Source organism: Gorilla gorilla, chromosome 14 (genome assembly GCF_029281585.2).
Source record: "Gorilla gorilla gorilla isolate KB3781 chromosome 14, NHGRI_mGorGor1-v2.1_pri, whole genome shotgun sequence".
In the NCBI taxonomy this organism is placed as follows: Eukaryota; Metazoa; Chordata; class Mammalia; order Primates; family Hominidae; genus Gorilla; species Gorilla gorilla.
The window spans coordinates 41720653-41792282 of record NC_073238.2 but is presented as its reverse complement, the minus strand read 5'-3'; the positions used below and the strand labels follow the sequence as shown (position 1 = coordinate 41792282).

The 71630-nt window shown below is 44.2% G+C and overlaps 2 protein-coding genes across 7 annotated transcripts; one reads left to right on the top strand and one right to left on the bottom strand.

Annotated features, from left to right (window-relative positions):
- Positions 1-15182: 15182 nt before the first annotated feature.
- Positions 15183-30172, top strand: MTIF3 (mitochondrial translational initiation factor 3). 6 transcript variants are annotated; one of them, XM_004054294.5, is made up of 6 exons: positions 15183-15282; positions 20651-20719; positions 24723-24783; positions 25352-25812; positions 28543-28700; positions 29922-30172. In XM_004054294.5, exons 4-6 carry the CDS (start codon positions 25353-25355, stop codon positions 30138-30140), a joined length of 837 nt encoding a protein of 278 aa, XP_004054342.3. In that variant the 5' UTR covers positions 15183-15282; positions 20651-20719; positions 24723-24783; position 25352; the 3' UTR covers positions 30141-30172. The 6 variants fall into 6 exon arrangements, with proteins under 6 accessions (XP_004054342.3, XP_055215699.2, XP_018895301.3 ...); XM_055359724.2 differs by having other exon boundaries at positions 15232-15649; XM_019039756.4 differs by lacking the exon at positions 15183-15282 and adding an exon at positions 15611-15727.
- On the bottom strand, positions 30127-41254 carry GTF3A (general transcription factor IIIA). Its single transcript, XM_004065350.5, is given in 10 exon segments — positions 30127-30382; positions 30623-30682; positions 30781-31010; positions 31597-31677; positions 33013-33086; positions 35203-35291; positions 35869-35965; positions 38632-38732; positions 40879-41145; positions 41147-41254. Coding segments are annotated over 10 exon segments (1272 nt in total). The 3' UTR covers positions 30127-30217.
- Between the last annotated feature and the right edge of the window lie 30376 nt (positions 41255-71630).

Below are 71630 nucleotides of genomic sequence, written 5' to 3'. Positions count from 1 at the left end.
CAAAACTTGAGCTTTCTTGAAGCAATATTCTAAGAGGAATGTTGTTTACCTCATTTTCCTCCTCATGTGCCTCAGACTCTGGACAGCAGTGATCAGAGTCGGACCATCAGTTTCAGTTGTGGATTATTACCAATACTCAGCAGAGACCTTTAGCAGTCATCCTAACTCAATCATGTTCAACCAAAGCTTTCATTATCCTAACAATGAAAGTCACGGAGCTCTTTTCCCTTTTTATTTTTTTGAGACAGGGTCTTGCTCTGTCACCCAGGCTGAAGTGCAGTGGCACCATCATAGCCCACTGCAGCCTCGACCGCCTGTGCTCAAACAATCCTCCTATCTCAGCCTCCCAAAGTGCTGTGGGCTGGGCATTATCCTAATAATGAAAGCTTTGGTTGAACATGATTGAATCTGCTCTATAGATCGAGAATTTTATAACATTTATTACATAGTCTGCTTAAATATAATTTTATACAACTACAGTGATAGGCGTTGTGAGGTTCATTATTATATATCTCTTCAGGAAGGCTGGGTGGAAACCCTTTGCAGCCTGGACTCTTCAGTTTTCACATAGAAGTCAAAAATCCTCAGATTAAGTATTTTAGAGAGACCTGAGATCAAGAGATTAATACTCTCTTACATTTGTGTCTTCCTTTATAGTTTTCAAAAGAGTTTATCTTTTTGACCGTTGCAATTCTGTGACATTATTATCTTATTTTACGGATGAAAAAGCAGGGGACCAGACCCTCAAAATTACTTGCTCGAGGACCCACGGCAGGTAAAATATGGAGTTGGGAAATAAATCCAGGTCCTCTGACTCCCACTATGGAGTTCTTTCCTCCACACTAGACACAATTTTGAGAATGAAAGAAATACCGGTATAAATATTCCTTCATGGTAGGTGATTTCCATGATCACCTTTCTAACAGTATTTTTGAGATGTCAAGGAAGTTCTGGGATTATACTCACTAAGAAATACCTAGGTATATATTCAGTTGAATAAGAATATATTATTATTATTATTACACAGATAACTAGGACACTATTATTTTAGCTACCGTTTATAGAGCAGTAGCTAAGAGCATAGACTCTGGAGACAGATTCCCTAAATCCTGATCCCAGCTCTGCCACCTATTAGTTGGGTGACCTTGGACAAGTTACTTAATCTTTCTGGCCTCAGTTTCCTTACCAATGAAAGGATACATAATAAAAACAATATTACTAAATTATAGATCTTTTAATGAGAACTAAATGAGTCAGTATATGTAAAGTGCTTGGAAGACTGACTGGCACACATGGTAAATCCTGTATGCATTGTGTGTGCATGGATGTGTAATGCTATTTATTTATTTATTTATTTTTTAATTTATTTTTGAGACGGAGTCTCGCTCTGTCGCCCAGGCTGGAGTGCAGTGGCGCAATCTCGGCTTACTGCACGCTCCGCCTCCCCGTTCACGCCATTCTCCTGCCTCAGCCTCCTAAGTAGCTGGGACTACAGGCGCCCACCACCATGCCCGGCTAATTTTTTGTAATTTTTTTTAGTAGAGACGGGGTTTCACCGTGTTAGCCAGGATGGTCTTGATCTCCTGACCTCGTGATCCGCCTGCTTCAGCCTCCCAAAGTGCTGGGATTACAGGCGTGAGCCACCACGCCCGGCCCATGTTATTTATTAATATATGCCCTGAAGCCATTCTGCTTTTAGGCTGGGGCCAAGTGGGATCTGTAGGAGGCCTTAATTTAGAGTGGGACTCCTGGATGTTGAGGCCGTTTTCTGATCCAGAATTCTCTTTCCCACAAACAAGACAGAATTCCTCCATCAGAAAGACCAGAAAGATAGTGCCCCTGAAAACGCATGTCAGGAATGGCTTGACCTAGCCCTTGTCTTAGAGGCAGGACAAGGCCAAAGGGGGAGTGGACATGGGGGAGCCCTGCAGGTGGGGAAAGGCCAGGCAGTTCCTGCTGGCTGAGCACCCTAATCTGCTGCAGCTCACTTCCCTCCAATGTGTACACGTTCCTGGGTCACAGGAGGTGTGAGGCTAAGTGACGGTACCATTTCCAAGAAGATGCTGAAGCTGAAAATTAGCTGGCCAGCAAATGTAGCACAGAGTATACAATGCTACCACCCAGAGCACCACGTGGTTCTGGGCCGCGTGTGGCTCCAACCACAGGCTGCTGGGCTCAGAGGGCTGCTTCCCCGGGTTGATGGAACCCTGCTGTCCCCTGTCCCAGGGCCTTTTGCTAACTGTTGGTGCCAGCTGACGAGTCCTTTCTGTTGGCAGCTCCTCTCCTGCACAGATTTCTCATTTGTAGCTTTCCTATGGCTGTGTGTGCTGCCTCCTCAGGAAAGCCATGGGTCATTTGTCATGGAATTCAGGACAAAATTCACCAAATCATTTTGCTTCTTTCCTCAGAAGCCTAATTCCCATTTAGTACAGTATCTTACAGGCAAGTAAGAATTATTCAGTAGCAGCACATGCACCCCCACACCCTAAACTAGAGAGACAGGACATTCACTAAAGAGTCGAATGGAAGAAAAGAAATTCTAGAGGATTCTAGGACAAATTTCCAGACCCAGCTTCTACAGAGCACCTCAGACACTCCAACACTTTACTTAGGAATAATTTGTACAGAAAGTGCTAGCTCGGCCGGGCGCAGTGGCTCATGCCTGTAATCCCAACACTTTGGGAGGCAGAGGCGGGCGGATCACGTGGTCAGAAGATCCAGACCATCCTGGCTAAGATGGTGAAGCTCCGTCTCTACTAAAAATACAAAAAATTAGCTGGGCGTGGTGGCAGGCGCCTGTAGTCCCAGCTACTCGGGAGGCTGAGGCAGGAGAATGGCGTGAACCCGGGAGGCGGAGCTTGCAGTGAGCCGAGATCGCACCACTACACTCCAGCCTGGGCGACAGAGCAGACTCCGTCTCAAAAAAAAAAAAAAAAAAAAAGAAAGTGCTAGCTCTAGTCCAGCCCCTCTCATGAGAATATTTTAGACAATTGTCAGTAAAAAACAGAAATCTGTATTCTTGTGAAATAGTAAGCTTTATTGTGTGTGTGTTAACGAATAAAACAAATTCCATTTGCACACTGACTGAATTTATAAAATCTCTCACCAAAACGGATATACAATCTAATGCAATATTAGCTATGTTTTCATTTTCATTTTCTGTAATATTATATCAGCAGTAAGCAAAATAAAGTTATGACATCTTTTGAACATAAATGTCGTGAGAATTGACTGTTTTTCTAATTGCTAAGGCCAAAGTATAAAATCTGAGCACCCTCAATCCTGTGGGATATGGACTCGCTGGGGAAAACACACAGCAGATGAGCCAGCCAAAGCCTGACTCCGAATCCAGCAGGCTGCCATGTGGCTCCGCAGACCTTTCCACATGCTTAGAATTCTCTACTGCCCTGTGTTTTGTCTTTGAGTTTGTTACATAACAGTGCTAATGTTTCTCAGCCCCAGTTTTGTCCTTCTGTCCACACTTACTGCCTTTGCCTGGGAAAGTGGTTCTCACCCTGTAGGAGCAGACACACACACACACATGCACACGCATGCACACGCACATGGCAAAGCTCATGTGTGGGCCCTCCTGCCATGCTCCAGGTGTCCAGGAAGCAATCGAAGGTCTCGCCTAACCAGGTTTGGGGTAAGATGCAGCTCCTGTGATGCGAACTGTCACTCAGCAGTTCTCTCACCCATTAAAGAAGCAAGTGGGCCAGGCACTGTGGTGCACTTCTATAATCCCAGTGCTTTGGGAGGTGGAAGGGTGGCTTCAGCCCATGAGTTTGAGACCAGCCTGGGCAACATAGTGAGACCTCTTCTCTACAAAAAAAAAATTAAAAAATTAGCAGGACGTAGTGGCATGCACCTGTAGTTCCAGATATCGGGAGGCTGAGGCAGGAAGATTGCTTGAGCCCAGGAGGTCAAAGCTGCAGTGAGCTATGATTGCACCACTGCACTCCAGCCTGGGCAACAGAGCAAAACCCTGTCTCTAAAAATATAAACAAAGAAAAAAAGAAGTGAATGAGAGGCCAACTACAGACAGAATAACTTTAAATCCATTCTAATTTGCAAAATCAAGTAAAATGAGTGGCAACTTCTATGACTTAAACTATTATTAACACAAATGACACACGCACACCAGTGTGTCATGACATGATGGCTGAGTGTGAAAGGAGGCGTGATGAATTGCCAGTGATTATAGATTATAACCTTCAAGTGATGCATCATCAAGTGAGGCACACATTTTTTTTCATTAGCCTACATTATTCAGTTACACGCTCTCCTAGTAATAATTGGAAGTTGCAGTTATAATTACTAAAGTAAATCCATTTTATGGTGTCTGTTTTTTACTGTGAGTGTTAATACCAAAACATTTGTCCAAGTCGGTCATAAAATCTGCCTATTATATACAGAAAATGAAAGACGTGGTTAGACTGGATTTTCTTTTCTTTTTTTTTTTTTGAGATAGAGTCTTGCTCTGTCGCCCAGGCTGGAGTGCAGGGGCGCAATCTCGGCTCACTGCAAGCTCCTCCTCCCGGGTTCACGCCATTCTCCTGCCTCAGCCTCCCAAGTAGCTGGGACTACAGGCGCCCGCCACCACGCCCAGCTAATTTTTGTGTATTTTTAGTAGAGACGGGGTTTCACCGTGTTAGCTAGGATGGTCTCGGTCTCCTTACCTCGTGATCCACCCATCTCGGCCACCCAAAGTGCTGGGATTACAGGCGTGAGCCACTGCGCCCAGCCTGGATTTTCTTTTTTGAGACAGTCTTGCTGTGTCGCCCAGGCTGGAGTGCAGTGGCACGATCTCGCTCACTGCAACCTCTGCCTCCCAGCTTCAAGCGATTCTACTGCCTCAGCCTCTGGAGTAACTGGGACCACAGGCACACGCCAGCACACCCGGCTAATTTTTGTATTTTTAGTAGAGACGGGGTTTTACCATATTGGCCAGGCTGGTCTTGAACTCTTGCCCTCAAGTGATCTGCCCACTTCAGCCTTCCAAAATGCTGGGATTACAGGAGTGATCCACCACGCCCAGTCTAGACTGGATTTTCTAACACACTGTGAGCCAGATCTGATCTTCCTGATTTGGATGTAGAAAGCTCAACCAGAGTTACACATATGTGATCATTTAATAACCCTTTTGACAATTATTATGATTATATTGAATGTATGTTGCAGATTATTGAGTCTATAATATAGTAACTAATGCAAGCAAATCCAAAGACCTCACTGTTTCTCCTTTATGAGACACAGACTTTCTCTATGACTTTTTCATAAATTATTTAGACTTTCTGTGCTTCTAATTCAGTTATTATATGTTACTACAGTCATAGACATGATACTTAACACAGAAGTTTATTTCAACAAAAACCCCTATTATCTCAGCAGAGCTTCCCATGATGATTTAGAAAGTTTCCTCTTTTAACACTGCAGTAAAACACCTAGTGGCATCTATGCAGTACTCTCAACTCAGCCAGAAAAACAAGAGGAAGCCTCTAAAAGACACAAAGACCTACGCCAAAGCTTGTATACGCTACTCAGAGACAGCCTGTTCTCTTTTTTTTTTTTTTTTTTTTTTTTTTTTTTTTTTTGAGACGGAGTCTCACTGTGTCGCCCAAGCTGGAGTGCCGTGGCGCGATCTCGGCTCACTGCAAGCTCCGCCTCCCGCGTTCACGCCATTCTCCCGCCTCAGCCTCCGGAGTAGCTGGGACTACAGGCGCCCGCCACGGCGCCTGGCTAATTTTTTGTATTTTTAATACAGACAGGGTTTCACTGTGTTAGCCAGGATGGTCTCGATCTCCTGACCTCATGATCCGCCCGCCTCAACCTCCCAAAGTGTTGGGATTACAGGCGTGAGCCACCGCACCCGGCCTATTTAACTATTTATTAACTTTGAGTCCAGGATATGGAACCAGTTAGTTTTTGTATTTTTTTAGAGACGAGGTTTCACCATGTTGCCAAGGCTTGGATCAAGGGATCCACCTGCCCTTGGCCTCCCAAAGTGCAGGAATGACAGGCGTGAGCCTACTGCACCCGGCTTCCCCCCCAACCCACCACTTGTCTTCCCGACAGTTTCACGGCAGACTGTTTGGCTGGCTTGCTTAAATTCATTCTAAATAGAAATTTAGGATGTCAGCTTCTGGCCTCATGGACTCTGAGCTGAGGAGTCCCCTGGTCTGTCTATCACAGGACCGTAGACGTATGGAGTAGAAAAATCAGCTTCCCAAGTAGCTGGGACTACAGGTGCCGGCCACCACGCCCAGCTAATTTTTGTATTTTTAGTAGAGACGGAGTTTCACCATGTTAGCCAGGATGGTCTTGATCTCCTGACCTCGTGATCCGCCCGCCTTGGCCTCCCAAAGTGCTGGGATTACAGGCGTGAGCCACGGTGCCTGGCCAGCCTGTTCTCTTTTATCCAGAGACCATTCGAAAGTCTTTGTTGTGTATTTTATAGCCCACAACTGTTCAACAAATACTTAGTGTACACTAAGGATATACAGACAAGCAGGCCAGCTGCTGCAGACAACACACAAATTAGTAAAGGGGTCGCCCCTGCCTTCAAGGAGCTGACGATGTCAAGGGTGAGATATGCCAAGTGTACAAGTAACTATGTTGAGAGACAGAGAAAAAGAAATGCCACAGGATGGGCAAACAAAATGGCGGAGGTCCAAAAAAGGGAGAGATGCATCCCGCTGGGCTAAGGGAAGGCTTCATGGAGAGGTGGTATTGGGTGAGGGCAGGAAGGCTGCATTCCAGGCAGAAGGGAGGGCACACACAGCCACAAAGACAGAAAAGTACCAAAGACGGTTAGGGAATAGCAAGCAGTCATTTGGGTGCTCAACAGGGTTGGATGAAGAGAGAGTTAAAGCTGAAAAGGTGTGGTTGCCATGAACAGAAAGTTGTTGTAAAAAACAAAAATCCACCTAGGAGTTATCTAAAGACAGAAAACAAAGACCAGTAGACTCCACTGAAACTGGAATTAGAAAGGTAGAAAGGAAGTCTCCTTCCCCGATTTCTCACGAGGCCCCTCTTTCTGCATGGTTCTTTGTCCATGTCTATTTCATTCTCCTCCTCTCTGCAGACCAACTCATCTGCTTGAAGAACTCCAGCGCGCACAAGGCATTGGCTTGTATCGTGAAAGAAACAACTTTATAAGACTTTTTAGTTCAAGTACTATGTTGGTTAGGAGTAAGTTCAACTGCAGTATAAGAGTGTGTTTCTCTCTCACATTCAAGAAATTCAGAGGTAATGAGCCTCTGGCTGGTGTGATGTGCCATGGTGTGAGCCCCCAGGCGCCTTCCATCTCTCTGCACTCCTGTGCAGGATTTCCATTCCATGATGCCTTATAAAAAGCAAATTCAAAGACCATGATGGGATGCTCCAGGATGACTTCGAAGCTCAGCTGTTGTGTCTGCTTTCCAGCCAGCAGAAAGGAGGAAGAGGGGAAGAGGACTCCCTGGAAGCTGCACATACCATGCCTGTTTATTTAAGGTGACCATATAATATGTCATCTAAACTGAAATCCTTGTGTGGATAACAGGCATAAAGCAGGATTTACCATTATCTGCCTCATATAAATTGCTGGCCAGAGCTTGGTCCCATGACCACACCTTTCTGTAAGAAAAACTGGACATACTGTTTTTATTCTGGGCAGCCACGTGTGCATAAAACCTGGGAAAGAGGAAGACGGCTATTGAACTAGTATCTCTGCCGCAAGTACCCTTTGACACCCACCCAAGCCCTCTGACAACCCTAATTTCCCAGAGCAAATTCGCAAGCTGTCATAGTCTGTGAACTAGTTTCCTATAGGCCAGGCTTCTATCCCAGTCTCATCACAATGTACAAGAGGAGGAGGTGGGACACAGGACATTTAGGTGCAAGGTGCCCCTTTCAGAGGCTGTGTGCAGGAACAGAGACTCTTAGAAAAAGGCCTGAGTGTTGTAGTGAAATTGACTTGTTTCACTACAACAGCTAAAGATCTGTTGCAGACAGCAATCAATACTAGAGTGCAAAATCACTATCCAATAGGGCAGGCAGGCTGTGGAAACCCACCAAAGTTTTGTTTTGTTTTGTTTATTTCAAGGAAATAGTATGCACGAAGCTTTACTAATACAAAGTTATCCTGGCAGTGGCGTGGGGGCTGATTTGGATCAAGGCAAGATGGAAAGCTAGAAGACTCCTTGGGCAATACCTGTATCAGGCCAGGTGAGACTGAATTTGACTTTGAGTAGAACGTTAGAAGGGGAGGAGAACTATTAAAACTGGGTAGGCAGTTATAGCAACAAGAAGGGCCAGATGACAGCCTAATGGCAAGGGAGGGGTAGGAAAATCTATAAAAAGCAGAATTTCAAATTCAGAAACCATGATGGTTTGGCCATGTAGTTAGTGGCACTTAATACACGTATGAAGTGTATGTCACCATATCATAATGTACAATCATGATACTCCCAGTTCTTTTTTTTTTTTTTGAGATGGAGTTTCGCTCTGTTGCCCAGGCTGGAGTGCAGTGGCACAATCTCGGCTCACTGCAACCTCCGCCTCCCAGGTTCACGCCATTCTCCTGCCTCAGCCTCCTGAGTAGCTGGGGCTACAGGCATGCGCCACCAGGTCTGGCTAATTTTTTGGCATTTTTAGTAGAGATGGGGTTTCACCATGTTGGTCAGGCTGGTCTTGAACTTCTGACCTCAAATGATCTGCCTGCCTCGGCCTCTCAAATTGCTGGGATTACAGGCATGAGCCATCATGCCTGGACTGATACTCCTAGTTCTTAAAAAATATCATACCATACTTCAGAAAGCAAGAATGTTTGTAATACATTATATAAAATACTTTCATTCATAATGGTAAAAATATAGAAGTTTGTATTGATTTGAGAGGTAAGCTTAGGGTATCTGGAAGATTGCCTTATATAAAACATCTTATTTCCCAAATAATACTTAAATGAGTCCTCACCATACCTGAAACAAACACGTTTTCAAATGCAGATTATAGTTCAGCACTTAGATGTGTAGATTACATTTTCCTTGCTGACCGTCAGGTAGAAACATGGCTCTGAAAACCCAAGTTCAGCATTTGAAAATCTCAGCTAAATAAATGATTAAACTCATTCAAAAGCTAAGCCTCGTATTTATCAGAGAAATGCAGCTGAAAAACACATAAGGCCTTAGTATGACGCGGGACACTGTGTATCAGTCCTTGGTAATCATACATTTCCAGTTGAAGAGCTAGAATTTACATGACTCTCTTTTGAAAGCCCAATTTCCGTAACAGTTCAGTTCTTGAACAGAAAATGCAGAGTAACAGAATTTTAAGAGCGAGCATAAACGACATACGCAGAAATCTATGGCTTTCTTTGCTTACATAGAAATGCAATAAACAACTAGTCCTGCCCAGTATTATGTTCTAAATCAGAAGAAATGCACCTACAGAGAAGGCCGCTTTGGTAATTTTGAATAACTGGGAAAAGTTTACTAGGATGGCCGAGAGAAAAATTCACATAAAGAATCTTCTAGAAGTTGGAGCTCTGCATCTGACTGCTGGAGCGTTCCTCCATTTCCAATAGAGGTTTTTTTTTTTTCACAGATTATTTTTGACTTAGCCAAGCAGGGAGCCTATTTCAAAGCTCCCAATTTGGAAATCATGGAAGCTTTATAAAGTTTTCCACCTGCATCTCTTTTTAGGAACACAGTTCTTTATTCTCTAAGGGATGAAAACCTTTAGCATATAAAAACTTTGTTAAGCTGTCACTATCAATAGGGGGAAAAAAATAACAGTGGACAAAGAAGAAACAAATTGCATCTTCGAATAAGTTTTCTTGAAGCTCTTGTTAAAAGCTATAACCTCTGATGTTAACTAAATTTAACCCATTCTGACCCTCGTGGCGGCCCTTAACCTCTTCTTTCTTCTGTTTCCTGTGGCTGCTGGAGAGAACTACCCCAGTTATTGGAAAAGCGTTCTCTGTAGCACACAAAGGCCCAGCCTTCCTGCTACCCCATCAGGAGGCCCCGAGTCGACCGAGGGGTCAGCACCTGTGCTGAGAAGCAGGTGACAGTGAACTGCCTGCATCCTTCTTGGGCAAGTTTGTAAGAGTGTCTACCCTTCAAATATCACACTGCAGTTTCAGGCATTCAAGCCACTGAAGTTTAGATTTTCTTTGTGAATGCAGACTTTACACAAATTAATCTATTGCTGTTCAACTGACTGTAAAATTAGTAGATTTACTGTTGCAAAAAAAAAAAAAGAAAAACTAAGAGCTTTCACTTTCACTTTGGTAAGGTCATGGATGTGTCCTAGGCTGCTAACAAAGCAGGCTTTAAAAATCTTTGCAGCAGAACCTAGCAACTTGCAAGGTGAAAAAGCAGCAAAACAATGACTCCAATGTACAGTCGAAAGTCTACTTCCCTATACAGTAAACATCTGAAATTCCACATTTGAGGAACTTTCCAAAATGGAATAATTTGCCTTTAATTCCGTTTGCCTCAAAGATGGGAAACTGTGAGAGCACAAATTTATTTTATCACAAACATTCTATTTGCTGTCAGTCCTCCCCTCCTTAAACAGCCTTGTAACTACGTCTCACATAGGTGTTTAAAAATAGTATAGGGTTGCATTCTTTTTTTTTTTTTTTTTTTTTTTTTTTGAGATGGAGTCTCCCTCTGTTATCCAGGCTGGAGTGCAGTGGTGCAATCTTGGCTCACTGCAACCTCCGCCTCCCTGGTTCAAGGGATTCTCCTGCCTCCTCCTCTCAAGTAGCTGGGACTACAGGCACACACCACCATGCCCAGCTAATCTTTTTTCTTTTTTTTCTTTTTTTTTTTTTGTATTTTTAGTAGAGATGGGGTTTCGTCATGTTGGCCACGCTGGTCTTGAACTCCTGACCTCATGATCTGCTTGCCTCGGTCTCCCAAAGTCCTGGGATTACAGGCATGAGACACTGTGCCTGGCTGGGTTGCATTCTAAATGTAAAATGCTAACTAATCATTTGGTACTGTTTTGCTTTATCTACACAACAGTCAGCATGGTACATTTTGTACTAGCTCTTTGTTGTTCTGCATGATGTCCTATGATGGTAATAGAAATTATTTTCATTGTTTCAAAAGGATCAAAGTTAACTGAATCACCCCAAAACTCAACACCCCTGAAATGGAAAGACATGTCTCTGTTGTGTTCCAAATGAAACTTCTGAACCTATTTTCTGCTTCTGCAGTTGCACAAGAGACTTTTCACAGGAGTGGATCTTCCATATACAAATATTTTTATTTGGCAGATATGAAAGTTTTAAAAACTTTATTACAATATGTCATTCACTTTAGACAAACATTTTGCTGATCCACAACCACCACGTTTTAATAACTGAGGCCATCATATTCTGACAAGAGAAATGATTAATCTGGAGTCTAATGTTATGGGAAATCTCACTCATGGTAAGGAAATTTATTTTGAATCTAGCAAATAGTTTGAGAGCACACAAAGGGTTATAACACAGATGTGGTCACCAGATGTTCTCCAGCTCTACTGCAGAACCAGACTAAGTAGCAACATGATGGATTTAGGTTATGTAAAGGAAAAGACTCCTGTCTTATAAAACATTGAAATGAGAAGCTAAATCTCCTGGCCTCGAGTTTTGTTTTGTCTTGTTTTAAATATAGAGATGTTTTACATGTTTGGAATGGATTAATTATAGTCCTGCCTGAGGAAAATGGTAGAGATTTCATAAGAAGGCTTTCGGCTTTAATAGTTTCTAACAGACAATAATAGACACACAATATTGGGCTGACAGTATCTTCCGGAAGTTTTGAACCAGTTACCTAACACTCAGCCAAAGCCCCTTGCATGCCTTGTTTCTATGACTCTTGACAAGTCTGTAAACATCAACTAAGGAGAGCATGGACCCCTTTGGCTATTAAACCGGACTTGTAATGACAGAGTTGCTGCTGTTTAAGATAACTGCTCTCAGCTACATTTAGTTGGCACTACATAGGATCTCACATATAATAGACTTAAATTCCCCCAATTTTAGCAAAACTGCCCAGGTAAGAGTTTATAATCTGGAGAGGGAGGAGTATATAATCTATGAACAATTATTTGTTGAAGAATATGCTGAATATCTGAACCCACATGGGCTTTAAAGTTTGAAGATGCTTCGTATCTTCAAAATAAACCCAGGATTTTGACTGGGCATGGTGGCTCATGCCTGTAATCCCAGCACTTTTTGGGGCCGAGGCGGGTGGATTACCTGAGGTCAGGAGTTCGAGACCAGCCTGGCCAACATGATGAAACCCCCTCTGTACTAAAAATATAAAAACTAGCCAGGCGTGGTGGTGGGTGCCTGTAATCCCAGCTACTTGGGAGGCTGAGGCAGGAGAACTGCTTGAATCCAGGAGGCGGAGGTTGCAGAGCCGACACGGTGCCACTGCACTCCAGCCTCGGCAGCAGAGTGAGACTCCGTCTCAAAAAACAAACAAACAAAACAAAAAAACAACCACCACCAGGATTTGTATTAGTATTAGATTTTTAAATGAATTGTTACAGTCATTGTGGCATTATAAAGACGCAGCCCAGTGTTCATAACTTTTTAAAGAAATCACCCACAGACTGATTCTTTTGTGGATCAGATATGTTGTACCTCAATGACCTTGGGCTAAGCAAGTAAATCTCACATACAATCCTGTTTTGGAAGGTCCCCTCGGCGTTGGGGAAAAGCGGGAGGACTTGGAAAGCTAACAGGCAAAGAGAGGGACGGGATATTTCCATTATTCCTTCATCAGACCAAATCACCAATATATTCATTGAAAGAGAAAGTTCATGGGCATGCTATGGAAATTAACGTAGAAATTACTATGTAATAGAAAACATAGGCATTTTTAGAGTCACCATGATTTGAGTCTTACTGAGTTACATTTTTGAGGGGGTTAAATTATATGTAGAAACGATAACAACTGGGAAAGCTCTACACGTCTCAGAGTCTCTTCTATGTACATAACGGAGTAGTTTATTAAAGATCTGTGGCATAGTAATAGCATTTCCCCAAACCTCTTCATCTTTATTCAAGGATCTTCAAAGTCTGCCCCCACCAAGCAGAGCTCAAGGCTCTCAATGACCCTTTAAAAGCTGCCAAGTGGCCGGGCGTGGTGGCTCACACCCGTAATCCTAGCACTTTGGGAGGCCGAGTGGGGTGGATCACCTGAGGTCAGGAGTTCGAGATCAGACTGGCCAACATGGTGAAACCCCGTCTCTACTAAAAATACAAAAATTAGCCCGACCCAGTGGCACGCGCCTATAATCCCAGCTACTCGGGAGGCTGAGGCAGGAGAATCGCTTGAAGCCGGGAGGCGGAGGTTGCAGTGAGCCGAGATCGCGCCACTGCACTCCAGCCTGGGCGATACAGAGAGACTCCATCTCCAAAAACAAAACAAAACAAAACAAAGAAACAAAAAAACCCCACAAAAGCTGCCAAGCTCCATTTCGGCTGGAGGTCAAAGAAGAGTTCAAGGGAAAAGATGAAAAAAATGGCTTCTCTCCATCTGTGGGCATGTCTGTAATTGCCACCCCATCTCTGCATGTCTCCTCCCAGGAACACTAAAGCACCATCTTCTAGGCGTGGAGACATCTGACAATGGAAGTCTAGAAAGCTTCCTAAACCACCTGCTCTGGACACAGCTGCCTTCAAAGAGGGACTGCAAATGGATGCTGGCCGGTAGCTTCAGTTACCAGTGATTACTTGGTGTGAATCTACCTGTGCTATTACCTTAGCAAATTTTAAGTCTTTAGTTTGGGCATTAAATGTTTCAGTTACTTGTACATACTTCACATCCTTTAATGTTTTCATGGACTCGTAACTTTACTGTTTCTCTCACTACTTCAGTCTAGCAATGCAAGGAACATTTACCTGGGTTTGGGGTTTCTTGGCTTTTTTAAATTATTATTCTTCTTGATTCTGCTACTAGTTGTGCGACCTTGGGCAAATTTGTTTCAGTTCCCTCATCTGTAAAATGGGTAATAATAGTAATTGGCTCATAAGGTTGTCCTGAAGATTAAATAACTTGAGATATGTTCAGTGCGTAGAACAGTGTCTGGCACATAGGCAAAAGCAATCACAAATGTGGGCAATTATAATTGCTGAGCACCTAACTTTTCCCAGGTATTGTGCTACTCAGTCTGTCCCCGAATCTACGTCACACAAAATATCTTGGCATTGAGAAATAATTTTGATAGAATAAAATGAATCCTTAATTCTTCTTGATTAACTTGGAAATGGCCAAGATGCACACCTGGACTTTCGGTCTCACACAAGAGTTGTTTCATTACCTCCCTATTTTAACAGTGAGCGTCAAGCTACCAGCAGCTAAAAAGGAAATGGAGATTTCGTCTTTGCTCTCAAAGAACTATTTAAAGCTTTACTAGTTTTGTCATCTGTAATAAAAGACGTAATGCTGATTCAAGGAGTTAATGAGAAATAAGACAACGCCTTCCAGTGGACAAGTAGCCAATAAATGTTAGTTTTTCTTCGTACCAGGAATCCAAACATTCCAGGTATGAAGCCAGATTAGGTGGCTTCACGACTGGACTCGCAGTCTGCCCTTGAGGAATTTCTTATTGAAGAAGAAAAAGAGGGGGGACAGGGGGCCCAGACCCCCAGCACCCGGCTTTCGAGCAGGCTCCACGGGTCCGGGTCCGGGTCCGTTTTCCCTTTCGCCACCTGGGGCCCCGTTCGAACGAACCTCTCCCAACTACAACGCGGAGGCTCCGACGCCCCGGCCCCAGCTTTGTTTTGCCTCCGGGAGCCGCGCGCCACCGGGGACCCGCGGGGAGCCGTTCGCACTCCGAAGCTGTCTGCTCACCTGCAAATCGGAGACAGCGCCCTTTCACTCATGATTCTTATAAAAGACGCTTATAAAACATTTTATTCAGTGTTACATTAAAAAGACGTTTATGAAAGTAATTTATAAAGCCCTAGTGGGAGACCGAGATTGGTGTTAATGTAACTGGAGTAAGGGCTGCTCCGATTGCTGCAGAAATTCGACATTAGCCTTCACCGCACCTACGGAGCAGCGGGAGCCAGGTGAGCAGCAATTTCCCCTCAGGGACTTCCTCCGCGCTCTCCGCATTTTCTGTCGGCGGAACTGAACCCCAACAGTAGAAAAACGTGGCTCCGCCCATCACCTTTCCTTTAAAGGAGGCGGGATGAAGCCCCGCCCACTACGGAGAGCGAAAGGGACTCGCCGCGGATCCGCTGTACTTGCGTCCGCTAGAGTATATCAATCGCTTGCCCCAGCACAGGTAATGCTAAATATGAGGCGTGCGGAGCAGTGCGCGGACCGGCATCGGGAGGGCGTGGTCTTAGGGGATGCCCCTGTGGAGGAGGCACCTGGAAGGTCAGGGCCACCCCGTCCCGCCGGTACCGAGGGCGGAGAGGCTCCGCAGGTCCTGCTGCGGAGTCGGGGGGTTCTGCCGGGCTGTAAAGCCATTTTCAGCAAGGCCGCTGCACGAACTTCCGAGGGATGTTAGACCTAGAGTTGGTGCCGGCTCTACTGAGCTTTTCTAGTTCCGTCGCGACGTGCGCGCCCACCTTTGTGCGCACGCACGCACGCAGTACGTCGCTACGTCCCGTCTCTAGCCCGGACGCTCCGCCGGTCGCGTTCTGCAGGTGGGCGTCGCCGCAGACTTACCAACAACCGGGTCGGGGGCTCCCGGAAGTGCTCTTGCGGCTTACTGCCTGGCACAGGTGGGGCAGAGCGAGCCAGGCGAAGGGCGCCTGCGCAGGACATGCTGGGCAAATGCGTTGTTCTTGCTGCCTGCTGCTGCGGGAGGAGGCCTTATGGGGGAAGGTCGCGAAGTGACTGGGATTTTTTTTCTCATTTGTCATTTAGTGGGCTCCGTGGCTTAAGACTTGAACCAAGTAAACCAAGTTCTCTTACTGAGAAGTCTCAGTTTCAAGTACGTGTTGTGAAAGGCCTAAGTCTTAGAAAAGTAGAGGGTGGAGAGAAGAAATCTGAAAATCGACTACTATTCATTCTGCCAGGCACAACACAGTAACGAATAAGTCCATTTTGTTCCTGCTTCGTAGAGTTTACGGTCTAGTGATGGAGAGCAGCAGTGCTAAGATCATCACAAAACTCTAATTGTAATGAATGTTTTCAAGGAAAGGTAAACTGGACTGTAGAAGCATTCAGTGTTAAGCTCAGTAAATTGGGGGAGGGATGGGAGAACTGGCTTAGTTTGGGAGGTAATCAGAAGAATGCGCTAAGGATCTGGCGTTTCCTAAACCAAGGACGAGAGTACTGTATTTCAAAAACCGAATGGCCAGTGTGGCCTAGGCATAAAGAAGAAACTGGAGAGGTGGGAAGGGCCTTTTGGCCTGGCGAAGGTGTAGATCTTTAATCTCGGGGCACTTTTATTTAAGGTGAGGAAGGTCCTGGGTGTAGTGACCGCAGTGCAGTGGGAACTGGTTGCCAGGGCTCAAGCCGAGTTAGGAGACTGGCAGGAATCCAAGCGAGGTGGTCGATGTTTTAAACTGACGGTGGTGACAGCGGATACGGAGAGGACTGGATGGATTCGAGTGGGGTTTAGGAAATGAAGTCGATGAGGCTTGGTGTTGGGTTGACTGGGAAAGTGGAGGCGTCAAAGGTGTCTTGGAGGTGACTGGAGGTTGTGGATGGGTAGTGATCCCATCACTAGAGTTCTGGAAGAAGACTAACATAGGATTAACATAGGAGAATAAGTTAAAAAAAATTTTTTTTTGAGAGTCTCACCCTGTTGCCTAGGCTGGATGCTTAGGCTGGAGTGTGGTGGCACGATCTCAGCTCATTGCAACCTCTGCTTCCCGGGTTCAAGTGATTCTCCTGCCTCAGCCTCCCAAGTAGCTGGGAATACAGGCTCACGCCACCAGGCCCGGCTAGTTTTTTTGTATTTTTAGTAGAGATGGGGTTTCACCATGTCGGCCAGGCTGGTCTTGAACTTCTGACCTCAAGTGATCTGCCTTCCTCAACCTCCCCAAAGTGCTGGGATTACAGGCGTGAGCCACCGCGCCCGGCCGTAAGTCCAATTTTTAATACAGAGTCTTTAGCTCTGGGTTTAAAAGCTTTTTAAAACATATGGTTATTATTTCAATTTAATAGCTAAAGAAATAAGGTTAAATAGTTGGCCAAAGATATATGTTGGCTTTTTCCAGTGTTCTAAATGGGAGTTCTAGCACGTAAACAGCTCAGCCTCATTATGGAGAGTACACTTTGTGCTCCCTATGGAAGAGCAAAACCAGAGCCAAGGGAGGGGAGCATGAAGGCCTAGTAACGGTAGCGCAGGCCCTCTGGGATTAAGGCTGCACTGCTCAGGCCAGAATGGGGCAACTGGGACAGTTTGCAGGCAGAAGCAAGGACTTTATGAAACTTCTTTGGAAGGTGTAAAAGAGTTCTTAGAGTCATGAGAATTGGCAAAATTAATTTCACAAATATTTAGTCCGCTAGAATCTGTGCAACTTTGATCCAATCTCCCAGGAAAGAACAGATAACAGTATGAGCTTGTGAATATCAGCTGTATGAGAAAAGCAGTGAGTGAACGAATAATAGAAGTTATTTTCGTCTCTTCAGTCCACATGATTTCAAATGCATGCAAGCAATTTTTTATAGGACAAGAATGCCCACCCACCCACCCCTCATAGCTACTAAACCACATATTTAAATCATGTTCCAGGAAGTTTCCCTGCAAATATTTTATCAGTACTTCCGGTAGAATGCAAAATAATGAATTATACAGGGAATACAGCTGTCCTTTGGAGCAGTAATAATTGTCTTTTTTTTGGTACAAGAATGTTCACAGCAGCTATTCATAAGAGCCAAAACTAACTAACTAAATAAATAAAGGGAACAGCCTAGGTGTTCATTAACAGAAAACTAGATTTAAAAACTGCGATATATTCATATACTTGGAGGACACTTCTTAGAAATAAAAAGGAACAAAGTAATGATCCGTACAACGTGAATGAATCTCGAAACATGCTGAGATGTCTTACAACAAAGAGTAGATACTGTTTGGTTCCATTTATATGAAGTCTTAGGACAGACTATGATGGGAAAAAAATCAGAACAGTAGTTGCCTCTTGGGGATGGAGATTGACTTGGAAATGGCAAGAGGGAACTTTCTGGGATAATGGTGATGTTCTGTCGATAGGAGTTTTGGTTACAAAGGTGTATGCACTTGTCAAAACTCAGATAAAGTCTGAGTAATCATCGAATTAAAAATGGATATCTCATACTATAAAGTTATGCATTATAAGTAATTGACATTAAGATAATTGGCTTTTAGAATATTGTGGCTGTCTCGAAGAGTATAGTTGTGGGAGTGAGTGCAGCAAATGCAACAGGATTATCATAAGAACCTAAGCGTTTGTTTCTATTTTGAGTTAGTCTCCTGGCCTCTTCAGCCTAGTGTTGTTTACCTCACAGAGGCATCAGAAATTTTCATCAGAGAACATGGCTTCCTATTTTTATTCAACTTTGAAAGGTTAGGGGTAGTCTCAGGCATCCTAGCTCAAACTACCCTTGACCCCACTTACAGTGTTTTCTTACTCTTTTTCTTAAAGTTCATCTTTTTTTTTTTTCTTTTTGCCTAACCTAGTGGTTCTGAACAGGATAGGGAAGAGGAAACATCTGTGTTTTGAAAAGCATCCCCAGGTGATGCCGACAGGCCCTGGTTTCTGAGAAACACCACCCCATTGTAGACCAGTTAACTTTTAACCGTTCACTAGCAAAAAATTGTACAAGTACTGCCTCAAACTGAAACCATCACCATTTGTTTTATTCTTCTAAAATTTTTATTTCAGTAGCTTTTGGACTGCAAGTGGTTTTTCATTACATGGACGAATTATATAGTGGTGAATTCTGAGATTTTAGTGCACCATCACCCGAATCGTGTACATTGTACCTAATGTGTACTTTTTTTATGCCAGCCTCCTTCCCATCCGCCCCCATCACCATTTATGATGAGACTTTTAGACTTGAGTTTAAGGAAAACTAAATGAAGAAATAAAGGCACTATGCATTACAAAAAAATCAGAATTTTAAGTTTATAAAGTTCCTTATTTATGGGTCACTTAGATATAGGCTTGAAACGAAAAAAGGGAATATTTTTTAAAATTATGTACAAAGCCAGAATGCCAATGTATTAAATTACAGTGAAATTTAGAACGTACACAGACTAGAATAGTTACATTGGCATTACTGGTGAACCATTCCTCCCTCTAGGCTATTGATTTGTTCTTTAAAAATGTATTAATTATTGAACACCCGTATAACCGTAACCTAGATTCAGCAAATGCTGCCATAAGTGCATTGTTTATATTTTCTGCTGTATGGTTTCAAAGGAAGTGATAGATGTCATGACACTATCCTAAATACTTCAGCATTTGTTTCTTAAGAATTCCATTTTCACACCTAAGAAAATTAACAGGTGGGTGCCGTGGCGCACACCCGTAATCCCAACACTTCAGGAGGCCAAGGCAGGTGGATCATTTGAGGTCAGGAGATCGAGACCAGCCTAGCCAACATGGTAAAACCCCATGTCTACTAAAAATACAAAAATTAGCCAGGCGGTAGTGGTGCACACCTGTAATCCCGGCTACTTGGGAGGCTGAAGCAGGAGAATCGCTTGAACCTGGGAGGCGGAGGTTGCAGTGAGCCGAGATTGCCCCACTGCACTCCAGTCTGGGTGACAGAGTGAGAACCTGTCTCAAAAAAAAAGAAAAAAGAAAATTAACAATACGTCTCTAATAGTATCTAATACCTAGTCCGTATTCAGATTTTCCCCTCATTCCCAACATTTCTTTTCAGCAAAATTATGTCTCCTTGATTTTTTTTTTTTCACTCAAGAATAGCTTCCCTCTTCCCTTTTCATTCCCAATGGCATTGGCTTTTTTAGACACTAACCAGGTGTCTTGTTCCATCTGGATTTGTCAGATTGTTTCCTTGTGGCATCTTCTATTGTTTCTCTGAGTCTGGCCCTTGTATCCCCTGGAAACTGGAAGCTAGACCCTGCATCAGGTTCAGGTCAAACCTTTTTGGCAAAGCTGCTTAACAGAAGGTGCCATGCACTTTGGGTAGCTTCCCATCCAGAGATGTGGCAAGGATGGCAGGTTGTCCCACTGTTGCAGATGCTGAGTCTGACGTTGGCTTAGGATGACAGACAGCTGTCTACCCTCAGCAGAGCGTGCTTTTCCCTCTCGGTCTGAAAGTAATCTGTTTGTGACCCTTTGGCATCAGCTCTCTTGCATCCTGCCTGAATCAGTAGTTTCGTTGGGGTTGGAAAAATGGTGATTTTCTTTTTTTTCTTTTTTTTGGAACAGGGTCTTGCTCTGTTGTCCAGACTGGAGTGCAGTGGTGTGATGAGAGCTCACTGCAGCTTCAACCTCCTGGGCTCAAGTGAACCTCCTTCCTCAGCCTCCCCAGTAGCTGGGAGTACAGTTGCATGTCAACACACCTGGCTAATTTATTTTTTGTAGAGACTGGGTCTTGCTATGTGTCCCAGGCAGGTCTCAAACTCCTGGCCTTAAGTGATCCTCTCGCCTTGGCCTCCCAAAGTTCTGGGATTACAGGTGTGAGACATCGTGTGTGGCATGATTTTCTAATTACTTTTACTTTTCTTTTGTGTTTATTAGCTGTCATTCTTCTCTACAGAAGAGCTTCTCCTCATCAACTGGGGATGATTACAGTTCTTCCTAAAAAAGGTAGGATAAATGCTCAGTTCTTTTTATTTAATTAGCAATTTTTCAAAGTAAAGAAGATAATAGTCCCATGCAGTTGTGGCAAATTATCATTTTCATAGATTTTTGTATATTCAGTATATTGAAATGAATGACAGTAATTATGCCTTACTGTTTAAATTACACCAAAATTGACCAGTGGGAGTCTCTTCATGCTGCCAAACTGTAAATGACATGTAAACAAACAAAATCATAATACCATCATGGAAATCTGAAAGCTAAATATTTGATGAAATAAAGGAATGCTTTTTAATTGGGATAATATTGTGAATACTAAAAAGATTAAGGAGTACCTCTTAGAGATACATACTATTTCCTGAAAAAGTAGGATTTACTTTGAAAGCATTCCTGGATGGTTGGGGGGAGATAGTTGAGGGGTAAAGATGAAACCCAGCTGCTGTTTATTATCCAGTTCTTTCTGTACAAGGTTAAAAAGTTCCCTAATAAAAAGTTTTTAAATTATGAATTTATGTTGATAGCTGCAATTTAAATGTAATATTACAGGTTGTTTTAACTTTGTATTTATATTTTTATCTATAAGGGCCTGTTTTGAAGAAACGTATATTTTCAATTTTGCTGATTTAAAGCCAGTATTGAGTTAGTATTAAAGCTTAATTGCAATGAATTGCATTGTTTGCTGTATACATCAATAAAAATTGAAGTTTCTTAAAAATTTAAACTAGTGGCAAAGAACTTTAAAAGTTACATACTTCCAGTGTTTTTCTTTTTTTTTTCGTTTTTTTTTGAGACGGAGTCTCGCTCTGTCGCCCAGGCTGGAGTGCAGTGGCGCAATCTCGCTCACTGCTAGCTCCGCCTCCCGGGTTCACGCCATTCTCCTGCCTCAGCCTCCCGAGTAGCCGGGACTACAGGCGCCCGCCACCACGCCCAGCTAATTTTTATTTTATTTTTTAGTAGAGACAGGGTTTCACTGTGTTAGCCAGGATGGTCTCGATTTCCTGACCTTGTGATCCGCCCACTTCAGCCTCCCAAAGTGCTGGGACACAGGCGTGAGCCACCGCACCCGGCCCTACTTTCAGTGTTTTTCTTTTCTTTCCCTTTCCTTTGTTTCCTTCTTGGAAAGTGTTTTTAAAGCTTTTTAAAAAAACTTACATCATTTTTCTGAAATAGTCTTTATTTTGTAAATAAAATTTATTTTCAAGTATAAAAATACTTACAAAAAAACTTGAGAAATACTGGCAATTAGGAAAAATAGAGGAAAGAATTGCTTTTGTCTTCAACATTTTTATAAATTTTTTTCATCTTTTCCTATATCTAGTTATTTTGTTTGCTTGTTTGAAAAAAATCAAATTTTGAAATTTTTTATATTTTAATATGTTGATAATTTATTAAACAAGGCACTTAGCTTTTATTCATAACTACTAAGGGAAAAAGATAGCCAATACTGAGTTAGTATTAAAGCTTAATTGCAGTGAACTGTTTTGTCTACTGTGTATATCAAGAATATTAGAATTTATATATATCTATTTAGTAACATGATTTTACATGTGATAACTTCTACATCATTGTCGCTAATACAGACTTTGGAAAGAAACAACACTGATTTTAGACATAAAGTTTATAGAGCAGGCTTGTGAGCAGGACCTTAGAGTCCCCTAGCAGAATACCTAGTGACATTTGGGACTGGATGCTGCTGCTAGTTTTCTGATAAGTGAAAAAAAAATCTTCTCTGATCTTTTCAGATTTTTCTTCTTTTTTGGTTTGGGGGCTTCCTCCATTCACAGAAGATCTGACTTTCTATTAAACAGTATGTCAGTGATTTAAAATCACTTTGCTCCCACCTTAGAGCCTTTACAGCTTCTACAGCTGGAGCCACCAGCTCGGTAATAACCATAAATCAATGCATGTCATACACTGTGGATGGAGCATCTGGCCACAGATCCTCACCATTACTGATGGGCATCTGAAATGCCAGCTAGAAATGTGAAGGGTGTAGCTTGTAGGCATTCGTGACACATTCGAAGGCGTAGAGGTTAAATGCCAGCAGCCCTGCCATAGCTGCTTGGCTGTTTCCTTCGGCCCGTGCATTCATTCGACATGTACATGCTGAGCCAGGCTCTGAGCTGTAGTGCCGGGGAACACAGCAGTGAACAAAATGGACAAAGTCCATGTTCTCATGAAGCTTTCATTCCAGTGAGGAAAGATTATGAACATATATGCAAATAAATATAGAATGTGTCCAGCAGTGATGAATGCAGTAAAGTTTTTAAAAGGCAAGGTAATGGGTTTGAGAGTGTTGGGGTGTGCTCTTTTATGGAAGGGTCAGGAAAGGGCTCGCTGAGTAGGTAGCATTTGAGCAGAGACAAGGTAAATGAACCATGAGGCTATCTGAGGGAAGAGTGTTGCAGGGAGAGAGAACTTCTGGGTGCCAGGACCCAGAGGAGGGGTGTGTTCACTGTTCACAAGGAACAGCAAGGAGGCTGGAACAGAGTGAGCCAGAAGAAGTACGGTCGGCACAGGCCAGTGGGCATGGTAGAGAGCTTAGCTTTTACTTGGAGTGAGATACTAGCCAGGGGAGGGTTGTGGGCAGAGGAGGAACGTGATCTGACTTACGCATTTTTAAGGATTGCTCTGTGTGCCCTAGCAGTAATAAACTCTAGGCTGTGAGGGCAGAGGCAGGAAGAGCAGTCGGGAAGCTGTTATTGTGATGCAGTTTTACTGTGATGCAGTTGAGCGGCGCAGCGGTTCGGGAGTGGGATGATAGCAGTGGAGAAGGGGAGAAGTGCTTATACTGGTTGAACGGTAGGTTTTGTGGATGGGTTGCTGAGAGAAAATAAAGAGTCAAGGATAACGTTGGTATTTTTGGCCTGAGCAACCAGAAAAATGTGTTGCAATTACATGAGACAGGGAAGACTGAGGGAGGAGCAAGTTTTGCATGGAAGGCAAAGCATTGAACTTTGGACACGTTAATCCTCAATGACTATTACATATCTAAGTGGAGAGGTTGGGTAGGCGGTTAACCCTACAGGTGTGGAACTCAAGAGAAGAGACTGGCACCAGAGCTATAGATTAGAGTGTTGGGTGTTACCAAACTAGGTAAGGAGGGTGTTGAGAATATGCATGTCCATCACTTTCTGTTTAATTTACCATATTTTTTTGCATATCACTCTTGAACATGACAGGTGAGAGATCAGTGGGTTGTACAGCCCAGTGGGCTCAAAGCCAGGGACCAGAGGGAACTTCCAGTTTTAAACACCCCAGGAGATTCTGGGACCATTCTTTGAGAAGCACCCTGAAGACACCTTCTGTTTTCCTCTTTCATCTTTAACAAGTCACACCTCTCCAAGTTTGTGATTCTCTAATGATTCCTAGCATGCCCTAGATGAGATGAATGGGTCCTCTCAGCACTCTTTCAGCCTGTACTTCTAAGATTTACCAAATACATGAATGGAAGGACAGAAAAGCAATTAAAAAATCAATGTGCCATTTGTAAGTGCTTCAAATTCAGTCTCATAACCATGAAGTAAAACCACTGTCACCATACATGCCTCTGTTAACATTTGGTAGTAGTTAATACCTGCCTTACCTTGAGAATGATCTTTATAGTTTATGAGGTCAGCACTTTGATTTATGTCACAGTGTTTTCTGACAGGCTCAGTTATTCTTGCAGTGGGCTGGCTTCCTTCCTGGAGAGGTCCCTTTCCCATACTGTGTTCCTATCTGCTATATACCATCAGATGTATTGAAAAATTGTTAACAGTTAATTATATTAGAAGTTTATCAATTGGTGTTTATGAATCACCAAGCATTTTATATACTGCATCCTCATAAATAAACCCCTAAGATGATACTCGCTTTTGGAGTTGGCACTACAAGATGCATGAGAAATACAGTTGATCCTAGAACAACACAGGTTTGAACTGCATGGGGTCCACATATATGTGGATTTTCCTCCGCCTCTGCCACCCCTGAGAGAAGACCAACCCCTCCTCTTGCTCCTCCTCCTCAGCCTACTTGATGTGAAGACAATGAGGATGAAGACCTTTATGGTGATCCACTTCCACTTAATAGTAAATATATTTTCTCTTCTTTATGATTTTCTTAATGACATTTCTTTTCTCTAGCTTGCTGTATTGTAAGAATACAGTATATAATACATATGGCATACAAAATATGTGTTAATCAACTGCTTATGTTATTCATAAGGCTTTCAGTCAACAGTAAGCTATTAGTAAGTTTTTGAGGAGTCAAAGTTATACACAGATTTTCAACTGCACAGGGGGTCTGTTTCCCTAACTCCCAAGTTGTTCAGGGGTCAACTAAGTAGTCAAATGAGATCATGTGTACAGAAAAAAAAAAAAAAGTGAAACCAAAATGCTATGTAAATCCGGTTTATTCTAATAGCCACTTGTCTTGGGGACAGTACCACCATGAGTTAGTCTGGCCAGAGTCACCTGCTAGTCCGCTTTATCAGTGTACACTTCCTGTGTGTGGATCTGAAAGTCTAGAGAACAGCATTTCCCTCACACTTGCAGTTACAGCCTCCACAACCTCACACACACCCTGCCATGTACCACAATGTCAGACCAAGGGAATAAGTGATTGAATTTTAATGAACTCTTCTTACTACTTTCTTAGGATGGCTGCTCTTTTTCTAAAGAGGTTAACACTACAAACTGTAAAGTCTGAAAATAGTTGCATTAGATGTTTTGGTAAACACATCCTGCAAAAGACAGCACCAGCACAGTCATCCCCTATTGCTTCTGCCCCAAGACTCTCCTTCCTAATTCATGCAAAAGCCTTTAGTACCGCTGAAGACACCCAGAATGAAGGAAAAAAGACAAAAAAGAATAAAACAGCTTTTAGTAACGTTGGAAGAAAAATTAGTCAGCGAATTATTCACTTATTTGATGAGAAGGGCAATGATTTGGGAAACATGCACCGAGCAAATGTGATTAGACTTATGGATGAGCGAGACCTGCGACTGGTTCAAAGGAACACCAGCACAGAACCTGCAGAGTATCAGCTCATGACAGGATTGCAGATCCTCCAGGAGCGGCAGAGGCTGAGGGAGATGGAGAAGGCGAACCCCAAAACTGGTAGGTATTTTGCTGTTGGCTCCCTGAATCCTTTAAGAGCTACAAATCAGCAGTTTAAATTCTAGCATTTGTCAAGGTGCCTGTGACAACAGGGAAATGAGAAACTAGAAAATTCATGATTCAACCACCATTCCCAGTGTCTGTCTTTCCTCCTTTATCCTGGACTTACTCCTGTTCCCTTTTTTTCACTGTTTTTCCACAATACCCTGCCCATTATCTCTTCCCTTTAAACCTGTGTAAAATGTGGGAGAAACCAGGCAAACAAACCAAAGTGAAGAGAACTCTTTCCCCTGTCCTGTGGCCTTCTCCCAATGCCGCGGCAAGCTGAGTAGCTGATGGGTGAAACGGAGTGAGATTGGGAGGGGTACATTCAAGTTCCCTGCCCTCTGCCCTCTGCCGGGCCACTCATTTAACCTCCCTCCTTTTGTTTTTCTTCCCCTTCTTCAACTCTAAAGTGGAGGTGTTTGGTTAATTATCTGGAAGCACCTTTTTATTTTTTTGAGATGAGTCTCTGCCTGCCGCCCAGGCTGGAGTGCAGTGGTGCGATGTGTGCTCACTGCAACCTTCGCCTCCCAGGCTCAAGCGATTCTCCTGCCTTAGCCTCCCCAGTGGCTGGGATTACAGGCGCCTGCCACCACGCCCGGCTAATTTTTGTATTTTTAATAGAGAGGGGGTTTCGTCATGTTGGCCAGGCTGGTCTTGAACTCCTGGCCTTAAGAGATCTGCCCTCCTCGGCCTCCCAAAGTGCTGGGATTACAGGCGTGAGCCACTGCGCCCAGCCTGGAAGCACCTTTTCAACTCTGAAGTGATTCACAGAGCATCTCCCATGCCAAAGCATTTTGTTGCAATATCAGTAGCAACACTCTTAGATATACAACCAGTCACTTGACGAGGCACTTGTCATTTAAGCCTCACAGAAGTCAGGAATTGGATATTAAGCAAAGATGTTTGTTTTTCATAGTTCCTAAAAAGTGCTAATCATTATGAAAGTTCAATGGATGGCGCACGGGGACAGGCATCAGATGACTGCTCCCAGCACTGCATTGTGAGGTTGTGTGCCTTCAGAAAACCACGTTATCTGCGGCTCAGTTTTATAATGCCACATTTAACAAGGATGTTGACTGGAAAACAATATTCAGAAGAGACCAACCAGGGAGGATAATGACATCAAACTATGTCACTTAAAAAAAAAAAGGTCACTGGGCGTGGTGGCTCATGTCTGTAATCCCAGCACTTTGGGAGGCCAAGGCAGGTGGATGGCTTGAGCTCAGGAATTCAATACCAGCCTGGGCAATATAGCAAAATCCCATCTCTACAAAAAATTTTAAAATTAGCAAAGTGTAGTGGTGCAAACCTGTGATCCCAGCTACTTGGGAGGCTGAGGTGGGAGAATCACTTGAGCCTAGGAGGCAAAGGCTGCAGTGAAGAACCATGATCATGCCACTGCACTTCAGCCTGGGTGACAGAGCGAGACCCTGTGTTTAAAAAAAAAAAAAAAAAAAACAGTCTTGCTCTGGTGCCCAGGCCGGAGTGCAGTGGTGTGATTTCGGCTCACTGCAGCCTCCATCTCCTGGGATCCAGCAATCCTCCCACCTCCGCCTCCCACACAGCTGGGACCACAGGTGCACACCACCATGCCTGGCTTTTTTTTTTTTTTTTTTTTTTTTTTGTAGAGACGGGGTCTTGCTATGTTGCTCAGGTCTTGAACTCCTGAGCTCCAACGATCTGCCTGCTTCAGCCTCCCAAAGTGCTGGGATTATAGGCGTGAGCCAGCCCACCTGGCCCCCAATCTTTATGATGAACCCTGGTGCATACTCTAGGGTCTATGAACCTAAATGGATCAAACTGCTCAGCAGCAGTGTATGCAGTTTCTCTACCTCCTCCCTCATTTGTCATTTTAATGGTGAGAAATTAATGTGTATTTCACTATCTTTTTTCTTCTGTGAATTGCGTGTTTATATTCCTTTATTTTTCTACGTAGATGGTTTTTCTCCCTGATTTATAGGGTTCTCTGTTGTGTATGATGCAAAAAACCGTATCCGAGTTAGATTTTTCACTTTTTTTTGCCTTTTTTTCTTAATGAATTCCATCCCCTATCGTGAGATCACAAACCATTCTGTCTTTTCTTCTATTTGTTTTAAAGTTGTATTTTTCACCTGTAGAACTTTAGTATATCTGGGGAGACCTAACTTTTTGTCATCTATAAACTTCTCAATTGTCCCAACACCTTTATTGAGTAGCCGGTTCCTTCTCTATATAATTTTCCAGTAGGCAGGATTTCTGGAGACAGAGGGCATGAACACAGGATGTAGGGACCCTTACCTGTCCAACAGTCTGGCTGACCCCTTATAGCAAGGAGAGCATCTCAAAAGGAGTGGGTAGCGCACTCCCAGATGCCAACCCACAGCTGATAGATAAGGATGTTAAGTGCACCATGAAGCCAAACTTGATCCTTTAAACGACTATCTTTTGGTGTTCTTTCAACAAATGATGGTTAACAATAAATGGAAGCATTTCAGATTTTAAGTACCCTTCCAGGGCAGGTAAAAAAATTGGTACCTTTGTGTATATCTTCCCCATTTGAAAAGACATTTACTGGTCTGTGAAACTGAAAGCCAGATGAGAAGATTGTCAGGTGGCAACCTAGGATTTTATGATGGGCATGTTGGGAAGTTCAGGGTTCACAGTGGACTAGTCAGTAGTCCTTGCACCCTATCTGTTTCAAACCAGGACCAACCCTGAGAAAGGAACTGATTTTGTCTTCAAATATTGGACAACATGATTTGGACACAAAGACTAAACAGATTCAGCAGTGGATTAAGAAAAAACACCTAGTCCAGATTACCATAAAGAAAGGAAAAAATGTAGACGTGTCAGAAAATGAAATGGTAAGTAAAGAAGGTACAAGCCACTGCTTGGGCTTTTGGTCTTCTGATCTAAAAATACAATTGTAGGCCAGGTGCGGTGGCTCACGCCTGTAATCCCAGCATTTTGGGACGCCAAGGTGGGCGGATCACAAGATCAGGAGATTGAGACCAACCTGGCTAACATGGTGAAACCCCGTCTGTACGAAAAATACAAAAAATTAGCCAGGCGTGGTGGCGGGCACCTGTAGTCCCAGCTACTGGGGAAGCTGAGGCAGGAGAATGGCGTGAACCCGGGAGGCGGAGCTTGCAGTGAGCCGAGATGGCGCCACTGCACTCCAGCCTGTGTGACAGAGCAAGACTCCATCTCAAAAAAAAAAAAAAAAAATTGTAGAAAGTCTGAAATATAAAGACAAAGTGACTGGTAATTCTTCCACCCAGTGATGTTAACAGCTTTCTAGTTTGCTTTTCAAAACTAAGCATACTGTAGATATAGTTTCCATTACAGCGTATTTTGCCATATGAAAAGTTTTATTCTTTAAAAGCAATATACTATTGTTTTATAAATTGTAGAATAACCCTTAAACAGGAAAATTAGAAACTTTATAGATTGATCTTTTGTTTCTTCTTTGTACTTATAGGGGCATTAATTACATAGACTGTCTTCTAGAAAGTGTGTAGTTTCCAATCCCATAAGTTTATGGAATACCTATTTTGCTTTTTTTTTTTTAAAGTTAGATAACTTTATCATCCACTAAGGGTATCCTTAGTAATCCAGCTCCACAGTAGAGTCACTTAAGCATAGGTCCCAACCCAGCTGATTCAGAATTTCTCGAGCCCAGGTATCTATTTGTTTCAGTCACTGAGAGAGACTCTGTTAGGGGCAGTAGAGAGTGCTGAGAACTGCTCGGCTGACACCTTGGGGATGAGGAGGTATTTTGCCAATGCCCAAACCCAGTGCTTTCTGTTTGTGGGAGAGGGTAATGCTGAGCCAAACGTAGCCTCTTAGTGCCATGACGAAGTGGAGATTTAAAATTAGGAAGCATTCAGCATGTCAGTTTAGTTACATGGTGTTATTGTACAGATTTCAGTCAACTTAACCAGATACGTATGAACTGATTAGCTAATCACTTAACCGACAGCAGCAATTCAAGGGTGCCAGTTTTTGTGAATGTTCAAGCAGAACATTAGAAAGCACCAAAGCCTCTGATTTTAAATTAATCTTTGGCTGTTTCCCTTTTTTAGGAGGAGATATTTCATCAAATACTCCAGACTATGCCTGGAATAGCTACATTCTCATCTAGGCCACAAGCTGTTCAAGGAGGAAAAGCTTTAATGTGTGTTCTTCGTGCTTTGAGCAAAAATGAGGAGAAGGCATATAAAGAAACTCAAGAGACCCAGGAAAGAGACACTTTGAACAAAGACCATGGAAATGATAAGGAATCAAATGTTCTGCATCAGTAATTTTAATAAAGAAAAGCATGCTCTGAGAGAAAGCTCGCTCCTTGGTCTGCAGTCCTTTAAACAAAGCAGTGCAGTTCTTAGCCGAGGGTAAGTACTGCAACTGTCGAGAGCATCTTGTCTTCCACACAGTTGGGTGACTCTCCGTTTTGACACAAAGATAAGCCTTGCCCTTGTTTCCTTTTGGGAGGGATATATCCACTGAGATGAGAGGCCAAACTCCGTTTTTCACGAGATTTTTTGACCTTTGGGAATAAGGAAGACACACGATTAGAATTCAAAATCAAAACTGTCTGAGTTAATTTTACGATAGTCATATGTACCAGCAGATATAGTGTACAACATTGCTTTATGAGGAAGTAAAGTCTTCAACAGTAGTGCAGACTCAAACAGTAAAGCAGCTGAAAAGAATTCCAAACAGACTCCTTCTGGCTTTAAACAATTTCCACTTGAAAAGTAAGCTTGCCTAAGTAGTTTCAACTTACTTTGAGCTTCATTTTCTTCTTGTCAGGATCATGTACAACAGCATGCCTAGTGAGACTTTGCTACAATGAAAGAGAAAGTTATTAATGAAATATTAATATGAAAACCGTGTTGTGAAAGCATAGACTATAGGACCATGAGTATGAGGGTGAGTGCTTACTTTCATTGCAAATGTTTTGCCACAGCCAGCATGTTCACACACAAAAGGGCGGCTTTCCTCATGGAAGGAGAGGATATGGCTTTGGAGATTAAACACAGTTGTATATGTTCTTCCACAGCCTTCTCTTGGACAGCGACATACATCCCTTTCTGGGGCATGAGTTTTCATGTGTTGCTTAAGGTAATCTTTGCGTTTAAATGTTTTCCGGCATACTTCACATAGTATTTCCTCTGGTGGGACAGACAAACAAATTTCACAAATTTCCCAGATATTACCATTTAGAAAAAATTAATACCTAATATATAAGTAACATTCAGTGCCTGAAACCTGATCACTATATACAAATCAGAAATTCCCAAGGAAACAACCCCAGTTTTTATCACCTAGGAAGTTTGTCTCAATTCTCTGAAGTTCTTAAATGCCACACATTGTTCACTTGCCAAGAGGCAGGGCTCTCAGGAAGGTGACTGTGGGGAGGTACAGAAAATGAAGCAGACCAGACAGTGTCCTTCCTTGTCCCCCAGTATGCAGGGTACTGTTTCCCAGGCAGTCCCACAGAATAGCAGTGCCTCCTGAAATTCTTCACTACAGACCTGCCACCGCCTTCAGCATGCTAATTGTGCATGGTGGGGTGGCTCAGAGACCTGGCACAGCTCTGCTCACCTTTCCAACAACATCATACCCAGCACTTCACAAAATATCATAGAGAAACCCTTTTACTTTAAAGCACACAGCATTTCACTCTTGAAAAGCACTAAATCAGTTCTGTGGGGACAAACATTTAAACACCATGCCTGCCATTCATGCCTGCCTTACCTTTATGGGTTTCTCTCACATGTTTCAGAAGTTCCGTCCATGTTTTTGCCACAAAGGAACATCCTTTTTGACATACATAGCCTATTAAAAAAATTGGTGCATCATCTGTCATGAATACTCAGTGTAAACACTGACCATAACTAGAAAGGAAACTTAGGTGCCTATATAATTTTCCATTCCCCGCCTAATAGTATTCAACTCAGCCTCTTGAGGTGGGAATAAAAACTAAAAAAAGATTGACGTTATAGTAAAACTGAACAGTGGCACAGCAAGGTGCCTCCCTTTAAGGATTTTACCTTCCTGTGAAGCAAACTTCAGAGTTCCCATCTTCTCAGCGTGATCACGGAATAAGCAAACTTCACAGGAAGGATGCCTAAGGATGCCTTTTCCTCTCTAAGCGTTCTCAGGAAGTTGGGTAGGCTGTGTATGGACTCCCAACTGCTTTAACCTCCTATCTCCATGTCTCATTTCCCTTCCCCTGCCTGCTCTATCCTCGCCTCTATTTTCCTCAGCAAACATACTCTGCGGTCGGTCCCTTGTCCATGGCACACCACCAACTTTTCAGTAGTGTTACCATGCCCACCTCTGGCTTCCTCTAGTCTGGCCATCTTGTAAGTGTCATACTGCACAAAAAAAGTAGGGTACATTATATTTTAACTTTATCACAAAAAAAAAAAAAAGTTTTTTTGTTTTTTTTTTAAAGAGTACAGCTAAGGAAGAAAATAAACTGGAAGGACCCAGAGAAAAACACTGAATAACAATGGATATGTGCAAAGCACTAAAATGGGATTAATAAGTATACAACAGCAGGGCTGAGTTCCACCCAACTAGAAACTAAAAACAATGAGGCTGTCTCTCACTGTTAGCTACTAACCTCTTTAAAAAAAAAAATCATAAATTCTAGGACCTGGGAAATTGAAATACAGATTAGCAAAAATCCCTCAAGGAAACAGATCATAGATTCAAATAGTTAATATAATCAAGTCTTTTTTTTTTTTTTTTTTTTTTTGAGAAACGTAACATCTGATGGCTCTCAAAATGTCACACTATTATCCAAGCCTTGTGAATGGCCAAAAAGGAAAAGAATGGCACAGGCAGTAAATATTAATAGAAAAGGTTAAAAATGACAGAAGCATCAAAGCCATGGCTGGAGCATCAGCACATTCGTCAGTGTAATGTGTAACCAGGCGCTTGTTGTGAACAAACAACACATTACATGTGAACAGCAATGATACAGTAGTGGAAAAACAGACATATACAGTGCCTCTTTGGACAAGAGTGTAAGACCAAATAAGCAGGATGGTGTCCCCTGTTCACAGGGTTCCCATCTTTTCAGCGTGATGACAGAACAGATTCAAAGGCGCCCAGGATTTGGCATCCCCCTCAGAGGAGCACACCCAGGCTATCCGTACACACCCTCGTGGGCCTTGGCATGTCGTTTCAGCTTGCTGGGTGATGCAAAGTGTTTCCCACATCCTTCCTGGGTACACCTGCATTGGCAACACATGAGGTATTAGCCAATCCATTTTCACAGAGAACTCCGCTCAAGGTCAATGGCACTTTGTCCTGTTTCTCCCACCAAAGTCTTGCCTCTTGCCATAACCAAACCCATGTTAAAATGTAGATCTCATCACAGGTGAGATTCAAGTTACTTGACCAGCTTTAGGGCAAAACAAACTGTTGGAGAAAAAAGTCACGTTACTTTTTTTGACCCATTTAAACAGTTTTCATCTTTATACCTCTGGAAATATACTCTGCTTTCATGGCTACAAAAAGATAGTTCAAGAGGTTATCTGACTTGGCTTAGATAAACCCCTAAGCCATTCTGAATCACTTGTGTCTAGCTTTCCTAATGATGCTGCACAGGGGGTGTGCAAGACAGCACAGCAGTAGATGCATCTGCCTCTGGTGAGCAATAAAAAGCACGGGCCCCCTCTGTGCTAAAGCCATCAGCAGCAAAGCAGCAGCAGCAGCAGACCCACAAGCAAGGACAGGCAGGGTCACTGCAGCAACTCCAACGCACAGGGCAGCCTGTGCAAGCCAAGGGAAAGTGCCGGATGGCCAGAGCCATGCAGAGAGCCGCTGGCCCTTTTGCAGGTCTACCCAACTTGTCCAGCCACCCTCACGTTGCTCAAAAAACCCTACTTGCAGATAAACCCAACTACTTGTTTTGTTCTACAGGAAAAGCATAATGAGTGTCTCCATAATGACATTTCATATAGTTGCACAGGCTCTATTTGAATAGTTAAGTAATTTCTCAGCCTTTAAGCTTAACCACAACTAGAATAATCTCAAAAATTATTTTGAAACACATTAAATATTTCTTTCAGAGCAAAGTAAACCTTTAAAATGCTCCCAATATATAAATGTGCATATGCAGTACAAATGAACAGAAAAATGTTGATTAGGAAGCTTTCAGAAGATTTGTCCCACCGTTGCTTTAAATTTCAATGGCTTTTGGGGTTGCAAGTGTTTTTTCGTTACGTGGATGAATCCTATAGTGGTGCTGAGATTTTAGCGCACCATCACTCAAGCAGCATACACTGTACCCAATATGTAGTCTTCCATCCCTCACCCCCCTCCCCAAACTCCCCACCTCACGTCCCCAAAGTGCATTAAATCACTGTGTCTTTTTGTCCTCATAGTTTAGTGCCCACTTAGTGAAAACTATGGTATTTGGTTTTCCATTCCTGAATTACTTCACTGAGAATAATGGCCTCCAGCTCCATCCAAGCTGCTGCAAAAGACATCATTTTGTTCCCTTTTATGGCTGTGTAGTATTCCACGGTGTATATACATCACGTTTTCTTTATCTACTCATTGGTCGATGGGCACTTAAATTGGCTCCATGTATTTGCAGTTGTGAACTGTGCTGCTGTAAACGTGTGTGCATGTGTCTTTTTCATATAGTGACTTCTTTTCCTTTGACCAGACTTCAGATTATACTACGAGGCTACAGTTACCAAAACAGGGTGGCACTGGTTTAAAAATAGGCACTTAGACCAATGGAACAAAACAGAAATAAAGCCAAATACTTACAGCCAACTGATCTTCAACAAAGCATATAAAAACATAAACTGGGGAAAGGACTCCCTATTCAATAAATGGTGCTGGAAAAACTGGATCCCTATCTCTCACCTTATACAAAAATCACCTCAAATTAAGTTTATGACCTGAAACTAAAAATTCAAAATGAAAACATTGGAAAAACTTCTGGACATCAGCCTAGGCAAAGAATTCTTACTAAGGCCCTGAAAGCAAATGCAACAAAAATAGAAATAAATAAATGGGACCTAATTAAACTAAAAAGCTTCTGCACAGCAAAAGAAATAATCAGCAGAGTAAACAGACAACCCACAGAGTGGGAGAAAATACTGGCACATTATGCATCCAATAAAGAATGTATATCCAGGATCTACAGGGAACTCAAATCAGCAAGAAAAAAACAAATAATCCATCGAAAAGTGGGCAAAGGATATATGAACAGACATTTCTCAAGATAGACAAATGGCCAAAAACCATGAAACAATGCTCAACACCACCCTTGCATTTCCAATCTTATTCACACCTAGAATCCAGGCATTTTCAGCCACATGAAGTACCTACTTGAATAGAGGTTCATTGGTATGCTGGCACTGATGGATTTTCAGCTGCTGATGTTTCTTAAAGGTCTTCTTACAGTCTTCAAAACTGCACTGTTAAATTGTAAATTGTAAAGGCTCATTAGTCTTATGGAAAGTCAAAACAAAATCAACAGTTCGTAACAGAATCCTCAAGATAAAACAATTTTGGAGACTATATAAAATTTCTGCTTTCACCCATTTTGTTACTGTAAAATTCTGCTTTATCTCAAAAAGGTTTGAAGAATCATATAACATTTGAAAAAGCAAAACTGTTTCAGTTGGAATAGTCTCCCAATACACTTTAATTTGTACAATGTCTGCTTCCAAAATAAAACCTTTATCATTATGATGGCATTAAGTAAATTCAAACATTTGACAGACAAAATTTGGTTGATGAAAACTTTATTTTTCACTTTTATTTTTTAGAGACAGGGTCTCTGTTACCCCAAAATTTTTTGTTTTGTTTTCTATTTTTTTTTTTTTTTTTTTCAGAGACAGCATTTCACTATGTTTCCCAGGCTGGTCTCAAATTCCTGGCCTCAAGCTATGATTATAGGCTTGAGCCACCACACCTGACTGAAAATGTCAGAAACATAGGCAGTAAGTGTAAAAATACTCAAAAAATTTAAGCATATAAAATCATACTTACTATATATTGTTTTTGTTGATTTTCATGTTTGCATTCAAAATGTTTCTTCAAGTTTGATTTTGTGTTGAATTTTTGATCACAGCCATTAGCTGCACAACTGTAAGAAGTTGTATAAACCAAAATATTAATAAACCAAGGGAAAAGAAGTTTTAAGACACATATATCTTCCTACTTTATAGAAGCTAATTATTCCAAAGCATAGTAATACTATAAAATAGTCTTAGCGAATTCCAGAGTGTTAAGCCATACCACATAGACCTCTCAACCTGATGACTATCATGTAACAAAATGCTTTTTCATATTAGGCTTCTGAAATTATACACACTACATCAGTCATCTTTTATACACACTGGGCAGATGGGAAGGTGAAATACACTAGTCCCAAAAGCCTACACTAGGCCTAAATCATGCTTAAGATAAATTATTCTCAGCTTAGAATCTGACAACCTTAATGCTGCTTGAGATGTCATTATAAACTGGATTTCCAGAAAGGCCTCAATAAAACTTGTCTTGGCTTATCATTAGAGGTAAAACAGATACTTAGAGCAGAACCATAATCATTATGTTCTCTGGCTTATCAAGCCATTCTGGTTCCCCTTATCTTGGCATCTTGACTTTGAATGATCTAAATCCTCTGTGAAGCCTTTTTGTTTTTGTTTTTGTTTTTTCCAAAAGAAAATTTGTGCCTCTTGTAATGAGCCTTCGTAAGCTTGAGGGATGAAGCAGGACTTCCTTTCCCAGCCTCAATCTTAGCCATCACTCACTGATAACCCTGAGGCAGGCACTGTCCCATTCCTAGGGCCAAGCAGAGACAAACAAGCCAGCAGTGACCATGGGAGGCACAGCGCAGAGGCCCACAAATGGAGGGGCGCTGTGGCAGAGACCTTAGAAGCCCCCCTAACTGCAGGGACAGAATGCTGAGTGTTAGCTGGGCAGGTGGCCGACAGCGCACTCTCCGGCCTCCCCTGCAATTAGAGCGGCTCATGGCTGAGTCCAGCCCATCCTGCTCAACCCCTACAAAGTCTCTAAATAAGGGGGCATGCCTCTTATGTCCTTTCCTCCTTCCTGCCAGTGGCATGCTTATGTGACAGCTGGGCCCCAACAGGCATCACAGGTTAAAGCCCAAGATGAGGATGGCAGAGACCAGTTAGAAGAGGCTCCAGAGCTCCTGCCTCTGTATTTCTGTATTTCAGTCACACAAGACAGAGCCCATCTTGTTTAAGCATCTCTTGTGCTGGGGTTCCTGCCATTCTTCACTCTAAACCTGACACAGGCATCTAACCCAACCGGGTATGGGGCAGGAGGACAGGCCAGGAAGAGTCCTGACAAGACCCAAGTGGGCGTAAGAGACCCCGGCACACTTGGAGAGGGGGCTGGTTAGTTAGCACAGCTGGACCACAGCTTCATGCCTGCAAGTCAAGCAAATGGGGCAAGATAAGCAGAAAAGGGCTTAAATCACGCAGGTCATTGTAGGACACACTTGAAACCTGGATTTCACATGTAGGCCGTGCTTGAAAGCACTGCACAGCTTTAAGGGAAGCACACGGGAGGGCACTGGGGGAGAGGGCTGGCCTGCAGACTGTCATTCCAGCCAGAGGAAGGGACCGAGGTAAGACAGTGGCTGCTGGATCTGATGGGTCAGTTACAGGATCTGGCAACCCACCTGTTGCAAGGGATGGGAGAAAGAATGGAGAGTCCAGGGAGCTGCCTTATCTTTGCTATGGGTCACTGGACAGACAGCAAGGCCACCTCTCCAGACAAGAACATGAGAGAAGATCAAACAGAAAAGAGCTCAGTTTGACTGTGACAAATTTGGGCCATGTGGAATTTTTCATTTATTTATTTTTTTAATAGAGATGGACCTGACCATCTTGCCCAGCCTGAACTCCTGGCCTCAAAGCAATCCTCCCACCTCAGCCTCTCAAAGTGCTGGGATTACAGGCATGAGCCACCACACCCAGCCTACCACATGGAATTTAAGAAGACACAGAGATAGCCAAGTAGCACTGTCCAGCGAGCAGTGGGAAACGGGGATCTATAGCTAAAGAGGGGCAGGGTCTGGGTTAGATCATGAGCTGGAAGAGTCATGTCCAGTAGTTCCTGGTTGCATGGCATTTCCTACCATCCCTACCCCCTACTTGGCCAGGATCCCCCACTGCTCCCAAAACAGATGACATTTTTAGTTTTGTTATGTAACTTTTAAGACTTCTTTACAAATAGGAACAAATACAAATATAGTTGCTTCCTGCCTACCCAACACCCACTACTCACCCCTCCCCCTATCCCCTAGCTTTTTTACACACATAAAAGTAGCCTAAAGAGGACTCTTCTGCACCTTGGTTTTTCAATTAAAGTGCCCTGGTGATTTTCTCATGGCTTTGCAGAGAGCATCTGCATTCATTTTCCTGGCTGTAGGGTATCCCATTGTGTTGATATACTTTAGCTTGTCCCCACCCATGAGCATTTTATGTTAGCTCAGCCTCCTGGGTAGCTAGGATTACAGGCACAAACCACCATCCCTGACTAATTTTTGTATTTTTGTACATACGGGGTTTCACCATGTTGCCCAGGTTTGTCTCAAACTCCTGGGTTCAAGTGATCTGCCCGTCTCCGCCTCCCAAAGTGCTGGGATGACAGGCATGAGCCACCGTGCCCTGCCAGGCTTCACATTCCTGATCTCGTGATTTAACAATCAATCTTCTTACTGGGTCTATATGCCCAACACAACCCACTTCAAAAGCCTAAAAACAGGTCTCTACTTACACAAACGGCTTTTCTCCAGTGTGAGTCAGAATGTGGCGGCTCAGATGGTAGTCCCTGATGAAGGCCTTGCCACACCCTTCATAGTCACAAACAAATGGTCTCTAGCAGGAAAAAAGAAAAAGCATGTCACTCCTGCACTAGTTAGTAACTCTGGTATTATTTAAAAGCTTAAACTGCCTAGTGTTAAGGCCACAGGCTTCCTATGAAGAGGTGGTTTCTACTCAGAGCTGTGCACCCGCTGCAAGACGCAGTGTTCCTGCACAAAGTTACACAACATAAACATCACAACTTCTCACAAAGTCACTACACAGATTTTTGTTCCATGAACAGCATTTAAAATAAGCAGGCATTGCATTTTTAACCTGCTCCCAACCCGGCAGCAGGCTTTCACAGCAACCCCCTCTTTAAAGACGCCCTGGCTGTTAGCATGGCTTGTCTGCATGGATCCCCACCACCGCATGATTTAACATGTAAAAAAGCAAGCCTAGGGCAGAGGAACGAGGGAGGCCTGTCTCATCCCAGATAAGCCCAGGGTCTGTGCTAAGATAATGCCAAGCACAGCTATAGGAAAGTGTGTCACACCTGAAAAAGCTCACAGGTGCCAGGGCGAAGCAAAGAAAACAGCTCAACACCCTAAATGCAACCACCTTTTGAAACCCAGGAGTTGGGAGGGGGTGACTCATTTTGAACCTAGAGTAAAAGCCAAACACACACCCCAAAAAACCAGTTTGGTGCATCGAACTATGAAAAGCATACTACCAAGGCGTCCAGGAGGGAGGCACCGAGGCCTCCATGAGAGTACTAGGAGCAAAACCAGCAAACAGGAACACAGTGAGCTATATACCACCAGGGGCGGAGCCACAGAACCTTGCACAGCGGCAGGCGTGGAGCAGGCTCAATAAACATTTGTCAAATTAATCTGCATGAGAGATTTGGGACAACAAAGATGACTCCAAGTTTTTCAACCTGTATTAAGGAAACTGGTAGAGCCAGTATCCAAAATACAGCACACCGGTCTAAAAGGAAAGGCAAGCTCTTACATGGATCTACTGGTAATACAGAGCCCAGAATTTAGAGGCTAGAACGGGCAAAAGGAAGGGCAGAGGGGCAAAGCATAAAGGATGTTATGAGTCATGCCGGTGGCTATGTAAGACCGCAAGAGGGAGCTGGGCGGGGTGGAACATGCAGAGGGCAGAAGAGGATCCAATGAAAAGGGCAGACGAGGAAGAGGAAAAGAACCAGAGAAGGTCTCAAGGAAGAAGCGGTCGGCCTTCCAGTGCTGGAGAGGTTAAGGAATGAGGCCCCGGAGGACACCTGGAGAAGGTGGCCCATAAATTAGAGGAGGTGCAAGGGGCAAAGGTATGGACTGCAGCCCAGTGGTTTAAGAAATTAAGGGCTTTAAGCTGAGGCAGTGTGAAGCCTAGCTCTGCCAAAAACTGGGAAGCTGGGCAGATTCCTTGACCTCCGTGACCCTCGTTTTCCTCACTTGTGTGTGACATGGGCTGCCACGTCATATCATGGTATCTGACATTCTCCTGCCCTCAAAATAAAATCCAAACTCCTAATGGGCCTACTTCTCAGACCTCATATGGTGATCTCCGCTCCTAAACACACCCACCTGCCTCCCACCCCAAGGGTCACAGGCTCCCTTTGTGTTCTCTCTACCCAGCATAAATGTCTGCATGGCTAGATCCTTCCTTCTTGCACGGCTCACACAGAGAGGCCTTCCCTGACCACAACACTGCATGTCATTCCCACCTATCCTGTGGTCGGCTCGACCCAGGAACAAAGGTCCATGGCAGCAGAAACCCTGGGTTTGCCTGTTTTGCTCACTGCTCTCTCCAGTGTGGAGTTACGAAGAAATGAGCACATGCTGCTTTCACGACCCCTGGTACATGTAACCCATCTTCTGTACCAGCTCCAGGTGCCAGTGTTTGGCAGGTGTCTAGTAGCGGTGGGCCCCCTCAAACCTCGCACTTATTTGCAGATTACGGGAGGCACTTGGCTGGCCGAGACTCACGATCAATGACTGCTTAGCAAATCCCGAGCCCCTGCCATGGATATCAAGGTCGGAGAACGAAGGTCCTAGAACTTCCTGTCTACTTCCTCAGCTCCTTCCCTAAGTCCTGGATGTCAAAGCTGAAAGCGCCGCACAGCGGGGCCTGCGGCCCTGGCCACGACTGCAGTGGCTACCCCTGGGCCACGCGCCATCCCTAGGCCCAGGGTTGGCAGCCTCGCCCCCCTCACCTCCCCCGTGTGCTTGCACAGGTGCGCGTCAAGCTTCCAGGCTTTGCTGTAATTGGCGCTGCAGTCAGGGAAGGAGCAGATGAACCTCCTGGGAAGCGCGGGGCGCGGCGGGGTCGGAGCTGAGCTCTCGCCGGCTGCAATGAACGCGTCGGCGATGGTCAGGGACGACACCGACTCGGCGACCACGGCCGGCGGATCCAGGGCGCCGGCGCCTCCAAGCCCAGGGCCAGGCGCGCTGCCACGTGCCGAGACACGTGCCGTGAACCGGGGCGCCCGGCCCACGGCTCCCGGCGGAACCTTCGCGCGACGCCAGCACACTTCCGGGAGCGCGCGCGGTCACCAGGCACCACCCCGCGTCGGCGCCGCTGCTGCGCATGCTCCGGGAGATCGCGCATGCGCCAGGAGGTCCCGCCGCGGCTCGCGGCCCGTGCCCTGCCAGCCCTGGATGAGAGGCGGGGGTTTCTGCGTCCTCCGCAAAAGGCTGCTGCGTTTCACAGGCAACTCAAATCCCGAAGCACTGCTTAAATGGGGCTTGTTTCCCGTCCTCCAGTACACTCTGGAAAGCACTAGCCTTACATAATTTAAGTTAGCCTGTTGCCACATTACTAGTGTGTCCTGTGTGGTTTCGTTTCTTTGCGTGCTCTACGTGCTTCTGCTGCAAGCCCCAGTTCAGAGGTTCCTAAGCTCAGATTCACCTGGAGAGCTTTACAAAATTCCGAAGCCTAGAGGATACTTGGACCAATTAAATCACAATTTCTGGGGGTAGGAAACAGGCATCAGTATTTTTGGAAGCTTCCTAGGTGATTTCAATGCGCAGAAAAGTTTGGGAATCACTAGCCTGGCACAGTAGTGCGCACCTGTAGTCCCAGGTACGCGGGCGAATCGCTTGAGCCCAGAGTGAGACCCCTAGCTCTAAAAATAAATACAGATGTCTCCCCATCCTACCCTTCCCCACCCCCGCAAACTGACCAGGTGGTTGGAAAAAAAAAAAAAAGGAAAAGTTTGGGAACACTGCCCTAGAGCCTTGATGACCTACTTGAAACAAATCTCCAGGTGATTCAGTGCATATTAAAACCTGAGAAGCACTTTTGAGAGGCCTGAATGAATATGAGTATCTTAGTTTATGAGGACCACATGCCTAAAAAATGACCTTGGATACAGATAACTGGCAGGATGACTTGTGGGATGTTCGCCAGATCCATATTTTTCACATCCTGCATTATTCCGAATCATTAAGCCCTTGTCGGAATGTGATGAACAGGTCCCTGCACAGCAGTGCAGTTCTGGAAACAAGCCAGGGCTTAACATCAGTGCTTATGAACTGAGTATTCCAGTTCATAAACACTCCTTTGCCTCAGTCTCCTCATCTTGAAAGTGGGAAAGTTGATAACGCCTGTGTCGTCCTCCGTCTCAAGATAACAGGGCTGTGAGAGAATGTCTATGCCTTGGGTCCACCTGTTGCTTTCTTCATTTGCCACTCTAGCCCCTGTCCATGGATGGGAGAATTCTACACTCATCCCTCCCACAACTCCGGAATTCTAAAATGGTTTCTCTTGCGCCAGTTCTGGTTTTCTCCTCCCCATGCCTCATGCCTAGGGCCAGGGTGCACGGTAAATCTCTGAGATCCTCCTTTCTTTTGGCCTTTCTTGGCCACTGACCCCATGCAGCATAGCCATACTCATGGCTTCCTCCTGCCTTCCTGACTTGTCCTGTCTCCTTGGACAATCGTTCTTCCACCTTTTTAGGTTGGTGCTTAGCCGTGTGCGCTGATGTATTATAGCAGGCGAGCGCTGGCTTTCAGCCTCAATCCCCTGACATTGAATTCCAACTCTAAATTTACTAACTAGGATTTTGGATAAGGGCTCTTTGAGTTTCTTATCTTTAAACTGAGACTGTTAATACCCACCAGTAAGGGTCATTTTTAAAATTAAATGAAATTCTATTAACCAATAGTTGTATTTATTATGTGCCATCCCCTGTGCTAGACACATTTACCACCAATCTACAGCTTTTCCAACAACTCTCCACGTAAAGCAGCTAATAGGATCCAGGTCACTCTGTATACTCAACAACTTTTTGTCTTTTTTCTTTGTTCTTTCTCACCCTGTGATCCACGGCTCCACCTCCTTTCTCTCTGCAGTTTACTTCCCAATGTGTTTTTCTTTCTTTCTTTTCTTTTCTTTTTTTTTTTTTTTTTTTTTTGACAAAGTCTTGCTCTCTTGTCCAGGTTGGAGTGCAGTGGTACAATCTCGGCAATCTCGGTTCACTGCAACCTCTGCCTCCCAGGCTCAAATGATTCTCCTGCCTCGGCCTCCTGAGTAGCTGGGAGTACAGGTGTGCACCACCACACGTGGCTAATTTTTGTATTTTTAGTAGAGATGGGGTTTTACCATGTTAGCCAAGCTGGTCTTGAACTCCTGACCTCAAGGGATCCATCTGCCTCGGCCTCCCAAAGGACTGGAATTACAGGCGTGACCCACCGCGCCTGGCCCCCAATGTGTTTTTCTAATTTTTCTAATACCCCACATTTCTAGATGACAACTGGGGTTTGGTTTGTGTGTGTGTGTGTTTTACTTGAATGTCAGGCAGTCACCTTAAACTCAACATTCTTTGTAAGTCAATCTCACTGCCTTTGTCTGGCCACACCTCTTTTTGGCCTTTTTCTCTCTGTCAATGGTGGCATAATTCTGTCTCCAGCCACGAAAACTTACAACAGTGGTTCTCAACCCTGGCTGCACATTAGTCACCTGGAAGCTTTTGAAAATGCTGTTGCCACCATACCAGTGAAATGAGTCTCTTATTCAGGGTTGGAAACCATTGACAGTATCACCTGCTCTCTCCTCTGCACTTCCCTAGCTGGCTTCTGCACCTGTCCTATCCATTTTCCTCCTTCCCCACCTCTGCTAAGCTTTTCTTTGCTCTAGGCCTTAACACCTGTAACAGCCTGTCAACAGATTTTCCTGCCTTTACACTCTCCCGCCTTTAGTCTCTCTTGCCTATAGCTGCCCGTGTCATCTCCCTAAAACACCCAAGACTTTATAGGTTTAAATTTACAAGACTAGTATTTGCAAAGCATTTGTATTCCTGCTAGCTATTATTCCTACAAATCAGGTAACAATGCTCAGGTGGGACATGGAAGCCCAGGGTGCAGGCCTCCTCCAGGCCCCTTCCTACCTGAGGCTCAAGTCCAGGCCCAGATCAAGCTCTGCCTCCTCTAGATAAGCCTCCCCTGGTGACTGCAACCCGCACCCGCCCTCTCTTCCTTTGAACTTTTGTGGCCCTTTCTTTCTATAGTAATGCTCAAATGTGTTGGGCTATTTTTAACTATTTAGGCACATAATTTCTTATTTCTCTGATCTTGATTTAACCTCTATAAGGCTAGAGACTGGAAGATACTCTTTTCGAGTCCTCAGTAGCAAGATGACATGCATACATGAAGGGCTAACCTTATTATTTGTTAGTTGAATGAACAACTATGAACTCATTGTGTGAAGCCTTAAAGATTTTACATGAATCTCTTCAGCAAGGAATCTTTTGTGTGCATGGAACATAATTCCATTCAAACTAATCTAATGAAAAGGGAGTTATTGTAAGGGTACAAGGGGATCTCATGGGACCAACTACAGAAAGGCCTCAGGGTGGGAGAGTGGTCTGCAAACGCTTTGGGTCTCAGTCTGTCACTGTTGGGATCTGCTGTCCTCCTTAGTCTCACTCCCCCTTTGCTCTCCAGTCATCTCTTAGACTGCTGCATTCATGTCCTGTGTGCACATGTGTGTGTGTTGCTCAGCTCTCCCTCCCGTGACCTTCCCTTTCCTCCCTCCTGCCCACCTACCCTCCCAGGTTTCATGTCCTCTCAGGCCCAGGCCTCTCCTCACCTCTGCCTGTCTCTCCACTCTTTTCTCTGCAGATCAGCTTCATCCGTGAGGCTGAGTTTCTGCCTCTTAGTTTTCCGAGGGCTTTGGCTCCACCCAAGCAGCCCAGACCTTATGTAATCTATTCCCTTAACTCCCCATGGCTAATGATCCCTGAAAGAGAACCTTTGGCCCAATAGGGGTTCAAGCTCTTCCCCAGGCCCAAACAGCTTTGGTCTGGAGGGGATAAAACTGGGAGTCATGAAGGTCAACCTCGAAGGTGAACTTAAACAGAACTATGGTGTGCCTGCTCAAGTGAGTAAATGTCATGTACTAGCTGCCTTTTGCCATGTGGCTTTGTTTTGCCCATAAAGGGGGCTGCAGATATTTTCTCACCCATTGTCTACGAGTCCATCCACATGACGTGCTTCCATTCTGTAAGTTGGAACTGACGGTGTGCAGGTTCCAAGCCTAGGCCTCCAGAGACCTCATGTATTGCTCCCTGTGCTCTGCCATTGCCACAAGGACCACATTTCTGCATCAGTCTGTCTCAGGAAAAAGACAGATGTGAGGGGCAAAGCCGAGCCATCTCAGCTGAGCCTGGCCTCCCATCAGCTGACCATCAGCCAATCCACAGATCTGTGACCATAAATGACTATAAGCCAATAGCTCTAGGGTAGTTTTGTTATGCAGCAATTTTGTGGCAATAGCTAACTTCTACACCCTCTTTGCTGGTGCTTCCCCTCAGCCAATATATATGCTCAGATCTCTTTGTCTTAGCCTATTTTACATTGATATAAAGGAATACCTGAGGCTGCATAGTTTATAAAAAAAAAAAAAAAGAGGTTTATTTGGCTGATGGTTCTGCAGGCTGTACAACAAGCATGGCGCCATCATCTGCTTCTAGTGATGGCCTCAGGAAGCCTCCACTCACAGGAGGAGGGAAGGGGAGCCGACATCACATGGTGAGAGGAAGGGAGCAAGACAGAGAAGAGGAGATGCCAGGCTCTCTTAAACCAGCTCTCGCTTGAACTAAACAGAGCAAGAACTCTGAACTTGCTTCTGAACTCACGGCCTACCTCGCAATGGCACCAAGCCATTCATGAGGAATCTGCCCCCGCTACCCAAACACCTCCCGTGAGGCCTCACCTTTAACAATTTGATCCCTTTGAATTTGAATTTGGGGATCAAATTTCAACCTGAGATTTGGAGGGGAGAAATATTCAAACTATATTACTCTCTCTTCTCTTAATCAGACAACTCCCTTTTATGCCTCTCGTAGTCATTGCTGGATCTCACTCCTTCCCTTCATGGCCAGGTTCACTGAAAAGATTAGTCCATGCTCTTCTTCTTGTTTGCCTGTTCACACTTTCATCGTCATCACAGAAATTTTAAGCATATACAAAAACATAGTAGTACAAAGAACCCCTTTGGACCCATTATCCAGTTTCAACAGCCAATTTTTTGCCATTCTTGTTTCATCTAACTGCCTCCAGGCCCAATCTATGACTCACAGACCTCAATGTCAGCATATTCAAAACTGCTGTCCCCACTGACCTCAGGGTTTCCCTGTCTCCATGAGCAGTGCCACCATCCACCCAGCTGAATAAACCCATGGCTCCTTCCCTTCTCTCACCCTTGCATTTATTAAATGATCTGTCTCTGTTGATTTTATGTCCCCATCTTCAGTTACACCCAAGGGAGGCTCTGGTCCTCTAGTTCCCATAGTCAGCTGTGATTCCATCAGAAAAGGAGTGTCAAGAGAGCAAACCAGCCACCCCCCAGCCATGTGGAAAGAGTCGTGCTCAGAGGCCATTCTCTCCCAAATGGCTCCACATCTCCCCAGTTCTCCCATTATTCTGCCAAGCCTGGGCCTTCTTTCTATACCATCTGAGTGGGTGTGATTTTATCACGGGCATAGCATGTGGAAATCCACGTTAGCCTCCTCCCTTGCCACTATCCAACTTATGAACAAAGTTGCATCAAATAGAAAGCCAAGATCCCTTCCAGCTCTGACATTCTGATTCTTTGATAGGAAATAGGGAGATGGTGAGACTTTTTCGAGCTGGAAGTTGGCAAGATAAATGTGATACTTCCAGCTCTAACGTTCTATGATTCTATGATAAGAAAGAGGGAGGTAGTGATAACTTTTTGAGTCAGGGCTTGACAGGATAAATATGGTACTAAAGCAAATGAGGATATAGAATAGGATTAGGAGAGAGTCGCAGAATAGGCAGGCACACTGCTCTCCTGACAGTATCATCATTATCATCACCAGAGTAGGAGGTCTGGACTCCAGGGGGTGACCATGGAACCAAAAAGAAGGAGGCAGGTAGAAGAAATTTGAGTGTTTCGGTTAAATGGCAATTCAGTAATGGTGGTGGCTGAAGGCATGGGCTTTGGAGGTTGGTAGATCTGACTGAATCCTGGCTCTGGCATTTACTATTTGACCTTGAGCCAGATATTTAATCCCTCTGGAGTTCAGGTTTTCTGCACAATGGAGATAATATTTATGCCACATGGTGGTCGTGAGAATTATATGAGATAATTCATGCGAGGTGTTTAACAAGAGCCCAGCACATAGTAAGCAATCAAAAAATAGTAGCCTATTTTGTTGCAATTAGATTACAGAAGGTCGAGACTTCCATCTCGCTAGCAGACTCTCCTCCTTGCCTCCTTGACCTTCTTGGCTTCCACACTTTGCTTTAACCAGCTACCCTGTTGGAGAAGTCTACAAGGCAAATAATTGATGGTGGCCTCTGAGCAACAACCAACTAGGAACAGAGGCCCTCAGTCGGGAGCCCGGGAGGAACTGAATTCTGCCAGCGATCATGCAAGCTTAGAATTGGCTTCTGCTGCAGCCAGACCTTCAGGTGAGACCCTTACCTGGCTGATTTCTTCATTGCAGCCTGGAAGAGACCCTGAAAGAGAATTCATTTAAGCCATGCCCTGATTCTGGGCCCACACAAACTGTGAGATTATAAATGTGTTTGGTTTAAGACACTGCGTTTTGGAGTAACTTGTTATGCCGCATAACTAATATACAGAGTCCAGGCTTTTCATGCCACAAAATGACTGTAGGCCTGGTGGTTCTGAACTCACTCACATGGAGGAGAGAGCATTTGAACAAAGGGGCTTCTGGCAGGGGGTGGGGCTCTGACACAAAGTCCAGCCATTTTACAAAATGTCTTCCTAACCATAAATCAGATACAATAAGTCCTCACTTAATAATGTCAGTAGGGGCTGGGCACAGTGGCTCAAGCCTATAATCCCAGCACTTTGGGAGGCCGAGGCGGGCAGATCACTTGAGGTCAGGAGTTCAAGACCAGCCTGGCCAACATGGCGAAACCCCGTCTCTACTAAAAAATACAAAAATTAGTTGGGCATGGTGGCGGGTGCATGTAATCCCAGCTACTCAAGAGGCTGAGGCAAGAGAATCGCTTGAACCCGGGAGGTAGAGGTTGCAGTGAGCCGGGATCACGCCACTGCACTGCAGCCTGGGTGACTGAGCGAAATTCCATCTCTAAATAAAAAAATAAAATAATGTCAGTAGGTTCTTGGAAACTGCAACTCTAAGGTAAATGACTTTGAAAGAAAACATTTTCTTTTTGCCATCAACATTATAGAAATGACCATCTCCAAGGACCAAACGTATGTCATTTCACTTTAAGTCGTGGTTTTCAAAAACCTATTGACAACATTAAGTGAAGACTTACTGTACACAGTGTGACAAGAATGAGTGTAGTTATGATGATAACTGCACAAACTGTCTCAAATGTGAACTGTCCTGGAAAATTCTCCAATGGGTTGTCCCTTGTATGCCAGTTTTCCTGTTATCTCCAACATTGTCTCCTCCCAGATGGATAAGGCACAGCCAAGGTGGTTAGTGAGAGCCATTGTCCTTGCAGGTCAGGCAAGGAACCAGGACGTCACCACAGAAACACACCTTTAACTAAAGAAGCAGACCACATGCTCTGTTTCTCCTCTTAAAGGCTACATGGCATGGTAGAAAGACCTTCAGATTGGACCCTAATTGCCATTTGTGACTTGAGTCTGACCTTAGGAACTCTATCCAGCCTGTACAAGCTCTTGTGCAGAATGGAGGAGACCCTGCCTGCCTCACTCACTGAGGTGTTACAAGCATCCCATGAGTTCTTGGCAAGTTAACCTCTCTCTGCCTCATCAATCAATGATAATGGTACCTACCTCCCAGTTTGTAAGGATTCAACAAGAAAATACATGTGAAGCACATAGCAGAATGCACAGCAGAGAGGAATTGCTCAGGAAATGTTAGCTCTTTGCATTGTTATCATTATGATCTGCCTGAACACCTTTGTCAGTGACAAAGTGCCAACCATCCATAAATGGTTTCTGACAATAGGTTCTCAAATATTGGCCCAGACAGAAAGTGAATGAGTGGATGAGCACCATTACGTTGGCAAGGTGAGCTGGAAGACAAGGGGTTAAAAAAGTGCTCTCCACTTTGCCTCTGGATTCAACAAGAAAGATTCTCACTTCTAGGCCACTTTCCTGCTATATCTCAGTCTCTCAGGAAGCCTCAAGGAGTCACTGATTGTCTAATCGCCCAGTTAGGACAGGTCCCCCAGGCTGTCACCTGTGCCTTTGTCCTGGCTCCCAGCTGAACTCATCAGCAGATTTCTCACCCTCTCTCAGGGTCTGCTCTTTGAATGCTCCCCACCACTTCCCTTGGATGTTTGCTTATCTGGAATCATCTAGCGGGTGGTGTTTAGACACAGTACCATCTTGCCTTCTTGATGATGGGCTCATCTGCGATTCTGGCCCGGCTTCTCTAATTAGCCCTCCTCTCACTTGGTTGGAGCATCACGTTTTCCTGCAGCTGTAATTGACCCTGTGGGGTACCGCCACAGGCCTGGGCTTAATCACTGCCATCCACTTCAAATCCATCTCAGTCTGTGGTGGCCAGACTCCATCTAGTAAGTGAGGCCTAATTGCTCTCTGATTACCCACAGGATCAGGTGCTTGAATGTGCACAGTTCCATCCACAGCACATGCAAGATCCTTGTGTTCGCTAATTTCCTCTGACAGCTTTTTACTCTGAGCCACCAGAGATGCCCCTGGCAGAGGTGAGCAGTCACCTTTAGGGAGCCCTCACCCCATTTCTGGATGGCTCCTTGGCTTACTTTAGGGGTGGAATCCATCCATCTCTCCTCTCCTCCTGAAGAGGATGGGGAAGCCCAGGCTCTCAGCGCAGACTACCAGGTGCCTGGTGGCCTCCAGCCCCTGCAGGGGGAGACTTAAAACTTGATGCAAGTTCTCTCCCTCTTCGAACTTTCAAACTAATGGGTTTGTTCATATTTGCTCAAAACAGTTCATTTTGAGGAGATTCCAGCCTCTATGTTGACCTCAACAGCAACATAAAACAAAAGAGATGAGGAAAGTACAGGCTGGTCCAGTCCTTTCTTGCTTGTCGCTGGGGCCAGCTTCAGAGATAGGAACCATCTCTCTTGCAGTGGAGGGCTGGATGGAGAAGAGATAGAAGAGGAAGGGTTTCTGTTCTCCTTGGGACATCTGGGGTCATGTCTGAGAACTTTCAGGGTGTATCCTGGAAAACCACTATTCTACTTTACGCGATGGTACAAACTTGCCCCAGAATCTCAACAGGACTTCTATAAATACTCTCTTACCCATGGAGAAGAGAAAACAGCTGGTTTCAAATGTTCCTTCTTCTAAAAATAGGGATTAGAGCAGATGTAGGCACAGTTGCTACTTCTCCTGACTGTGCGCTGCCCCTCCCCATCCAGAGGGAGAAAAGAATTGAAAAAGGGAACATGCCCTCATCTACTTGCAGCTGGAGTGGGATGGGATGAAGTGTTTCTATTCAGCTTTTCTCCTTTGCAGTCCTTTTGTCATTCTTTTCCCCAATGGAGATAGGGTTAAAGACACTGAATTATGTGAGCGTTTCCTTTAGCAAATGTAGAAAAAAAATACAGCACACCAAAAGCTCTTCCTTTGTCACCCTTACACTGCATCACTGTATCACTACAACTGGAGGACCATCCCAGGGCCGTCTCCCCAGAATATACACACAGAAGCAAAGCATATGTCATGCAGTTTCATGGACTTCAGACCCCAGGTTCAGAATTCCTGCTCCTGAAGTGAGTAGCAAAGGATCTTTCTTTCACCCTTCCTTCCCTTTCCTCTCCTTTCTCCTCTCCCTTCTCCCCTCTTTCAAGACAGACTCTAGTACAGTAGTGATCATGGCTCACTGCAGCCTTGAACTCCTAGGTTCAAGCAATCCTCCTGCCTCAGCCTCCTCAGTAGCTGGGACTACAGCTGCATGGTTGTCTTTTAAATGTTTTTGTGGAGATGGGGTCACACTGTGTTCCTCAGGCTGATCTCAAACTCCTGGGTTCAAGTGATCCTCCCACCTTGGCCTCCCATAGTGCTGGGACTACAGGCATGAGCCATGGCACGCAGAAAAAAAAAATTTTCAAAAGTAACTTAGGGCAGCTGAGATAGAGCGGGGACAACAACATGATGTGAAATTTTAGATCTTGCCGGGGGCGGTGGCTCACAAGTATAATCCCAGCACTTTGGGAGGCCAAGGCGGGTGGATCACGAGGTGAGGAGTTTGAGACCAGCCTGATCAGCATGGTGAAACCCCGTCTCTCCTAAAAATATAAAGAAAGAAAGAAAGAAAGAAAGAAAGAAAGAAAGAAAGAAAGAAAGAAAGAAAGAAAGAAAGAAAGAAAGAAAGAAAGAAATTAGCCGGGCGTGGTGGCACACACCTGTAGTCCCAGCTACTTGGGAGGCTGAGGCTGGAGAATTGCTTGAACTTGGCAGGCGGAGGTTACAGTGAGCCGAGATCGTGCCACTGCACTCCAGCCTGGGCGACAGAGTGAGACTCAAAAAATTTAGATCTTTCAGTTGGTCTTCATTGTCACAGTTTAAGTCCTAGAGCTGGTGACTGTTTCCAGCTCAGTACCCTCCTTCAGCATCCCAAAGGCGGGTGACCCAGGATCCTCTGAAAGGGAGCCTGTCCTCCCGTGGGATCGTTTGTGACAAGGAATCCTGTGCGTAAGCAGGTGGTTGTCTTACCCGTGACTTCGCCTCCCTCAGCGACTGCCACAGAAAGACATTTGCTTATGGTAGCGGTGACAATGGAGTAAACCCGCATGTGAGGGCTTCAGGTTGGTTCTTTCCGTTTTTTTCGTTTTGTTTTGTTTTGTTTTTTTGAGATGGAGTCTCGCTCTGTGGCTCAGGCTGGAGTGCAATGACACTATCTTGGCTCACTGCAACTTCTGCCTCCCAGGTTCAAATGATTCTCCTGCCTCAGCCTCCCAAGTAGCTGGGATTACAGGCACGCACCACCACACCCAGCTAATTTTTTGTATTTTTAGTAGAGATGGGGTTTTGCCATGTTGGCCAGGCTGGTCTCAAATTCCTGACCTCAGGTGATTTGCCCACCTCGGCCTCCCAAAGTGGTGGGATTATGGGCGTGAACCACTGTGCCCGGCCATCTTTCAGATGTTTTTTGGGCATCTCCATGTGGCATGCTGTGCCAGCCCCAAGGTGATGCTCAGGGCATGTGCCACAGAACCTTCCAGCTCCTCGCTGTCTATTAAAGGCATTGAGACAACTGGGGCCAGTGCCATATTAGTGGTAAAAAGTATTTAAAACATTAGAGTGTGAGGTCACTCATTTATAGCAGGATTGGTAAAGACAGACTTCATGTGAGCTTTGTTCATATCACATACAAACTTTTAATTAAGCTTCTGTTTAGTTTATTTTGCTTAATAAATGAAAGCATGTAAATCTGGAAGAAATTTAGGTTATAGTCCTCTGGAGAAAATTAAAGGGCCAGTTTTTCTCTTTCAAAGTTATTTTTGTTGCTGTCTGTATTTGCAAAAAAAAAAAAACTTTCTGAATATTATAATTGTTCTAAAATTGACTTTACTGAAACACTACTGTTTTTACTTGAATAAATTATATAGCAGTGGCAATAAACAACAAGAATTAATCTCCAGAGTGTAGCCCACTCATAACATTAATGCCCACCTAGAAGTAGTGAGTGGCTGTCTCCATGGAATGAATATGGGGGTTCAGGAAAGAACCCTACCCCACAATCATTCCTCTCCTTCAAGCTTGAAGGCACACAAAGTGTTGGGTACCTGGAAAAGCAAAGTATATCTTCCTGGGAAGCTGCACATTAGCACCCACCAGCACAGATCTCTGGGACCCCCTGTGGTTGAACAAGTTGGGTTTATTGCCAATCCCATGTGATGTACGAATCTGGAAAAGTCTGGCTGGGAGATGCAAATTGCAGCATACTGAACTATATTTTAGGGCTCCTAGGTATTTCGAGGTCACCACTCAAACCCTCTCAGATCCTCTTACATCTCAGAGGTATGTCACCAGCCTTCTGGGTGTCCTGGGGTGCAGGAGACTTTCCACCTGTGGCCCTTGGTGCCCTTGGCCCTCTCCATCTCAGTGCCTGGCCCTCCAGAGGTGCTGGAGGGAGTGACAAAGCCTGGCAGCCTTGCCTGGAGCTGGAGCAGGGTCTGGTGCAGTCTGGGATGTGCTTCTCCCGCCCTTACCAGTTTCCCCTGGGAGCACTTTCTTGGTAAATCACTTGCGCACCAGTCTGCATCTCAGGGTCTGCTTCTGGGGAACTCAGAGTCAAATCATTTTGTAAAGCTTATGGTGAAAAACAATGTGCCATCATCCCCTGGATGCCCTTCAGTTTCTTGTTCTCCAGAAGCAACCATTCATTCTACATTCGTTTTAGCTTTTTTCCCCCTATGTTCCTTCAGATCTCTAAATAATATTCCTATAGTGCTGCTTCCTGATTTTTCAGTTTTAGGCATTTCTATTGATTTTCCTCTATGGAATATGACAGACAATTAAGTTCCCACCCTCCATCCTCACCCCCACCCTTAGCTCACCTCTTTCTCTCCATTTTCCTAATATGATTATAAAACAATACTAGGGGCCAGGCTCAGTGGCTCACGCGTGTAATCCCAGCACTTTGGGAGGCTGTGGCGGGCAGATCATGAGGTCAGGAGATCAATACCATCCTGGCCAACGTGGTGAAACCCCGTCTCTACTAAAAATACAAAAATTAGCTGGGTGTGGTGGCACATGCTTGTAATCCCAGCTACTCGAGAGGCTGAAGCAGGAGAATCACTTGAACCCAGGAGGTGGAGGTTGCAGTGAGCGGAGATGGTGCCATTGGACTCCAGCCTGGCCAACAGAGCGAGACTCCGTCTCAAAAAGACAAAAAACAAAACAAAACAAAACAATATTAGGTTACTCTTAGATAGAACTTACTACATTCCAGGCATTGTTCTAGGCATTTTACATGTGTTAATTCACTCAATACTGCCCCAAGCCCTAGACAATAAGTTCTGTGATCATCCCCGTGTTACAGATAAGGAAACTGGGTCACCGAGTGGTTAAGCGAATGGCCCAGTCACACAGCTAGTAGGTGGTGGATACAGATTTGAATATAAACAGTATGGTTTCAGAGTCTATGCTCTCAATTGCCACATCATATTGCTGGGATTATGCCATAATTTTAGTTAGACCAGTCTTCAGTATTTATATGTACTAATATGATTACATCAGTGCTATGTAGGTGGTAAACGGTGATTTCTCTTTCCTTCTTGAAAAACATTTTATTTTACCCAGAGAATAAAATTATTTTTTTGTTTGTTTATCTGTTCTTTTGTGTCTTATAAATTTATCACAAATTCAACTTATCTGAATCGCAACTCAATATCGCATCAGGTATTTGACCAATTTTACCTTTGGGAGAAATTTCTCTTGGAGCACTTCTTGAACTCCTGACTTCAAGTGATCTGCCTGTCTCAGCCTCCCAAAGTGCTTGGATTACAGGCATGAGCCACCACACCTGGCCTTTCCTGGAGCACTTCTGACCTGTTCCCATGTGGACTGGGAGCTCCCAGAACCTGCTACAGAGCCCTCATCCTGGGATCCCCTTTCCTCATTTTCCATGGGCTTCCCTTTGCCCCTCTCCTATTTCCTGGATCCCAAGTCTTTGTCTTTCCTGGTTTACCATTTTGTCTTGATGGAATGCTCTGTAGCTTCCTGAGGATGGGAGGAGTAAACACAGGAAGGAAAATTTGGGAAACCTTGTATATCTAAAAATGACTTTTGGTAAGGTGCAGTGGCTCATGCCTATAATCCCCGTGCTTTGGGAGGCCGAGGTGGGCAGTTCGCTTGAGCCTAGGAGTTTGGGACCAGCCTGGGCAACGTGGCAAAACCCCTCTCTACCAAAAAAAAAAAAAAAAAGAAAAATTACCTGGGTGCGATGGCACCCATCTGTAGTCCCAGCTACTTGGGAGGCTGAGGAGGGAGGATCACCTGAGCCTGGGAGGTCAAGGCTGTAGTGAGCCGTGATCACACCACTGCACTCCAGCCTGGTGATGGAGACCTTGTCTCAAAAATAAATAAATAAATAAAAATAAAATAAAAATGTATTTTGTCTGTCTACCCCCATAATTCATTGATTGCTTGACTGACTATAGAATTCTAAGTTTGAAATATTGTTTCCTCAGGATTTTGAAGGCATTGCTTCATTGCGACCTAGCTTCCAGCATTCTGCTGGAAAGTCTGAAAACATTTTGACTCCTGATCCTTTATATGTGCCTCTACTGGCTTTGTTTTTCCTCGAGCAATCTGGAAATGTTTAGGATCTTCTCCTACTTAGTGTTCTGAAATTTCACAATGACGTGCAATGATGTGTCTTGGTTTGGTCTATTTCATCCATTGAGCTGGGTACAAAGTGGGTTCTCATGATTTAGAAATCTATACCTGTAGTTTTAGGAGATATTCTTGAATTACTTCTTGGTTGATGCCCTCTAATCCTCTAGTGTTCTCATCTTTTCATTAGAGAATGTTTCATTTCTTTTTATTTTTTCCTTTTTTTGCTCTATTTTCTGGGAGATTCCTCCAGCTTTATTTTCTAACCCTTTTATTAAGTTTTTAAAATATTCTATCATATTTTTATTTTTTAAAATTTCTGCTACGTTTTAAATTTAAAATTTTTAAATTTAATCTCTGCTTGTTACTTTTTCATAGCATCCTGTTCTTGTTTTATGCATGTGCTATCTTCTCATCTATTTGAGGATATTAATAGTAGTGATTTTGAAATTTGAAACTCCCTACATGATCTGTTTCCTCCACTTTGCATTATTCTCTTCATATTGGTCCCTGTCTTACATCAGAGAATTCTTCAGCTATTTGGTGATCTTCTGGGACTCAGAACATACCACCCCAAAATACACAGGAGATTAGAAGATACCACTGCAAAAATGTACTTCTTTGGCATGTTTTGAGCTGATTATTCTGAGAAACTGCAGATACAGGAGTAGTTCTGAAAAGCTGTCCTTTTGTAAATGGAGGTAACATCTAGAAAGAAAATCTAGTAAAAGTATCTGTATCAGGCCTGGCGTGGTGGTACACACCTGTAGTCCCAGCTACTCAGGAGCCTGAGTTGGGAGGATCATTTGAGCCCAAGAGGTTGAGGCTGCAGTAAGCTATGATCACGCCACAGCACTCCAGCCTGGGTGACAGAGCAAGAACCTGTCTCAGAAAAACAAACAAAGAAACAAAAAAACTTCTGTCTCTTATAATATCATAATTTCCTTTAAAAAGTGAAAACAAAAAAGTACCTGTATCAGGAAGAGGGATGCTCCAGACAATTTTTATTACCTGAAAGACCAGACAACTTTTATTACCTGAAAGACCTTTTATCTGCACAAGACAACCTTTGTTCACCATGCATTTCCACCCCTCTTCCTCCCATACCTTGTTGCCATCTCCTGCTAGAAGCCCTGAGGCCCTATTTCTTTCTGTAGCTCAGGATGGGATATAAGCTTCGGTCATCTGGCCCTTCTTCAAGTCTCATATATTGTGGGACTGCTGTGCATATGTACATAATTAAACATGGTTTTTCTCCTGATAATCTGTCTTATGTCCATTTAATTATTTGTAGCCCAGCCAAAGAGTGGAGGGAAGCCCTTTTTCCCTCCCCTACAGATCCCTGGCTGCTTTCTCATATTTAATTAAAAACTAATTGAAGCCCTGGACTCATGAGTGATGACCAAGAGCTGGGCCGTTTCATTGGCAGCCCTGGTGTCTGTAGGGCTTTCCTCTTGGGGTGGTCACAGCCCTCAAGTCCCTGCACATTGCGTTCTGCTGGCTGCTAGTTGTGGGGAGAGTGGGGGTTGCCCTGTTCGTTGTATAAACTTTTCCTTAGTTTCTGTAGCCTCAACTGTACCATTCCCATCAATCCAGAGACCCGGTGCTTTTATGTCTTCATTGGGTATAACTATCTCCAAGCTTCTTCTGGAAAGAGAAAGGTGAAATTACCCACAGTGAGGAGTGAGGGCATTTGTGTGTGTGTTGTTGCATGTTGTAAGACCTAAAATGTCATGTGCTGTGTGATGTCTTAGAGCCTCACAGGGCCCCAAAGGCCTAACTATGAGTTTCCCTGCTCTGGCCAGACATGCTCCCCCAAGCAACAAATCTCCTCCACCTGGCCAGTTCCCCTCTCAGCCAGACCAGCAGCACTCCACCTGATCCTCCACCTAACAGGCTTCACCTCCTTGCCAGTCTGTGGAATTATTCAAACAAACCAATCACATCCTCCCGTGGAAACCAGGGAGCACCTCACCCTCCTGTTACTACAAAGCCTCCTCCCACAGCCCCTACTGGTTCATCCAGTGCAGCCGCTGTGTGGCCCTGCACAGTGTGTGGCGTCCTCCTCCCCTGGCTGTGAGTGTGTGTGACTGATGAACTGTTGTCATCTCATCAGCCCAGTGCTGGGTGTCATGTGTTCAGCCATCTTATACTGTTTAGGGCAGAAGATCCCCCCTCACTAACATGGTAAATAGAAGAGAATCCGTACAGAGCGTGTGTCTCTGTGTGTATGTATGCATGCATGCATGTGTGTGCAGTGTGCTTAGGGGTCTAACTACTTCTTCAACAGACCTTCAGTCAGTTTTCTATTTCTAGCACCTCCCCTTTTCTAGAGAAAAGATGATAAATGCTGGAGTCAGACTGCCTGGCATTGGATTCTAGTTCTGTCCCACTTCCTGACGGTGGGGTCTTGGCAAGTTATTCAACTTTTCAGCACCTCAGTTTCCTCATCTGGGAAATGAGGATAATAACAGTGCAGGATTATTGTGATGAGTCAATGACACTACATGCAAAGGGCTCACTTTGTGCTCCTTATAAAAGATGTTGGATTGAATATGAGCATTTACTTCTGCTTCCTCTGAACCCTCAAATAAGTAATGGTGAGGTCCTTTTTCAAAAAAGCATATTACCCCAGAAGGACAAATGAACCAGAGACAAGAGACTGTAGCAATAACATTTTTGGATGCTGGAAAGCAAAAATTGAATGGTAACTGATTGAGCAGAGGCAAGAAGCCATGGGGAGAATTGAATAAGTTAACACATACTAGGCACTGCAAACAGTCAAGCGCAGTAAAACTATTGTGGAAAGCTTTAGGTTGGCAGAAAAAGAAAATATTTTGAAGAGCCTGAGATAAGTCCACAGACTTCCTGAGAAAAAGAACTGACAGCAATCAGTACTGCCTGGGAATGGTAGGTGAAGAAATGTGAATAAGGCTGACTTATTCCCAACTGAAAGTAAGTTTTGAACTACACAGGGTTGGGGACTTTGGAAAGGAATTATCTTAATATAAATAGACAAATGAAAGCAGTTGTATATTAAAATTATATAAAGCTTGACCACCCTTCCATGCAGGGAATGAATTTCAGGCAGTGCACCCTGAAATGGAGGTGGATACAACCTGGAATTGACACTGACTCCCATGGGTACTGCAGCCTCCACTGGCACACCCCAAATTTCTAAGCGCAGTTTCAGGCACTGCTGTAAGCACTGGGAAGACAGTGATGAACGAAATAGGCAAAGTCCCTGCCAACACAGAAGGATCCAGATGCTGGTGGGGTTTTTTTGTTGTTGGTTTTGTTTTATTTTGTTTGAGAGACAGGGTCTCACTCTGTCACCCGGCTGGAGTGCAGGGGTGTGATCGCGGCTCACTGCAACCTCCGCCTCCTGGATTCAAGTGACTCTCCTGCCTCAGTCTCCTGAGTAGCTGGGATTACAGACGCGTGCCACCACGCCTGGCTAATTTCTGTATTTTTAGTAGAGACGGGATTTCGCCACATTGGCCAGGCTGGTCTTGAACTCCTGACCTCAGGTGATCCGCCCACCTCCCAAAGTGCTGAGATTACAGGTGTGAACCACCATGGCCAGCCCAGATGCTGTTTTAGCCTCCGACAGAGGGAAGCCAAAGGCACCGGGTGCTTGGGGGAGAGGGTGGGAAGGAGAGGTTTCTCTCAGCAAGGAAGGGAGGCTGAAGTCACTGGTTCAAACCAAATGTCCAGTTTCGACAACACCATTGCCCAGAGTGTGTGTGCTACTTCACAACCATGAATTTGTCCTGCCACCCATGTGGTTTCTGAGAAGAAACCACCACAGAGCCATCTTGTGGTGGAAAAAAAGACACACAGGTTTCACCATGAACACTTTATTGGATTTTATATGGCATTAGCAGGTGTAAATACATCTGCATGCTATTGTACCCTTGAATCCTCCCATATGGTCCAGCAGCATTTTAAAGTGGTCAGCAAATGTTTACAGCAATCTACACTTGTCCCACTAACACATTTACCACAGGTAATTAACTTAACTACCTGATAAAAATGTAATTGGCGTGTTGTAATGCGAGCTATTGTCTGAGAAGACTTTGACTGACAGTTACTTACATTTGCTTCTTGGTTATCTTTATAGGCACATAATCAAATCCAAATTTGATCATTATTTTGTGATTTGATTAAAGTAAACAGTCAAATTGGGTAATCATGGTCCAGAAAGATTTATTATTTGCCTCAATTATGTAGTTTGGATTTTTATATTGTTAGAACATAATAAGAAATTAGTCTGATTGCTCTCTCCATGCTGTCAAATGCTGTGCGGCCACACCCTCCACGTCAGGGAGAAACCTGATTCAGCAGAGATGACTTCATGAGGCTGTGGAATATCAATTTGTACGATTCAAGGACTCATGTTGCCTCTCCTGGAAGCATCCATCATTGCATCTGAGCCATTGAGCACATTGCAAACAGCAACAACACACACTGAGTTCAATGACACCACAGGGAGCATCCCCACCCAGCACAGGGGACAGAATTTCAGTGCATGGATTGCAAAGCAGCTGCTGCCCAAGCATGGCTCCTCTGCTGCTCCAAGCACTAGTGTCACCTGTGGATACACAGCTGTTATAAACAGCTTGAACAACCGTGAAAAGCCTCCCCAAGTTGCTTCGGCTACGACTGGTGATACACACGCACCACCAGTCTTCATACAAACTTCAGCCCTCAAATAAGCAAACAGCCTCCTGCATAAGCTCAGCAGACGCCCCCATCTTCAACACTCATAAGAGACACTTCAAAAATATGACTTCAGGGTTCTTCTCACTCTGCTTAGAGAGTGCTCGGGATTCACCAGGTGCTTCCACAGATTTGGGCAAGTTTGCAGTGGCCTGCCCAATAACGACGCCTTTGCTGAGCTGTGTTTATGAAGGCCAAGTCTCAAGACCACGAACAATGGAACCATAAGAGCCTCAGCTTGGTGCCAATGTTTCCAGGCACTAAGTCACAGCCCCAAACCCAGTCCATGGGGATACTCTGCTACAGATGACTTTGGCCATGCCCTGGAAGTTGGTTAAGACAGAATTCAGTTCAATTTTTCCAGCGGGTGGAGGTTGCAGTGAGCCGAGATCACATCACAGCACTCCAGCCTTGGTGACAGAGCAAGACTCCATCTCAAAAAAAAAAAAAAGAAAAAAAAAAGAATTCAGTTCAATTTTTAAAACAACGGGTTTTTCCCATTTCCTTACGGAAACCTGGAATGTGTTTCCTGCTCCTCCACACCTGTCCAGCCTCCCACCCCGGCGCCAACCTGATCTTTGCCCAGCAGACGTGGAGGCGCCTGCCCAACCTCAGCCCTGTGCCCACGAGGGCCTCAGAGCCCGCAGACTTCCTGCCGGGACCTGCTGGCCTTGCCCATGTTTTAGCTCCTGGCTCTGCTAGTCTTTTCCTGCTGTCTCATGGTCTCACGTGTAACACTCACGTCTCCCCAGTGAGACCGTAAGTGACGTGGAGGCAGCAAGCAACAGGTGTAGAGCAGGTCATACGATCTGTGTGTTCGCTCAGCAAATACGGAACGCCTGCTCCATGCCAGACCCTGCTCTACACCGGAGGAAGACGGTGATGAACAAATAAACCCATCATACCCTAGACTCACAATCTGAAGGATGCTCCCAGGTCACCCAGGACGGGAATAAAATCAGAGCCTTCAGTGATGCCAGTTAATCAGACCCTTGGCTTTCGGTTTTACTGTGCATCACTGTGAACTGATGTGCATGCCTTAGATGGCACATTTCCTGACGAGGGACAGGCTCCGGGAAGTCCATGGGGCTGCTAACATCTTAGTAATCCAGTGGTTCTCACAAGATATGCAGCATTTGTCCCACTGGGGGGACTTGATGACCATGAGCCCTGCAGCACTCACCTCAGCACAGTGCCCAACAGCAGGAGGAAGTCAGGGGGCCATTTGCACTGCCGATTTCAAATTACCCTTAGCAAATATGGTTCACTTTATAGAGCAAACAGGATCAGCCAGTTAATCTATGGAGCAAGAGAGAAAGAACTTTACCCATAATTAATGTTTTACTACCTCTCTCAAAAAGCGTAACCTTTAACCCCCAAATCAACTCTAAAATGAGGCGAAGGAGGAACAGCTCCTGGTCAGTCCCGGTGCTGGCTCTGTCCCTCTGCCAATGCTGTTTCGATCTGGAGAAACAAATAAACAGAAAGATAAGCTCTTTACAGCACACGGTGAAGCAGACCCACAATTTCCAGACCAGAGGCAGCCTCGAGTGGAGTGATATATGGCTGTCTTCCTGAGTGTTCTCCTGCCTGAGACCGAGCTAGGCCCCAGGAGTAAACTGGTGGTGAGGGAAACCCTTCCATGTGCCTGGAGAGCAGTGTGGCAGGAGGTGGGCCTGCCTAGAGCTGACTGCAGAAATTCTGTCGTGGACTTAGCTCCAGCAGCAACTAATTGACTACCTCAAGGAGTTAATGCTTCCACAAATATGCCAGACAGTGCCAGTAACTACCAGCAAGGATCTCATTTAGCACAAGGATTGCATAGACTTCAAAGTTGAAATCAAACTTGGTGGTGATTAGAAATGGCCTTAGTGAAGCCCAAGCTAGGAAGAGAGCTGTTCTGTGTAAGATATCAGTGATGCGGTAGAATTCTCTAGAGCCAGTACTGCTAACCCAATGTCCAGCCTACCTCCTGCTAAGCAGATCACTCAGGTTCTTTTTGCATGCCTATTGTGTCAATGACAGGCAGTTCCAGACACTTTCATTTTTATATAAGCCTAAGTATTTGTGACCTAAGAAGTGAGTCATTAGGAGTCGGTACAGCTTATTATTCACACACTAAAACTAGCACAGAACTAGCATTTACCAAGGGTTTAACTTCAGTTCCTTCCCAGAGATCTGGCTGCTGTGCACAGCTTAGCTCTGTGGCCCACATATGCAGCATAGTTGGAATTCCTGCAGTTTGGAAGAGGAACAATTTGCTATTAGTGCTGTCTTGAGGTTGTCATGCTTTATAAGTGCTGCTTTTCTTGCTTTTGAATTATAACTTACAGTTGGTTTTGTGTCTTTATTGCCAACTTAGTTCGCTGTGTGTTGTCTGGTTAGTGTGTGATGGTATATTCTAGCATCTGCCTATGCTGTTCTGGTAACTACACTTGAACACATAAACACACTAGGTTCAAATATGAACCACACATGCCGCTATTGCTAAATGAAAAATGTATATGATTCTGCCAGATGTATGTGGGCATCCCTTTTCCTACGCCATATGGAAAGTGAATGAGGGAGGTAGGCCATGAGGTTTCTGGCTTGTCAAAGTAGGGTGCTGTCAAAAAAGTTTTGCAGGCTCCAGTCCTAGAAGTCTGGAATTACATTACACCAGTGTATGCAGTGGTGTGCTAGTAGAGATGTTTGCAGCCAGCTTTCAGGGGTAAAAAGTGTGTCTGTGTGTGTGCGTGTTTAATATATGTTTATTATAAATGTTGATATAGATGTGTGATGTGCAACTTATAAATAAATAAACAATTAAATATACAATACTCTTAATCACAAATCCCGTATAACCGACTCTCACTAAATTTAGCTTTCAGTTGATTTTTGTTGAATCTTGTATCCATAGCCAAACTGTAGTTGCAATTGATGAACAAGTGCGGTTCCAACATAAATGTTAGTTGTCATTTTGTTTAAGAGTAAGACAAAAGTGGGTGGTTGAAAGGTAGTGAGTTATCTCAACTGATAGTTCATAGTTAGTTACGGATCCAGCTCTTTATTCTACACTTTCCTCCTTCTCACTCCTGCACTTGACTAGTCTAAAAAAAAAAAAAAAAAACATGCCAGGCGTGGTGGCTCGCGCCTGTAATCTCAGCACTTTGGGAGGCCGAAGAGGGTGGATAACTTGAAGTCAGGAGTTTGAGACCAGCCTGGCCAACATGGTGAAACCCCGACTCTACTAAAAATACAAAAATTAGCCAGGTGTGGTGGCGGGCAACTGTAATCCCAGCTACTTGGGAGGCTAAGGCAGGAGAATTATTTGAACCTGGGAGGCCGAGGTTGCAGTGAGCCAACATCGCGCCATTGCACTACAGCCTGGCCAACAAGAGCAAAACTCCGTCTCAAAAAAAAAAGTGTGAAATAACAAAGACTATGTCAAAATTTCAGTCCTTTATCAATGATGTGACTGTTTTGCCAAATCAGATAGTATTTTCAAAAGCTAGAAGAAAGTATTTTCAATGTTTAAGCAATCTGCAATGTAATGGCTATGCACATTACAGTTTTAAGTTTAATCTGCATCATTAACATTTTCTCCATCACTTTCTTAAGTCCAGGCAATCAACTAAACCATCAAGCCCTGGCTTGTGGTGTTTGCCCTTGTTCTGGTAAACATTCCCACCATGGCTGATTTCAGTCTACTGACACGCATCACTGACCTCAGAGTTGGGGAAAGATTCACAGTAATACACCTTTCTATAGTATTCCTACCATACACCTTCAGTAGCCTAAGTAACCTCAAGAACGTAAATTGTAATACAATGCAGCAAAAAACAAATTAGGAAGTAATGAGCTTTGAGCATTTTACCTTTGTTTTTTATATACCTTATTTCAGTGTACCTTTATAAAACTTAATTATCAACAGTGGCTATGTTTAGTAACTGGGAAGTTACTAAATATAATATTTAGATTCGTGAAGATGCTTGCCAGCCTATGCCAGCCAGCCTCGGCACACCATTGAGTGCAGCAGTGGTTTAGGAAAGCTTGGTTTTTCCTTGTTTCCCATTCCTACTCCCCTTGGCACAGTCACTGAGGGTGTCCCGCTCTGGGCCGAGCTGTGGCTAAGCAGTCTGTCTACAGCCAAGATGGGCTGGGTAAGTCTGCACTTCTGGAGGTGCCGGAAGCCCAGCCACACCATAAAGAGGAAGTGCTGGAAGCATTTTGAGAATTAGGAAGAAAGTGCCAGCCAGTGACTAAAAGCCTAGTGCAGTCATAAAACTCTGCCCTGGGCTATGTCCTGAGAAACAAGGTGTTGGCTTTGAAAGCGTTTCATTTTCTCTCCCTTAAAAACTTAACCAGAAACTTTAGTTATAAGCAGATCATAAAACCCAAATTCCAATACCAAAGGACATTTCCAAGGACATGTATACATGATTTATACATTTTATGATACCAATCCAATGACTAAAAATGCTTTTTCCTCCATGCCAGTAACTGTATTAGTCCTTTTATCGGCCAAATGTGGATTTTTAAAGTTTTTTTTTTTCATGCTTTTTTTTTTTTTTTTTTTTGAGAACAGGGTCTCACTCTGTCGTCCAGGCTGGAGTGCAGTGGCTTGATCTTGGCTCACTGCAACCTCTGCCTCCTGGGTTCAAGCAATTCTCCTGCCTCCCCAGTAGCTGGAATTACAGGTATCCACCACCACATTGTGTCCAGAGTTGGAGTTTCTTCCTTCTGATGGGTTCCTGGTATTGCTGACTTCAAGTATGAAGCTGCGGACGCAGCAAGTGTTACAGATCTTAAAGGTGGCAGGGACCCAAAGAGTGAGCAGCAGCAAGATTTATTGTGAAAAGCCAAAGAACAAAGCTTCCAAAGCATCAAAAGGGACCCGAGCGGGTTGCTGCAGCTGGCTGGGGAGGGGAGTGGCCAGCTTGTATGCCCTTATTTGTCCCTGCCCACATACTGCTGATTGGTCCATTTTACAGAGCACTGATTGGTCCATTTTACAGAGTGTTGATTGGTTTATTTTACAAACCTCTAGCTAGCCAAAGAGCACTGATTGGTGCGTTTTTACAGAGCACTGATTGGTGCATTTCACAAACCTCTAGCTAGCTACAGAGCGGTGATTAGTGTGTTTTACAATCCTGCCTATGCTGATTGGTGCATTTTACAATCCTCTTGTAAGACGGAAAAGTTCTCCAAGTCCCCACTCAACCCAGGAGGTCCAGCTATCTTCACCTCTCAACACCTGGGTAAGTTTTGTATTTTTAGTAGAGTCAGGGTTTCACCATATTGGCCAGGCTGGTCCCGAACTCCTGACCTCAGGTGATCCACCCGCCTCAGCCTCCCAAAATGCTGGGATTACAGGCATGAGCCACTGTGCCTGGCCCATGTTATCTGATTTTTAATGACAGTGGATCTGAATTTCTTTCAAAAAGGATCCATTCATTTAGAAATAAGACAAAAACATTCCCTCCATCTTTTGCTTCCACTTTTTTGTTGGAATGAGTGAGGGTGCTGGAGGTGGATGGGCTCTGTTTCCTTGCCCTGCTTCCATTAAGGGCTGTTTCTGACCTGTTCCAGGTTCCAATTCCTACCCCAGGTTATTTCAGTAAGGAAATAAAGACTTTGAAAATATTCTTTTCTCAGAGGAGCTCTCATCTGGGATCTCCTTGGGATAAAAATGCCTATATAAATTTGGAAGCCATCTTGAAGTTTTGAGTGCTAAAATCTGCCCTTTGGAAAATGCTACAGAAAAAATATATTTAAATAAGCACCATCTATTCAATAATATTTAATAATAAGTTGAACAACAACAAACCAACAAACAATTCTTGACTTAAGAAGCCTGAACAAAGTGGGCAGAGGCCTAACTTCCTTTCTTTAAGTCAGGGGAAACGGCAACCTTTTGAGATCCACCAGTTTGGTTTCCAAGAGGGACCTACCTGGAGAAGGAAGAATGAAGACAGCATTGGCAGGAATGGAACTGTCACTCACAGTCTGAATAACGTCGACACTGATAGCCTTTGTGTACTTCCAAATAGACTCGTGTCTTTGTGCCCAGATGGTGCCTTGACACAACTGCTTTAAGGAAAAGGTCTTTTAACAGGAAATGCATTTTGGTTTTTGAAATGCTTCTGCATTTCTTGCCGGCTGGGCTTCACTGATGAGTTTTAAATGTTCCTTTGTTTCTAGTAAACCTAGCTCTCAACTTGACTTATTTTGGTAGTGACCAGGGTGCAGGGAGCAATGGACTGATGGGTTTTGAGATTTGCCTACACCTCCCAGCGGCTCACTGAATCCTGCTTTCTGGGGTCTGCTTCCTCGGCACCTCCCTACCCATGTGTGTTTTATGGGTATCCTAACAGAACAGTCACTTCTCCCCTGTTTCTGGGGAGGCTGTGAGCCCAGTGAGACAAGACAGGTGAACATACTTTATCTGGAATATGCTTCAGTCCTTCATCCCTGCACCAGCCCAGGTGGCGGCAGAGTTCTCCAATGGGCCAAGAATATAAAACTGGTTGTTTGAACAAGACTCTTTTACAAGCTTAGGCAGGTGTCTCCTGTTTGGCCACAGTGAGTACATTTGTCTTAAAAACTGGAAGTCCTGAGACTAGTGGAGGAGGAGGATGAGACGTGACCCCTTCCTGGACCCCCTTCCTGAATAAAATGACAGCTCTCGTAGCAGCATTTTGAGGAGACTACCTGTGAATCTAGAATATCATTCATTCAACAAGTTATTGACTAAATAGTGCTTAACCTAAAGTGGAAAATGATTCTCCGAATGTATGCCAAAAATACATATGGGCAAGTGACTAAAATAGTTGAAATAAAAATCTTGTTTAAATAGTCCCATCTATATTTTGGCCAAATTTCAATATCTGAGGATAAAGTTATATGTTATAGCAACACCAGCCTAAATTAATAAAAGCACAGGAAAAAACTTTAACAGAAACTGGACATTTCTGTCCCATTTGCCCAATCCAGAAATGTGGGGCAATGTAGCTGAGATGTCACCTACGGGAGCTGGCATTGACAGCATCTCCTAGGACATGAGTCATAGGTTCAGCCAAATGTGTTTCCACTTTTTGGTCACATGGCTCCCCACTATGCTCAAAGACAAAACGTCGCCTTTACTGCTGGGCCCAGCACACAACAAAAATGAAAACTGGATATTCAATAAATACTCTCGATGCTAATGAGAAGTATTTTACAAGTTTGGATCAGTATGGTAAAATACCTATATGTCTGTATCAGCCATATACTTTAGACTTCCTTGTCTAAAGTGCAAAGAATAATACTTCATTTCAATGTGTGTACAATATCTGAGGCTCTCACATTCTGTGTACATGGGCATATGCCGTACCTCATGCTTTTAAAGCACGAACTCATATATTTGAAACTGACAAAAGAAAAAAGACCTATAAGAAAACGTGTTGTTATTCCCAAGTGATTGATACATAAATTAGAACATGGAAGTTTTTCCAATGTTGAATGAATATGGGGGAAATGATTTCCCCAAAGTTAAGTAATTCTGTAGTTCAGCTGAAATGATACCTCAAGTCTCTGGGCTCCTGGGTCACTGAACCTTCGAATCCCCTTCAGAGCACTGTCCAGAGAACCTTCGCAGGTTGGCAAAGGCCTGAAAGAAACGTGGTCCTGTCATCTGCCCTTTCTGGCTCATCCTTTGTCTGGCGTTCTGGGGCTTCAAGGCCAGGAGGGTTATAAGATTTGATTTGAGAAAATGTTTGGATTCCCCTAACTACTTGATAAGGGAAACACACAAAAGATTTGTTTTTGCAAGAGGATGATGTTGCTCATTGTAAGTGGAATAAAGAAAAATGTTTTCACTCTAATGATTGAGAATTATTTGCAAATATTTATATATACACAAAAATTAAAAAGAAGACAAGCAATGGGTGGGAAGAGGAAAGAGAACAGGGAGGAAGAAGTGCTCTGGGAAGCAGGGAAGAGCAAGAGGAGACGAGGTGAGAATATAAATAAACATTCTTTCCTGGTTTCCAGACATAGAATGAGGACAACTCTGATAGCAACTCTTCAGTTCTTTCAACCAACATATTCTCTCTAATACATGCTTATGTTTGTCATCACCAAATGAAATAATGCAAGTGAAGCTCTTATAAGAATAAATGTTAGCCCGGGTGCAGTGGCTCAAGCCTGTAATCCCAAAACTTTGGTAGGTCAAGGCCGGCAGATCACTTGAGGTCAGGAATTCAACAACAGCCTGGCCAACATGGCGAAACTCCGTCTCTATTAAAAATACAAAAAATGAGCCTGTCATGATGGCGTGTACGTATAATCCCAGCTACTCAGGTGGCTGAGGCATGAGAATTGCTTGAACCCAGGCGGCAGAGGTTGCAGTGAGCAGAGATTGCACCTCTGCACTCCAGTCTGGGCAACAGAGTAAGACTCTTGCCTCAAAAAAAAAAAAAAAAGGCCGGGCACGGTGGCTCACGCCTGTAATCCCAGCACTTTGGGAGGCCGAGGAGGGCGGATCATGAGGTTGGAAGATCGAGACCATCCTGGCTAACACGGTGAAACCCCATCTCTATCAAAAATACAAAAAATTAGCCAGGCGTGGTGGCGGGCGCCCGTAGTCCCAGCTACTTGGGAGGCTGAGGCAGGAGAATGGTGTGAACCCAGGAGGCAGAGCTTGCAGTGAGCCAAGATGGCACCACTGCACTCCAGCCTGGGTGACAGAACGAAGCTCTGTCTCAAAAAAAAGAAAAAACAAGAATAAATTTTAGTCAATAAATATTAACTAACAATACCAACAATTGCAACAATACAAGTAGTGTAGTGATGCAATTGAGTGACAATTTATGGCGGACTTTGTATTGTGGGGCACTGTGCCTGGCACTATGAATGAGGCAGGGACTATAGCACACTCCCTTTGCCTTCACCATGCTTACAGTCTCCCTGAAAGGATGAGCGTGTGGGCTTCTAACCAATAATTTAAGCAGAAAAAAGCGGAAGTGCATGCAGAGGCGTGCTGAAGCCAGTGCCCACATCTCTTCCCAACCCCAGGTTCAGCAACGTCACCGTGGTGGCTTGAAATCAGCCACGGGGGAGTGTTTACACCACAGGAATGGCAAACACAACAAAGCAGGCCTTATTCTTTTTCTCCCCAAAGAGCTAGTTGTTAAACATTTACCATTACTGTTCAAAGGTGAGAAGACATTTGCACTAGGCTCATGGGCGAAGAGTGAGTTCTGTTCTTAGGAAGCATGTACTCCAGCACTCTGCCCTGTCTTGCCATTTTTCTATCAGTTGCGGATTTGCTTCTCAGCTGCAGGCTCTGAAGGAGAGAAGTAACAGTGGACGCAGGTCTGTGGAGCCCCCAGTACCCTCCTACACATCCCTCCCAAGTCAAGGCTGAGGTGCACAATGCTGACCCGTGTGCTGGGATCACATCTAGCGTGAGAGTGTTTGAGCAGAACGTCTCTAAAGTGAGAGGCCAAAAGCTGATGAAAATACAGCATTGTGGACAGGAAAACTCTCACTGTCCTGGACATTTTCCTATTCAATTTAACCTAAATTATCAAAATCACTGAAATCAAATTTGTCCTTCAGAGATAACTGGATGTATTGATTTGCATTAAAAGAAAAGAAGTGGAGGTCCGCAATCTCCATTAACTTCATTTTCTTCTTGCTGTAATTATATAAATTGACTTTAAAACAATTATTGAACCATTAAGGATTTATGGAAAAACGTTCATGGTCCAAGTAAGATACTATTGCTTTTTTGTAGCTACACACACAGTCTTAAATACAAACAGGAGGAAACCACAGTTATATCCATGAAGTGGGAAAGGGATGTATGCTTATTATATATCCTCTGATGGAGGGTTTTGAGCCAGCTGGAGTGTCCGGTGAGATTACTAAAACGTTCTCAGTAACTGCCTCTATTTGACTTTGGCACCTTTTTAAAAGTCAAAAGAGGCATTTGCAAGCAGCCATAAAAAGTCATTACATAAGCAGAACAATTGAGGCTCCTCAGCATCTGGGGAAGGCAACACATCTGTCTTCTGTCTATTTCTTCCCTAAATGTCTCCTTGAATCAACTTTTATGGTGGTGGGGGAGGTAGGAGGGTGTCGTAAATATCCCATTCTATTTGAATCCCAGAGTTAACAATACCCCCTGTGACTATAAACACAAGATGTTGCATTCAGGAGAGAGGTGCACTCAAGTAAGCAGAGATCTTTGTGACAGTGGTCTCGGTGTGGGCCACAGGCCAGCTAATCACATTACCATGAGAGCCAAGAGGTGGCCCCCAGACAGTGAAATAAAGAGGAGGGGAAAAGCAAGACTAATCTCGTTAAAAGGAAAGCCATGATAGACGCTACTTTTACACAGCTGCTTAAAACGCCCTGTTTTCCCAGGACTGGATCACCTGGGCGTCCTCTGCGGCCGGGCTAGTTTCGAAGCATTGTTCGGTCCCGCCAAATGCTGGAGCCTCCTGAGCACACGCAGACCTTATCTTCAGAGTCTTGTTTATAAGAAAAAAACAGACTTCACCGCCTCCTCCCAAAAAAAGCCTTCTGGAGACACTGTCTTCCCTCATTATCCTATTTTCAGTTGACTATTCCCCAAATGTTCTAAAAAGACCACGTTGCCCAAAGACTCCAATAAAAAAGTCCAGCTTTGCATATCTACTGCAACCTAGAGGAAAGATCAAACCAAACCTGAGGAAATCCCCTAGATCAGCCATTCTCAAAGTGTGGTCCAAGGATCCCTAGGGGGACCCAAGACACTTTCAGAGGTCCCCAGGCTTCTCCCTTTCCCAACAGCATATCTAGTGATGCTGGGTGTTCTTAATATCCTGCAACTCAACAGCCTATTACAACAGATGGGAACAGACGTGAGAACCAGCTGTTAAAGGGATTTGCAAACTACAAAGCAAGACATTAAAGAGATTTGCAAAAATGAAAAGCAATGCTACTCTTTCCACTTAATGTTTTGTTTTGAAAACTATAATTATTTTTTATAAGAATATGTACGTTGACATGTAAAGGATTTACTACTGTTATTTTAAGTGAATTAACAAATCAGCATTTTTTTTTTCTCACTGTCATCCAGGCTGGAGTGGAGTGGCACAATCTTGGCTCACTGCAACCTCCGCCTCCAGGGTTCAAGCAATTCTTGTGCCTTAGCCTCCCGAGTAGCTGGGATTACAGACGTGCGCCACCACGCCCAGCTAATTTTTATATTTTTAGTAGAGATGGGGTTTCGCCATGTTGCCCAGCCTGGTCTCGAACTCCTGACCTCAAGTGATCCACCCACCTCGGCCTCCGAAAGTGCTGGGATTACAGGTGTGAGCCACCATGCCAGCCTCAAATCAGTATTTTTACATTTCTCTGTTCATGGTAAATAGGGGTAGATGTATAACCCATGCAAATAAAAGCTCTTTGGCCGTGTAAAGAGGCCCAAAGATCAAAAAAATCAGAACTCCTGTATTAGAA

Bases quoted from the DNA above. Each gene is read 5' to 3' on its own strand.
- MTIF3 (XM_004054294.5), top strand. From the start codon at position 25,353: ATGGCTGCTCTTTTTCTAAAGAGGTTAACACTACAAACTGTAAAGTCT. The intron at 25,813-28,542 runs GTAGGTATTTTG...GTTTCAAACCAG, and splicing joins GAAGGCGAACCCCAAAACTG to GACCAACCCTGAGAAAGGAA. The intron at 28,701-29,921 runs GTAAGTAAAGAA...TCCCTTTTTTAG, and splicing joins ACGTGTCAGAAAATGAAATG to GAGGAGATATTTCATCAAAT.